We start from the raw sequence: 71,874 nt of genomic DNA, 5'->3' as shown, positions 1-71,874 counted from the left end.
ACGTGGGTGGTTATGACTACAATCCATATCTTTATTCATTATCCAATATTGATCTTCTTTGTTCATGGACTTATTCTTGAGGTTGAAAACGATCTTGAAAGGGCAATTTCTTTTCTTCGTCTTCGTCCTATTCTTTCTCCCGGTCTTCCCAATGTATACAGTTCCTTTTTAACCTTGCTAGTGCCGGTTCCACTACGCTCACAAATCATTTCAAACCGATCCCATCGTCTTTGTTGTCCTTTAACTAGTATACAATTTATCTTCATCGCGTGTTCCTCAAGCCAATCTAGAACTTCTGGTTTAGTTTTCCATATCTACGTTCATTCCAAAACAAGTAATTTGTAACAAAAACTTTGGAATATTCCGACAACATTGAGGTAAACAAAAGGTTCTTACATACCAAATCATTTTGGAAGTGATCCTTGGTATCCTCGTGAATTATGTCTACTGGATCAGGTTGATTTTCCATGGGTCCAAGCACGATCTACAAAGAATATCACAAGGTTAAACACTAGAAAGGGAATATAATAACAAGGTTCGGCGCATTCGATAATCACATTATGTGCCGAACTATAAACATTTACAGGTTTCGGCTTATACGATATCCTCAATATGTGCCGAACCACGAACAATATTTTAACCCAAAAATTAACAAATTCATGTTCGGCTCAGACGATAATCATATTATGTGCCGAACCTTGAACATAAGAGGTTTCGACTGATACGATATTCTCCATATGTGCCGAACCAGTAACAATATTTCAACCCAGAAATTAAAAAATTATGTTCGGCACATAGGATTTTGGATATGTAAGCCGAATTAGTAATGATTCTATTCCGGGCTATTCAGGATGTTGTTCGGCTTACTATGAAACTTTCATATAAGCCGAACTAGTGTCTAGCAAAAGGGTTGGAATTGGAAATTATAGGTTCGGCGCATGCAGTAAACAAATTCAGTAAGCCGAACCGTTCATCAATTGGTAGATTCGGCTCATAGATGTGAGCCGAACCTCAACCTGTTTCGCCGAACCATAATTCAAAAAACCTAACTTTTGATAATTGAGAGCTATAGAAGTGAGATTAAGTATAGGATATAAGTGTACCTGTGTATTAGAAGCATTGGGTTCCTCATCAATGTCTTCATCATCAGGATTTGGCTCATAAAAATCATCATCTTGAGTTTGAGTTTGAGCTTGAGTTTGAGTGGGTGTAAAATCATTCTCATAATCTAAAAAATCAGCCATTTCTGGATCATTGTTGTAGTTGATATGTATTTTCCTAGGTTTTTTAGATGAATGATGACCCTCCTCATCCTCCATTGAATCAAGAATTAGAATTTTCTCACTTTCTCCTTCTCTTTCTCTCCTTCTTAACCAAACCAAAACTTTGATTTTTTTTCCTCAAATTTTTCATCTAACAACTCTTATAATTCTGAAAATTATTTTAATCACTAAACAAAATAATTTAATCACTAATCAAGATTATTAACACTAATACGTAAAGGGCAGATTTGCCATTAAATTTTTTTTGGGTTAAGGGGTTATCTGATTTTGCTATTTCACAACCTTTTTTGTCTTCATTCAGTATGCCTTGGAAGATTTTGGTATGCCCAAAATTATAGTTCTTCGGTAATCGACTGAATTTGAAAAATGGGTTCTGTTTGTCGGACTGGGCCAAGTCTTGCTAGGCCCAAAGTGAACTTCTTCGCAGCACTCGTATTAGGGGTGAGCATGGGCCGGTATGAACCGGTTTTCACCTCATCCGCATCCAATCCAATACACTACGGATTTCAAATTTGGCATCCGCATCCAATCCAACATCCAATGGATGCACGGATGAACGGATTGGGTGCGGATAATCCAATGGATTTGTTTTAGTTAAAATCTAACTCCTTTAAAATCCTAAGCTCATAAGGCTCCACGTTTAACGGTGACCCTCACCCATTCACAGAATTGCTCTGTTTCATTTTTTCTCAAAGGAGAGAAAAACAAGTCTTTTTTGCACAAAATAAAGAAATTTTTGTATTTATCACACAAAACAGAAAAAGAAAAAAAAAACAAAGAAAAACCTAACCCTACGTCCGTCTCTTCTTAAAAACTTTCTCTCCCTATTTTTTCTTTGGATCTCTTACTTTCTCATCGTATGCAGTATGCTGTGATCTTGACTCACCTGTTTACCTTCTCGAGCAGCAACAATAATTCAGCGATTTTGGTGTGTTTCTAATTTATTTTCGTTTTTCTATGATTTAGTTTGATTACCTCTAATATTTGAATTTCGTTTTTTTATGATTTAGTTTGATTACCTCTAATATTTGAATTTGGGTTTTGTAGGTTTGATTTGTAGGATATATATTTGACTGGACTGAAATTAGGTTTTGGCACAATAGGGATGCACATATTGTCTCATACAAAAATTGATAGCTAACCTTCGTATATTAGTTTTGTGTGTTCTTTTTTTTTTTCCAATTCTTACTTTACGTTGAACTTAATTGTATTGTTGCGGGTTGTTGATTTTTCAGGGTTTTTTTCACAGGGATTAAAATCAGAAAGATGTGCGACTTAATCTGATTGATTCTGCAAAACGATTAGGTATTAAAATTATTAGCTCTTTTTTGTTTGTTTGTAATCTGATCGTTTTTCATCTTATAGTGAAAGTCTTCCAGTCTCTCAATTTATTGTGACACTCTTCGGTGAAACCCTTCTCCTTCATCCTCCGTGATTCAGCAAATTCGATCATCTTTCTCAAAAGAAAAATATCACGTCATGGAGTGGTTTGTCTCTCAATTTTTATTTTATTTTTTTCCTAAATTTTGATTAGGGTTTTGGTTTTTCTTCTTGGTTGGATTAGGGTTTTTGAGAGACAACATGGGATAAATAAACGGACCTCCATTCTATCCAAGGACCGCGAACAAGTACCTCCTTTCTATCGTAATGTCATGTCATGTTCTCAGCTAACAGCATTCGAGCTACCAAAACAGTGGGGGGTAAAGATCTTGTCCTTCTATGGAGCCTGAAAACGAGATTGGTAGGTTCACAACCCCTCTTATATCGGTTAATGTTTCTTTTATTTTTGTATCCCTTGATTTAAGTTTAGTCCAATTTTTTGTTTTATCTAATCAGGATTTGTGTGTTTAATAGGATTCTGGAAATACTTGCATTAGAATTGCATTTAATAGGAGCCTAATAGCAGTCTGGAAACCTATTTGGGTAACTCAAATGCTAAGAGATAAGAACAACATTAGAATTGCAAAGCTGGTATACTGTTCTCATTAGAACTGCATTTTTAAATGTGATGGGTTGGCAACAGAGGACCATTGATTCAATCCATAGATAAGACTGTTTCTATATGTTCTCTCAGTCAAAAAGTATTTAGAGGCGATTGAGATATGGGCATCTAGAAGACTGATTTTCTTTATCCCTGTATGTATTGGCAATGGATAATAAGCAAGGCCATTATTCTTGCTAATAAATACAACATTATGGTGTGCTGCATGATGATCAGTTGGCTAGGAAGCGTCCAGTGTTGTTGTCAAATTTTAAACATGCTCATCTTCAAATCATGTTGCTGGAAACCTATGATTTGGGTGTTTCAGTCAAAATTACATACTAATTCCATAGGAGAAACTCTCTTTAAGATCGCTTTAGTCTTGCTATTTAGGCTGCAAATACCTAAAAGTAAGGCCAGGTAAATACGTTTCGATGTTAAATCTTCAAGTATTTTTCTTCATGTAAGTGTGACATAATACTTTTGATTTTCATTCAAAATTTATTACGTTGTCAATAAACTATGGATCAATGTTGTACTTCTTCAAATACTAAATGTAGTTTGTGAACTGTAAATTGACCCTTTTATTTAATTATAGGGGAACAATACAATATATGAAGTATCAACCTTTATTCTTACTATTTAGTATCCACACTCAAGTTTCTTTCCCTTTGTCGACTAACAGATCATAGAAAAACACATCTCTTTTGGATTTCGGCCAGGACTGCATGATGCATGAAAAGGCAATCTAGAACCTCTGGTAAGATGGACCAAACTATCCATATCTTCTAAATATTATGAGGCATCTTGTCCAAATTCACCCAATTATGTTTGCTAAAATTGATGTTGTTGTTGATAAATTGAAGCTCATACTCTGGTGGAGCTACAATTAATAGATCCTTTGAGCTTTATTGAAGGTGGACGATTTTTCTTCTTTGCAAATTATCATAGATCCTTTGAGCTTTAATTAAGGTAAACAATGATTTATTTTATATATAATTAGAGTATGCTTGATTACATGTATGTCATCTAATCCCCTTATTCATATTGATTCAGATAAGCTTGACAAATGTGGAAGTTATAGAGAGGCCTAATTGGAAGGAGTGTCGGAATTGAAAACTGACAATCGTGGGCTTGAGGTCTATGTTTATGGTGATTATAATTTCCGTGCTTTGTTAGTTTAAGGTTTTGGATTTCAAGTTCATGCCTTTTCAGATTGTAAATTTGTGATTCAGAAGTGTTAATTGGCTATCTTCTAATTTGATACTATATTTCTTTAGTAAAGTGTTCAGTATTCATTTGCAATGAACACCATTTTCTCTCATTACAGAGCTTGCATATATGTGCTTATGAATTTGGGACCTTCAAAGCCTCATAACATTGTGCAGATGTTAATGGTTGGGAAATCTGTTGCAACTTAGTACCTAAATTAGTGATTGCCGAGCGTTGTGTGCTACGAGTCCAGGGAAGTGATTGCATTTATGCTCTTGCTGATCGTGCATCTATTAATCTGCAAAGAATCTTGGTATTATGGTACCTTTTAGCTTATTTCCATTTTCATGTGCTATGAATATTGCAAATTAATTATGTATTACAAACTTGCATAGGATTTTATCAGTTTACAGTAACTTCAATATGTTGCAAGGAAAGTATGAACTATTATAAATTGATTGGGATCAAGTGGAACTTATAAGAATAATGTAAATTTTTAAAATTTACCAGGTGTATATTCAACACACTCTTTCTTATATCAACTAATTATGTTCTTCTGTTATTGCTTTCTGATCTTAGGAAGACATAGCGGTAATTCTGTCAACAGTTTTCATATTCTTTTGGTACATACCGACAACTATCAATTTTTGTGTACCGGTTTTTTATGATTTACAAGCTCTCTCAAGTTTTTCACAAGGTTCTTTAGTTCTTTCGCCGTGATTATAAGCTGTTGGGATTGGTTTAAGTTCTCTATTTATGAACGAGATGAATTTGCATACATTGGTGTTGTTGATTGTAGATATTAAGAAGAATATAGGAGATTGTGAAGATTTGGGAAGTGTGGTTATTACTGCATTAGAATTCGAGATAGAGAAAGTAAATATTTGGAGTCCAGTTCATAAAAAAATTAGTGAACATAGTAACATACGAGTCTATTTTTAATGTACCTGTTCTGTTTTATTAATGTTTTACAACTTTGAATTCTCTACCACAGGTTTGAAACCACCGTCAGTGAACTTGCTATGTTTTAGTAGAATTCATCCACCCCTCGCTTTCATAACAAGCATTAACCATACTTCATATGGGGCTTGCAACATTTTGTCTTTTTAAATGTATGAATCTTTCAGTGATTATATATTACATATTCAAGGATACAGCATGCTGCTGACTTGGTTTGTGCCTCTATTTCTGCAGGTATAAGCAGGAGTTGCCACGTTCAAGCTAAAGAAGACACCAAACTATCCACTAGTTGCTTCTACTAAAGCTTTTTTTCCAAAGATTATTTCCATATTCATGGTAGTTTTGATGTTATATCCTACGAACAGTAGCATCATGTTCTTGAAAAGAGGCGGTGCTGGACACGTCGCCTATTTAGAAAACTAAATGTCTTCGTAGACAGGATGGTGGTGCGTCTACTTCAAAAAACGAACGACTTCGACAGGCTGGTGCTGCTGCACAGACTGAAGAAGAACGAGAACGGCTGCAAGTAAAATTTGAAGGGGAAGAAAGCTTCTTCAAAGCAACACTCTCAAGTCGGATTTCGTGTATGGCCATTCTGAAATGGAATCTCCTAAGATAAACGTTTGTATGACAAGTGATGATGGTTATATATGCATCTCAGCATACTGTTCTACTAATTGTAATGCGGCAACATGAAGTGATTTAGAATGTTATTTTTTTGGTACTGTTATAGTCTTCCTAATACTGTGCAACATGGTTCTCCTATATTGTTAGTTGCGTGAGAAATAGTACAATAAGGATCTTAAGCAATTACATGAAGCTATGGAGAAAAGAGATTCTCAAAATCTAGATTTTCATGTTAAAGAAAAAAACTTATGAGAAAGGAAAAAAAGAAAACCATGTTGCATAATCTCTTAGAAGTGACTGAATGGAAAAAAAAACTATGTGCATTAACTTTTCATTCTTAATGCACATGCCTTGACTATGTATATACCTAGGACTTGACCAATGATATTGGCACTGACTGAATGGACAATGTAAGTGTTAACCACAGATACATTAAAGATGTGTTCACTATCCAAAAGGATATGAACGGATACTTGCTTTTCCAATGATATTGCCACTGAATGGTCAAGTTAATTTTTCCTAATGAATACGAAGGTCGTCAAGCGTCCACAAGAACGACGTGGATGCATTCCTGTTTGGGTTATTAAGTTCTGCTAGGGTTCGTTTGCAACAGCTTCCAATCAATTTAAAGGACTTGGGCGAGGCGAAGCCGAGCTTTACCAAATCAAATGGGGACTAGGGCGAGGCGAAGCCGAGCTTTACCAAATCAAATGGGGACTTTGGAGAGGCGAAGCCGAGCTTTACCAAATCAAATGGGGACTTGGGCGAGGCGAGGCGAAGCCGAGCTTTACCAAATCAAAGAAAGAGGCAGTGATGCATTGTATTTGTAGTTTGTAGTTGTAGATTGAATTGGTGAACCAAGTTTGCGAAGCTGCCCGGGCGTAGCACGGACACAAAATCTAGTTTATAATGAAAAAAATAAAGCCTATATAGATGACTTCTTATAGAACCTACACATTTTATATATGTATATATATATATATAGAAGTGTCATGGACAACACTCCAAGCAAACAACTAAAAATTCTAAAACTATCCATATACTCCCTCCGTCCCACATTAGTTGAGTCATTTGTAGTTTGCACAATTATTAAGGCAAGGAGAAAAGGGGAGTAGGTTTAAGTGTTTTTTACAAGTATGTCCTTATGGATAATAACTTGTAAAACTTAGAAATGATTTATCTCTTAAACTATACCACGGTTTTTCGTAAACTTTATATACCGTTGAAAAGCATTTTAAAACACCTACGCAACGACTATAAACATGGCTATCAAATTATACATATTTCTTATAGTAACAATAATCAATTAAAAGGGTAGTTTTAGAAATATCCCTTGATTAATGAAATAGCTCATCTATTTGTGGGACAAAATTCAAAACTAATTAGCTCAACTAATGTGGGACAGAGGGAGTATTTTCTAGAAACTATATAAATGCCCTTAATCTAACGGGTATGGATGTTCGACGGATTTTCAAAGTTGCATCCGGGCCCAATCCGTAATCTGTTGAATTTCAAAAATTTCATCCGCGTCCAACCCATTAGCGAACGGTTCGGGCATCCATCCACACAAATACGGTTGGTCCCGGTTAAATCCACGGATTACGGATAAAATGCTGACCCCTACTCGTATAAAAGCTAAACGAACACAGACAAGAAGGGAGGCCGGTTTTGGGAGACGAACAGAAGGGAGGCGGCTACGGAGCCATGGAGGAGAGACGGAGAAGGGTTTGCGTTCTTTCGTTTTTTCAATTCCATTTGGATTAGCTAGTGAATCTCTAATATATTTGTTTATGGCTTTTGAGAAAGCCATGTCTTGTTAGATTTTTTTGTAACTAGGGTTTATGATTGAAACCACTTGGAGTTTAAGGTTATTTTGAATTGAATAAAATTGAGCAAAAAGACTATTATGATTTGAATATGATTAATTCTTAATATTGTGTATTTATTTATCGAAATATGAGTTGTCGCTTCACCGGTTTTGTAGAACCTTTGTGCATAATTGTTAGGATAACAGATATATTTGTCTCATTGTCTGATATTTCATGCTTGGGTTAATTCCTTTGATGGGATATGCTTAGAATAGCCAGATATTATTTGTGAACCTATATCTAGTCTCGTATAATTTTCTCACTAATACAATTTGATGGTGCATGCTTGGATTTAGTCTTTTGATGTGCCATGCTTACGGTGTCCCAGTGATATTTGCGAGTCTAATACATATAATAGGTGATGTCGATAGTACGGACGATAAATAAATATTCATGAGTTATGTTTCATTTCAGTAATCGAATAGAAATAGTGGTGGATATGATAAATCCTTGTTACTGTCTTTCCCATTGAGTTTATGTTATTAGTTTTGTTTTATTATTTTCGTTTCCATTTCCAAAAATCCAAAAATATTATTCCTCACTAGTGTTATTAGAGATCTTGATTACGGTATTTCCACCGCTCCCTGTGGGTTCGACCCGTACTTTCCTCTTTCTACTAGTTAGACACCGTGCGAATGCGGTTATTTATATAGGGTTTTCCCGAAAGCCTGTCAATGACCTCATATGTTTTATAAAAATTGTTTAAGAAAATCATATTTAGAGTTTCTTCAAATTGTTTAAGAAAAATATAAACAACATTAGCAGAGATGATCTCTTATTGTTCTACATCTTGATGGTCATATGCAAAATAACAATTGACATCGAGATGATCCTCAGTAGTATTGGAGTCTTCAACATCATTTTCTACGAGAGTTCTTTCCTTCTTCCCTTTTGGAAAAATACCGTTGCAATTGTTACCAAGAGCTTCTTCCATGTTTTTGTTACTGGGTATGGGAGACATACTTGATTGCAGAAAGGACTTGAATGAAAAATCTCAATCCAAGTGAATGGTATTTAAATAACAAAGCTTTAAAGGTATTTTCAAAATTATAGAGCTTTAAAGGTATTTTCAAAATTATAGACGGTTCTGTGACCACAACTTTGGAAACTTGGTTAAAGTAGGAAACATTTCGTGAACTGTGTTTTCTTACCAAGGAGTTTCAGTAAAATGTGAACATTACAACATAGACTCACGAACTCTCTTTCGTCTAAGAGGTATTATTGCACTAAAAAAGTATTATTTCCATTGTCATATGTCGAGTTCATCAATATTGCTTAAGTATTAAATATCAACATAGATGATTAAAAAAAACTAAGAGCATACTTTTATCTTAGCTTGTTATGTACACAATCCGACGGATCATGTTCTTCCATCTTGATTAGGAGTCCGATAGGCAGGGAAAATGTAGTACAAAAGAGCATAAGATTTGTTAATGTTCACATCAAGTCATGATGTAGTTGCATCGTGATAATTGTGCATAAATACAAAAATGATAAGACATTTATTAAACCAATTCACTCAAAACGTCACATAGCAATTTGAAGATAGATAACCCTTTCTTGGAGCAGATGCTCAACAAGTAATTATTTTTCTCTTTATCTTAAGATGATGGAACCTGATGTACATAGTAATGCGAAAAAATAACTCTTAGAGAGGAGAAAATGCAAGTGTTAGAGCATTGCTCGGTTGAATCCACTAGCATTGGTATGTCAAGTTAGTTGTCAAATTTAGATGACAAAACACATTCTTGATCTAGTAAGTACAGTCAGTTTCAGACTAGACTAGGTTTAAGAAGTAGAGTATAGAATCAAAGATATCGTTGGACAATGGAGATTGAAGACTACACGAAGACATCTTGGAGAACATCATTAAAGATTATTAACAAACTCTTGATTCTCTTATTTACTTTACCTCTATATCTATCGAAACAAGTGCTCACTCTATAGAACAATTCCTATGACGATAAATATATATATTTATATATATGCTCGAGGATATTTGAGACCACGAATTTTGTGAGAATGACCTTTATCATTAAAAAAGTCCTCATGTTGTAGTGAATGAGTGTACGAATGCAACGAGCCAAGAATCACTCAATTCCGAGTTAAAATGAAGAAGTTATGAGTGATTTATTAAAGCAACACTTATAAGTATGGTTAAGGTTGATTTCGTGAATAAGAAATTGTACACGAATTTTTGGCAACTGTTCGCGAACCAAAACCGTAATTACGTGACTAAAAGCCTATTTTGGTCAAGTATTTGGGTGTTTCCTTTCTTAGACAAGGTAGATTTGTTTCAAAGCAACCTATCCTTGATCATTCACTATAAATAAAGATTTCATGTTACCACACAATATATCCCCTGAAAAATTGTACGTGTGTTGCATAAGTTTTTTTCTTCCATATGTTTATTCTTCACGAACAAGAGTGAGATTTCAAAAGACTTTACTTGGGGGTCGTAAAGTACATGGAAGCTATCTTCTTTGATAGTACGAAACCTGTTCCTAGGTGTTATTCATAAAGCCTAGATTTGAAGATCAAGATATCTCTAATTTTTCTAGGTGATTCTGTGAGGAAGAAATAAATATGTTACGGAATGATAAACCCTAATTATTTTGAGGAGTTTCTTTTAAAGAGAATTAATATTCTGCTAGAAGTTATTCAAGAGCATCTTCTAAAGAAAATTAAGGTTCTGCAAGAAGGTCTACAAGAGGAATTCCTAAAGAGAATTGGTGTTCTACTAGGATTTCTACGGGTGCACGAATACAATTGAAGCAGGTATTACCAGTATCCTTCGTTTTCAAACCCAATGGTTTCAAATTTTGAATGTTAGTTACTTCTTTTAAGATAAGATTCAAGGTATTTTGAAGAGACTCAAATCGATTGTTTTCCAATTTAAACTTACACTTCCTTCGAACATGTCCTTTTGAATTACAGAAGTAGCAAAGATTTTGGGTTTTGATAGGATCAAAAGGAGTGTAAATGGCACGAGAAGTATCAGAAGTAATTTTCTTTCTTGGAAAGACAATTTTTTCTTGGTCAGAGAAACCTGACTGATCATATTTGGTCAAAGTGATTACACTTTGAACGGGGACTTCTGAAGGAGATTTTATTAGGTTATCTTGAGTACCATCGGCAATCACTTTCTCTATCTCTTTTATTTTCACAGAAGCCAAAGATAAAGCTAATTTTTCAGATTCACAAACGCAACATGGAATTGGAGTGTCCAGTAGACGTTGAACATCCAAGGTATTTTTTCTTAGTCGTGCCTCAAGTGAGATAATTTACATATCTACTTAAGTCTTTTATTCGAGAAGAATCATTTTCGTGTGGATCCTTTGTATTAACCTTACCAATAAGATTGTTGACTTTGTTTTTATCATGTTAACCTCGAAGCCTTAAATTTAAGTTGTTTAAGAAGCTCAACACTTTTCTTGGTTGTTTCTATTTCTACTTCTGAGTCATACTCATCAATAATATAGTAGGGATAATAATTATCAGCAATAGAATGTTTCATGGGAACATAAAGTTCATCTAATGCTAAGAGGAATGAGATTCTTTCTCATTGATAAAATCCATAAAAACAGTGCTTTCAATAACTTGTGATATGTTGTCAGGGATTGCACTTATGTCCATACCTTAGAGTTCCACAAACACAGACTTGTTATGTATAGGTTTTTGCCTTCTCTGATACCAATTGAAAAGGAGAGGGTACCAGGTACACCACCAACTTTTTTGTTTGGCAAATTGTATGGACAAAACCTAATACAATTGCAAGTAGACCAATTTAATGATCCTTGACAATATGCATATAGAGTTTATATGTCTATCTCTTCTTAATCAAAAAGTCTAGACAATGGATTCCATGAGTCTGATTGTTAAGAAGAGTATATGGACGATCTCAAAAATTAATATCCAAGATCAATCTAGTCGTACCCCAATATTCAAATCTGAATTCTGCCAAGTTCCAAACTTTTTATCTATCTTTCAAGATACGAATTCTACAAGAAACAAGTCTCACAGTTTATCTTAATTATATGGACATATCAACTACGATTAATATACTACTTATGTAAATACTATTATAATATAAACAATATAATGCGAAAAAGGAAAAACAAAAGACATCATAAGTTTTGCTAACGAGAAAACCACAACTGCACAAAAACCCATGGACCTCGTCCATATTTGAACACCAAACTGTATTAACATGCTACAGACACTAGTCTACTATTAGACTTCGGAATGAAATGTAGTTGAGACCGAATCCACCCTTCAAGCGATTCAGTTCACAATCCACTCATTACGTCTCTTGAACTTCGCAAGGATCTATGCAATTGATTCCCTTAACCGACGTCCTTTACATCCTAAGAGTTGCTTCTACCTAAGTGATGACTTTTGATGCCAACCCGCCTCTAACAGATAAGCCTATTTGATTTCCCTTTAGATCAAAGATCAAGGCTTGGAAATATGTTTATAATAGACAAAGCTAGGAACCTCACAAATTCGGAATACTTACACTCAGTTAGGTGAGAAGCTTGGATTCTTAACCACCTCTTAAGAACAATCGTGAACTGATCAATTAAAATCAGTTTTTAGATATCTATCTTGAGGAATCATAAAATCTGAGACGAATTTTTTTTTGTGATTTCTATTTATCTTTCCTAAAAAAGTTTACGAGAACTTCAATAACAGAAAAACAAGATCAGGATAGATGAACTATCAAGGTAAAGATAGTCGAAGCGTGGCTTCACGAATCCCCAAGTCGTAGACCTAATAATGTTTCTCAGAAGAAACCTAGGTCAATAGAGGACGACTCTAGCAATCGACTAGGACACAAAGTGTCGGGGATTGAGTTTTCCAGTATAATGAGTGTCTCTATTTATAGATGTTCAAGACTGAGGGTTGCTTAGATTCAAGCTAAGATAACTTGAGATTTAAGCAAACATTTTCTCGGATTAGATGAAACTCTAATTAGGGTTTCAAGTAAGCATGTAAGAAGTTTGTCTTGAAATCACATTGAAGAATATACATAGTGGTCCGGGTACGTGAACCGTGTAATATGATAGTTCTTGGAAAATATGCCTTTCGAACTTGTAAGCAATATCGTTTTCATAAAAACACGTAAGACTCTAATCAATATGCACACACAAGGTGTTTTAGTGATCGTAGATGTCTTAGAGGTGTTTATGAGAGTCATAGCGATGCTAAACATATTTAAAAATAAGTCTTTAAGCATCTGTTATATATTCACGTGGACAAAACGGTTCATGAACAATAAGCAGTTTAGGAATTCAGGGCGCTATGGTTCGTGAACTTAGATGTAAATAGTTTGCGATCTGGGTTCGACAACCGTTAGCCTTTTAATAATTTCAGATCACCATGGTTCAACAGCTGGGAGGAAGATTTACCAGCCATTTTGAATATGCTTATTAGATTACATAAGTTAACTAATCAAAAGGGGGGGTATTAGTACTACCAATAGATTGTTGCCTCAAACTCAGAACAGGGCGTGTCCTATTTTGATAGTATGACAACAATCTTTCTTTTGTTTTTCGTCTGGTTTCAGTAATGCAATACCTTATTCTCAGAAAAAGATCACCACGGTTCGTGAACCGGGTTGGTGAACTGTCCCATTCTGAACTTTAAGGTTTGCGAACTTGTGTATTTCAGAACTCATATATTCATGGTTTTCGAGATGGTTCGCCAACCTACCATGTGTCAAAATTACAGTAGTTCTTAATTTCTCTTTTGATATATGAAACCTCCCCATTTGCCATAAATATAAATATCATTGCTTGGACAATTTCCAAATGATCCAAGAGATTAGCTCTTGAACATTTTTTTTTCGAACTAAGTTTCTAAAGAACCAATGAACATCCATTGCGTGAATCATATTTCGAGATGTTTCACAATACAAGCTTGACTCGAAATTTCTTATTTGCAATTAATTTACTAGAAGTCATACGGTATAGTCTCAAATAGATAGAATGGTAAAGCTTGTGAGAGAGTTTCATTCTCTCAAAAGAAATGACTGAGTATCCATAGAACTCTTAGGTACTAAGATCAAATCACATCAAGATCAAAACCATTTTATAAAACTTATTTTTCTCCAACAAGACTCATATTAATACGACAGATATGTGTGATGATCCTTCTTGTGCTTCTAGTTATTCAGTTTGGATTTCTTATTCAGGGGCATGTATTTGTTCTTTGAGGTACCAACACTTTAGGTAACTCATTCAATACCTTTTTTTCCAAATTTTTAAGCATCCATACCACTACAACTTTTTAATACCTAATACCTTAAAATTTCCAATATCTTTCAACATGTTCAATACCTTTACATAACTGGTTTTGAGTTTTTCTTATAAACCAGAACCTGTCCTTGAAACTTTTTCAATAACCAGGTTATCATTTGTTGGTCGAACATATCTGATTCTAAAACCTTAAGAACCAGCATCTAAATACTTTTTCCAACAACCAATAACTTTACAGAACTAGTCCTAGAAACTTTCTTAAACCAAGATTCTCAGTATTTATTTGTTTACTTAGCTGGGATATCTACTACTTGTGATGATGTTGTTAGTTCATCTCTTGCTACTCGTTGAGTTTAGCTTTTTTTTCTATCAACCATCAGTCTCCGGGAATACTTTTACTTTTCACAATTGAATGTTTTTCCAGTATTATAACTACTTCTCAGAGGCTTTACTAGATCAACAAATAGATTAGCAGGGCACAATAACAATTGAATGAATATAAGATTTTGAGTTTCAGCCGTGACTTGTGTGTGTTCTAAGTTAAACTTGTTTCTACTCCACCTTGAGTTTTCAGTTGTTAGGAACTGTTGGTACTGCTGCTGATAGCTCTTGCGGTGCTGCTGTTTTCTTCTTCATCATCTGATGGTATTACTTCTTTACTTGGTGTGCTTTACTGTTTTGTTGTCACAGGTATGTTGTTGATGCTTCTGTTGTATCTGAACATTTGTTACATACTCTGAAAGCTTGAAAAAACTTTTTGTATGGACTAAAAACTCTTCAACTATTTCAAACTTGTTTGACTAAAGTCCAACGAGTATATTTTAGGCAAAACTAGCTGTCCCTCATTCACCATCACTACTCATCACATATTCACATACATGGTCAGTTTCAATAAATGACGGGAAGAATAATATTACATAATCCAAATCCAGAGTTCACAAATACAAAAAGTGAAACTCGTCGCGCTAAAATGATTAATTGTATATCTGCCAAGAACTTATAGTTAGGTCCGCAAAGTAGCCCTCAATCCGCACTAACCGCACCCGCTTCTGTTTTCTCCTTGAAGCCAAAGTTACCAAACAAATCCTGTCAAACCAGTATTAAGAGCAGCAAGTCAATGTCTGTGTGCGTGTGTGTGTGTGAGAGAGAAAGAGAGAGAGAGAGAGAGAGAGAGAGAGAGAGAGAGAGAGAGAGAGAGAGAGAGGGAGGGAGAAGGGGGTCGTACCATGGCATCGTTGACTGCATAGGCCACACAATAGTGTTCCTGAAAGACAGTTTTATCGACATTAATTTTGTTTGTTTATCAGAATATTTCTCTCTGAATTAGGACTAAAAATAAATTGAAAATGCGGACTTGCCTGCATCATGTGCCATTCTTCAAATTCATCAAACAATTCTAACCGCTCAATCCTGATCGACAAGAAATACAGCATATGTAACGTTGCAGTTAAAATGTCTTACTGTTATGCTGTTTATCAAATGAAGGGAGTAGAGGAAAAAACAGGTACAAAAAAGATATGCAAGAAGAGATTTTAAAGTTCACTAAAACAAACTGGAAATAAAAAGGGCTCTGTTCACCTGCGCCTCTCTTTCTGGTCTATGAACTTGCTGTAAACATTCTGCATGTCCCAAGCAACAGCCCTCTGAAAATACAAAGTGAAAAGGCGGAATGCACTTCAGAAACATTAGCACGGACAGTTTCACTAGTTAGCATACATGAACTCAAACCATCAAAAAGTTTCAACAGAGTTGGACCTTTGATTCGGCTAGGGCAAGATACCATTACCATTTGAAGGAGAAACTCACATCAACCAATACGATAATAAAGATGATAGGCGATTGTCGAGGAAAAGTACCAAACAAGATATATACCTGCCAACCCCGGTCAAGAAAGAGTCTTTCTTTTGATTGCAAAGTTGGTGTAGCATCTATTCCCAAGAGGGCACATCCTCTACTCTGCAAATGATATTAAGATTTTGTAAGGAAACTTGGTGCAGTCTCTCACTGGCTTATAAAGAAGAATGCTAAAACCAAAATCCAATGTGAACAGCTTTTTCTTTCTTTTGGAAGGGAAAGGATTATGATTTATTGATAGAAAGAGAAAGGAGCAAGCTCCTTCACATCCAATTATAGATTCCCAGTTCAAGACAGTGACGTTCACCGCAAGATACCTGATGTGTCACTCTGAGAACACCAGAGAACAACTCAACTCTCAGGGTCATCTATTCTAGCCTCTGTGAACTAGAAAAGATCCCACCACTAATGATAAAATTTGCTAAACCTACAATTGCAGCTTACATACTATCTTACAAGGCTCTATGACTGGGAATCATTTTGAACAGACTAACCCAAACAAAAATGAGCCTGGAATCGTCTCTCTGAGGCACCTATAGCTCCCTGTTAGGAAACAAAAAACTTAGAAAAATCTGTACGAACAATTTTCATCCATGTCTAGTTCTGAACAACAATACTTTTCCATAATGCCATAGGATCAAAATCACTTAAGAAGAAGGCCATTATGATGCAAGGGCCGTTAAAATTGATTAAGGGTCGTGACTCTCCGAATTTAGGGATAAGCATTCAAGTATGAAAGTCATCAAAATTTTGTTGCAAGTCACACTCGTCCTGACCAAGCAATCAACATAACAAATATCAATAACACAGACTGGCAACACATAGGGGGCCACTAAGAAAAGGCACATGCCATTTAGCATGATCTTCAGTTACACCTACTTTAGCTTCCAAGTTCCAACCAACCTCACATGAATAAACTTCACTTTTTGTATATGATAAGCAGGAGAAAAGCTTCGATATCAACTCAGACAAATCTAAAAATCTAAATAAGAAATCTTGATACCTCTAAGTTTCTGATCATTTGCTGCCCAAAAGCATCATCCGGAAGAATCTGTTATGCATAAATATACAGATCTTATCAAATGACATTGACACGCAAAACTCAGTAAATTACACAACATTTAAGATGATCATTCCAACACCGGAAAAGGAGACTGAACCTGCTCATATAAGAAGAATATTGAAGTTGAAAATGTTTTTGAAGCCCAGCCGACAATGGAACGGCTTGACTCTGGATCCAAGTATATCAGAACACACTCTGCAATTATAAATGTCGGCAGGCTGATGACAACATCAAAATAGTGTAGTTAAATCATTCCCTCATCAGATCACTCTAATCTAATAAACCATAGTTTAGTTATGTTAAAGGACAACCATAAAGTGATGGTTATATAAATAGCAATAAAATATGTGTAATGATTAAAGAAATATATAATAACAGATGAAAAAAATGAAAAAGATCTGAAGGGTCCCGAAATATATTAAGAAAAGGAAGAAGTTGAAGTGTAAGCATAAAGCAATTTTATACGAACTCAGAAGATTGAAGAATGCAATACAGATTGAGGAATGTAAGTGTTGGTTAGACTCTCAATCGTTGCATACTGAGATGTGGAAATGTGAACGATTCAGTTTCTCTAAAATTTGATCATATAAAAGGAATGATATACAGCATAGTTCAGTTAACGATTGGCGGAAACAGACAATGTATCAGTCCAAAACGGACACACAAATAAGCTACATTACAAAGTCCTGAACGTGAGGGATTTGAACTTCATCAGTAGAAATGAGACCAAATTCATGCAATACCTGGGGTCCATCTTGGCGTAAGCTATCAGATCATCTAGCTTCCCTATATCACGCAAATCAACTGGAAGTAGCTTGTAATGGTCACCTAGTACTTCACCTTTTTCTGCATAGCCAAAACTTGTTAGCGAAGGAATTCGACGATTTAAATAGGCTAAAAAGTTGAAAACTAGTTCATACTTCTTTATCATTGAAAACGATTTTAGTGGTTGAACAGACAGTTTTCAACATATTCGAAAACTACAGTACTCAAAGTAGCACAGAATCAAATCAAATTTTACATTACATTAACTTGCAAAGATCTCAATGCAAATCTCATGTTTCAGATTAATATTTAAGTATAGAACAGAAACTTCCTTGTTAAACAGGACCTACCAGGTGAAATGGATGTTGTTTCTTCTAATTTATCCCTCAACTGGCTGGTGTTAATAAGAGCCGCCTTCTTGCTAGTCACCTAACATAAATAAATTAGATTTTATTCGAGTTTTTTTTTAAAGGATGGCTGGAATAATATTACTCGTTTAAATGAACATGAAAGGAACAGTACAAGTTTCTAGGTACATAGCAGAGAAGTCCCCACAGAAAGAAGAAAGAAGAAAACATTGACCACTTGGATGGAAATGCATATATAGGATTCTATAAGTTTTAGAGCATACTACAAGCTTTCACCAACTCAGAAACTTCAATTTCTGATGCCACAAAATAAGCTAGTGCATTGCCTGTAAAACCCATAGTGTAACTATGAACATTTCAAGTTTTACCTCCTTAAAATCCAGCTCCACGTACAAATGGGGTGCATTCCCTTCGTCCTGTGAAATGGAAATTGAATTATATAAAACGGAACCATAAAATCATAGGACATGTCTAACATTTAAAAGCCAACATAATACTATTTGCACAACAGTTAACATCAAAACTTGTTTCAAGGAACTGCAGAAACCTGCAATTGGAAGTAGGTTGTATCAAATCCAGCTCCAAGAGATAATATCTGTTTCTTTCCACAGCATCTGTCATCATTATTCTTTCCATAACTGAGAAACTCAAGGAGCATCTTTCTGAGAGCAGCCCAACGAGCATAGTATCCTGCAGACAACATTCATATACACACAACGAAGAAATGTCAGCGAGTTAAACTATGTGGTGAGAGCATGAAACACTAACTTTAACTTCCCAACATTTCCCATACCACGGTTTATTATTGGAGATCTCCTCACTGGCCTTCTTACAAACAAGTGTATGTAGTCATCTTTCATATATCCTTTCCGTATACACGATCTTTCCATTAAAAAATAACAAATAATCAGTATTGCCGAAAAAAGATTTGCGCCATTTTAAGGTTGGACAGGATGCTCAAAGTTGCACAAAGTTTTATAGCTTCTGATAAAAAAAAACCCGCATATCACGGGCAAGCACCTGGAATGATAATCGGTCTAACACTAATCAAAATTTAATGCAGGATGGCACAACTAAATATCGAGCTTCTTTTCAGAAAGTGACACCAAGGCAGAAATAGAATGGTTGACACACTTACAGGCATAGAATATTTAACTCAAGTCTCAAATCGATTAAACTGTGGACACTATAACTCGTTATCAGGCGGACGTCAGTTCCATGGGGTCTTAACAGATAATGGGATCTCACCGCTAGCTCCAACATAGACAATTAATAAATTAAAATTACCAGAGCCACCTATATAAACCATATAAAATTAGAATCAGAATTTCTGGATAAAACTATGGGCGCCTTGAATTCATTCAAAAACCAAATCCTCTTCCAACTGAATATGTTTGTATCATATACTTCCTTTTAGATATTCTCTTTATAGATGTTTGCATCACATAGAAATTCATTACCCAAGTGCAATGAGATTGTTGAAACTAGTCCTCATGTAATTCTCAATTTCACCATAATCAAAACTGTTTAGTTTGCTTCAACTCTTGCAGTACTAAAGACATGATTTTAAAACATACATCTTCTTGTAACGCTCTTACTGTAATGTGGCATTTGCGGAAGAAAATGTATTAAATTTTCTGAGCGAAACTACCCAGCCCCAAAAACATTACCACTTACGCAGTTATTTAAAACATTCACCCTTCGATTATTCGAAGTACATTACCCTTGTACTCTACCCAAATTCTTATTTACCCTTCTCTTGTAAACCCACACATTCTTACTTCACACACCAACAGGTCACTAGCACCTAATATCGTCAACTCCATACCCAACTGAATACAAGTATTCCCTTGATGATCCATAAATAAAAACCCCAATTTGATAGATTTCATTTCGAGTTACATAATATGCTGAAAAGACCAAGCAGTCCGGAAAAATAAAACTAATTATATCCGGCACTGAATCATCTCCTAATAAGTATTGCAGGGGTGTAAAACAAAAACGAAACTTAAAGCAAATTCTGAACAAGAAATTAACAAATTTTGGAGTCAAATTTTGGTTTAATATGACAAAAGAAAACAACCCCAAACTCAAAAGTTAGATTTTTCAGAGATTCGAATGAGAGGGAGCTCTTACAGTTTGCTGGCGGAAGCATCATCGTTGGTGGCTTGAACTGCTGCAGTATTGCTTCCGGAATCTGATGCTGTCTTTGACATTTTCTTTCTGAAAATTGCTGCAGAGATAGGGAGGGAAATTTTAGGGGGAGAAGAGTTTTTTCTTAGGGCATGGGATGAGGAAGTCCGGAAAACGAACGAGAAGTTAATTTCAAAATTCTGACCTAGGGACGGATTCTCGTCAATAATTGAGTCAACGGTGGTCAAGCAAATAATACGATACAGTAATTTGGTCAACGCTGAACAATTTCTTGGAGGATCCATGGACACTCTTATATACTCACTATCATACATGATTTGTGCTATTTTCTCCACAAAACTCAACCGATACTGATTTAAATCTAATAGTTTGATGATATGTTCCTCTTATAACACTTTACTTTCCTACTAAAAATGAGCACAATTCGAGACGAATAAACCACCATCTACACCTTTAAAAACCAGTTGTTAACGGTTGAAATTAAAATCGGTAGATGGTGAGGTTTGGTATATTGCATTATGCTCAATTTTAGTAGGAATATAGAGACTTATAAGTGAAACGTACCATCAAAATTTTAGGTTTAAATTCAAAGTCGTTTGAGTCTGTGGAGAAAATGGCACAAATCATGTATAGAGTGTCCACAGATCCTTACTCATTAATAATTTACTACGCCTCATCATCTCAGGATAAAAATTTGTATAGTTTTCGAAAATTTTCGAATCCATAATTTCTTCTGTGTGATTTTGTCAACATTTTGGGAACGCAATATGTAAGGTGAGTGCTTCCGAAACGAATCAACATTTCCGAGAAGGATCACCGTGTGTAAAATCATGTAGACATTGTTGTCCCATTATTACATATCTAAGTATAATTAGTATGTCCTTTCTGAATCCCCAACTTTTTGTTCGGAATGATTTTCTTTGAAAATACAAATTTGCTTAATCAGAAACGTAGGAATTAACAACGCCTCGGAACAATTGTTTTTTTCCAAGGGTAATACACCTCTTGTGAGCTCTTTTTTTAATTGGAAAAAGTTGTTGTATTGAGGGCATGAGAATACAATCTAAAAACAACCAAAGCCCTCAAAAGAAAAAACCAGATGGATAGAAGTTCCCAAATACATCAGAAAATGAGCAACTAGATGTACCTAATAAGCATAATTGTAGCAAGAATGCTAGCTGCATTCAAGTAAGATTCTCATTAACCTCTTATATGGTTAGATCCACATGATTTTTCACGACATCATGATAAGTGCATAATTTACTATACTTTTGTTATCATTTCCATTTTTGTATTGCTATGTTTCTTTCAGATTACCTTGTCTTACTCTTGTTTTCCTTTGTTTGTCTTATTTAGGTAGAATCATCCAAAAGGAGCGAAAAGAGTGCTGAAACGGGTATAAACTGTGAGCGTAGACTAAGGACCAGGAGGAAATCGACCAAATTCAGGAGTATTCAACTCTATGTTGTAGAGAGTGAAGAGACGATAAGAACGCAAAAAGAATGAGGTCATTCTGACTTCGTACGCCAAAGTTATGGGCCAAATAGTTTGGAAATCAAATAGGAACCGAGACCTACCTATTTCGGGATCTAGGGTAAGACCGATCCTCACCTTCAAAAAGTGACAAAAATACTTCTCAATTATGGAAAAATTAGTTCTGAAGTACTTCCAAACCTGATATTCATAGGGATATTTAAGGAGACTTCTCAAGAGTTTCCGAACAAGTTTTGAAGAGGGTTTTATCACCGAAAGATAGAGGAGAGGCAAGTTTTTACATCTTTATTCTAGCGTTTACTCCTTTAGGGGAAACTATGAGATATCTACTTCTCCCTCTTTCTTTTTATCATGAGTAGTTAATTTGTTGTTGATTATGGATGGATTCAATGTTCAAAATAAGAAGTTTTGTTAGTTATACAAGTTTATTTGGAGTTTTAGTCATCTTATATAATATTTATGATTGATTTCTATATTGTTTGGGAGCGCAACCGAATTAATTTATTGATCAATCTAATGCTAGTAGAGAGTTGAGTGATCTGTAATTGTCAAGCATCTCCTAAACAAGTAGAAAATGTGAGAACTTACAGAGGAATTTTGTGGAGCAATCGCGTGTGAAGATAACATTAGCAAGTGAACAGAGCGTACTAAGTTTATCTATTGGGATCCACCTAAATTCACAAACCCTAATGTGTTTGATTGAACTATATAATGTAAGCAGACCTCAAGGTGGTTCGGTTAAATAGAATCCGGTGACTAAGCGTACCTGTTATCCGGTGATACAAGGAGTTTTGGGATAGCTAAGCGTACCCGCTATTCTATGGTTGGTGGTATATGATTTAACGAAAGGTAAACATGTATGTTAATTGAGTTAATGTTTGGTAACGACTATGGATTCTTGATCGCAGTCGTTTGCGTCAAAAATAATTTCACTTTCTTACTTAACTAAAATAAATGAAGTATGTGATAAGAAAGAGTTCGTTTCCACAGAGAGGCAATTGTCGTTATGCAATTTTCAGATTCTTAAGTAACCAAAGGGGGATTTTTGTTTATCAAAGCAATAAAAATAATTGAAAGTAAAGTAAATAATAATTGGAATAATCAAAAGAAGAAGATATTGGTCACGGGATAGTATCATTCACAAACATGTATTTTCATCAATGACTAGAATTGATATTTTAATCTCTCATTTATTAAAAGTCCTAGGATACCTTGATCGCAAGTATATACAGCTAATTCCCTGATTTCATCACAACCGCATTAAAAGATGCATATGTGAATTCTTCCTAGAAAGCAACCTAAAGTGTAAAAGCATAATTAAGTTTAACTCCCTAAAAGCACTAAGTTATATGGAATAAGACTAATCAATGCAAACGAACGTGTAAAAGCACTAATTCGTTTTTTTTTCTTTCCCTTCTTCTAGTTTTCTATGTTCCGGTTAATGATTGTATATACAAAAAATGCTTCCCAAAAAACAAAAAAAATCTTGTAACAATACAGCAAATAAGAGCCAGCCTATCTAATGGTACTGCCAATCTAACAAGGGAAAATGAACAAACAAAAGCATCTTGCTTGGCACAAAGCCATTTGTAGTCTCAAGAAACAAAAGTTCTATTCTTTTCAAAATCAGACGATGAATCCCAGCATAATTCCATGTTCTTCATGTAACCTTGTTCTTCATATAAGAGTATCATCATCAAAAGCTCTTCATATGACCTCCTTCAGTTATCATCTACAATGATGGAGTACGTACTAAGATCACCAAATAAAGCTGCATAACAACAGATAAAGCCAGTCAACATCAAAATCTCTTTATACGCTACATATCAAAGCTGATTTACAAAGATTAATTAAGAGTCGTAGCATACCAACAATGCGAAATCATGAAAAGAGAACGAGGTTCAAAAGACATTAGTACATATTGTATATTACTATTAACCAGAAAACTGAGACACCAAAAAGGTCAAGTGTTTTTTCCCCTAGCTGCTAGATTTCATGATTTGGTCTCTCTGACTCTCACTAGAATCCAATTTTTCAACCTCCAACACTCCACAAGATTATGGCTTTTCTCTGTTTTACAACACACAACCAAAATGGTCATACAGACTTATCTTGCAATTACCTATAAATGTTGTAAGTATATTTGAAAGAAACACTCGAACCAAAAGTTAATACAGAGACTACCAGGTGTTCTGTGCAGGTAAGGTAAGGTTTGCATGCATCTTATCAAAATGGTTTCATCAGGTAAGGTAAGGTCTTCGTTATACAGACATTCAATTCAGGATGAATCATAAGAATCTTGAAATCTCTAAGGTTCATGAAATTATGGTTTGACCATGCATGAAAATGCTGTAAAACAACATTACTGATCAAATCGACGTGCGTAAACATGGATTTTTAATGCTTGAACAAACATAAAATACTTAGTTTATAATGCTGCTAAATTAAAAATGGTGAAACATCACAAAATCACTGCATACTTGAAGTTCGGTTTATTCAAAACCTTAAGTTATATCAGTATTTTAGAGGGACCGGTGCAAGAAGACACGCCATTCACTAAACCATGTTTAGTGACTTTTCCTGATGTGAAGATCAGTCTTCTGACTAACTGGGCAGTTAAAGGGGAATAATTATATAAGATTTGCAAACATTGTATCATTTGTTCTTGCACTTAACTACGAGCTTGGAGAATCAATTCACGTTTTTTCCTTAATTGAATTTCCTAGAAATGTTATCAAGAAAAACTAATATTTTTGAACAACAAGAGAGATTTATCTAATATGTTTTAGTGGCACGAAATTTATCTCTTCAGGTGAGAGAGCCTGGAAATAAAAAAACAGACGCAAGTAAAAGATGCAGCAGCACTGTTAGAGTACACGTAGGGAAACACATTCTTAAAAAACAATATAGAGACCCGGAGTAAGATGTAGCAGGAACTAGTAAGCAAGAATCATATACATCACCCACTGTTAACAGTACCCCATATGGTTTCCCATCGTTAAAACCATGTAAACAACAATTTATTTCTTTTAGGCTCCAAATGTGGCATACATGATTTCAATCCACAGCTAATTTCAGTATGTAGAGTCAAAACTTTCTCGTACAAAACAATTTCATGGGTTTACCTTTGGTGACTGTCATATGCATGAGGAACTCAACATCTTACCTTGCTGATAACGATGCTTAACAGTTCAAAGCCTAAGCATTTTGCAAGTGAAGGAAAATGGTCACCAGCATCGTTTCTCTTAAGAACTCTCTATATGCATAATCAAATAGATGAAGCAAAGATTTAATACACAATAAATCAGGATAGCCACATAGCAATCTAATTCAAAACATAATTACATTATGGAAAACTAAGCATAATCAAATAGATGAAGCAAAGAGTTAATACATAATTACGAAAGTACAAATTCACTCACTTATGGAAAACTAAGCATCCAAATTAAAATCAGAATCAAGCTTCTAAGATATCAAGCACACGTTCTATTTAGAAAAATCCTAATTCCCACGTTCTATTTCAGTAGTATAGGGTTTTTTCATAAAAATTTCAAAATCGGTTACTAATAAAAAAGGAAATCAAGACTCCAACCTTGATTTCGTCCTCCATGTGGAACAGACTAAACTCTTATGAGAAATTTCATCAATCAGTTAACATGCATGTTAATTTCTCATAATGGCAATCATATTACTCAACTGATTTCAAATAATTTCTTCAAATACAAATGAAACCACCAAGCAATACAACGTACTTCAGGTATAAAAAGTAAAATCCATTCAGATTATTGAAAAAAGAAATGATAGTTATGTGATTATTATGGGTTTACCTAAGATTGGACGTCAATTCAAAACTTCTGCATCAGATTTGCCGGAAATAGATTATTAAGGTGTAAGCGAACCAACTGAGTAAAGGGTTTTAACCGATACCTTGAAAGATGGACATGAATTTGAGAAGAGTAAGGTCTAGGGTTAGCACTGGTAAAGGAGATGGGTTTCTGTGACTCTGTGTTCGATTTGTGTAAGAATAAGAAAGAAGCGAATAGAGATAGGTAGACGAAAAGCCCAGTTTCCATTATACCCCTAATATGTTTTAAAATAACAAAAAATAGGCAGGAGGAAAAAACAATACAAGGGTTACTTTGTCTTTTCAGTATTAGACGGGTAGGCGGGTAGGATAAGATAATTTCGATTTTTACCCGTCACCCTACCCATTTAACGGCAGGTAAAAAATCCCTAACCGTCACCCTACCCGCCAAATAGTGGGTAGGATAGGATACGGTTAAAACACTGGCGGGTAGGGTAGGATTGGTGGGTATGGATAGGATATGTGCACCCCTAGTTCAAACTCAATTTGCTTTGCCATTCAGCTCATACACATCCATCCTACCAGAACTGCACCTGCACCTGAGTCTCCACCATTGCCATCAATTTCCTATGGCAGCCAACACCAGATGTCAGGCCATTTAGCCATCTGTTAGAGCATCTTAGTTTCTATCTCAGCTCACAGACTTGAGCTTCAATGCCAGTTAAAGCACCATCATATGATTCTCCTCTTTCAAAACTTTCCCAGAACCACCAACTTCAAACCCCTGCCCTAAACATACATCTAGACAGCATCAGTATCATCTCTATCTGCATCTCATTCTCAGCTAACCCATTTATGTATTCAACTCAAGAACTATCAGGAAAACCAGATTCAGATCCCCTTTTTTCCATCTCAGCAGAATCAATTTAGTTCTTTTATAGCTTCTTCTTCATCTTATCTGCCCTGAAATTCAACTCCAGATTCAAAACCCTTCTCAGTTATCATCACCAGGACCCATCTGAACAACCACAAATTCTCTTTCTCTGTGTTGAATCACATAAATTCTTCAAACCCTAATAATCAAATCCATCTCAAGCATACTGGAACTTCAATTCCAGCTAAACCACATTCTCGATATGATTCTCTCTGAATCTCTCCATTTTTTTGCATATTAGCAGAGCCGCCCTCTTTTCTCTTCTCTGAATTTCTGAATTCGGGTATAGTGAAATAAAGAAGGCTAATGATAAGAGAAATCATTGCTCTTATGATTCTTGGGTCTCGTGTTAGAATGGAAGTTGATATTTCCGCGCAAGGAGAGTAGACCCATAGATAAGATAAGGGTCAACCAAATGGAAACCCTTATATTAACTTTGCTCGACTCCAACGTCACTCGCCTGCTCCCTTTTGCTCCAATTAAACGCTTTCTCATTCTTTTGTTCCGAATGACCTCCATTGCACCTGATAACTCAAAACTAAACATAAGAGATGCAATTCACAAGGATAATAACAAAGAAAGCATAAATACTAGATATAAAATTAGGTGTTTTACAACACCTATCAAATTCCCCCACACTTATACTTTTTTGTCCACGGGAAAATCAAACGAGACTTATTCTAAAGGATACATACAACTCATGTGAGGGTTTACCAGAGATATACCCACAAAACCTACATTTCCAACTTACTAGTTCTACGTAATGATACCATCCAACGCGCTAAGAAGACATAGAGATTCTGCACACTAGTCGTAAGAAGTTAGACACATATATGAACATAATCTCATTCTTAAAAGTTGAGAGAGAAATAACCATCCCTTATCGAAAGAAATTCGGGTTCGGAGTGATCGAAAGTCTCGACTCTGCCTCACAAGAAAGGATTTCATGAAGTTGATCTCAATAATAAATAGCTTTTTATGGATCACACATGTGTCAAGGTAGGAATGAAGATAGAATCTTGCGACACGTTGAATGGTAGGAAGGCAAAAACCCTCCGAATTGTTTTGAAAACCCACATCTTTTATTCATTTTGAAAACCCTTTTTTCCGACGATCTCTAAGAAAGGAAATCAACCACTTAACGAAGGTGGGAACATGCTTACTTACCTCATTATCCGTTCGGCGTGCAGTTAGCACCACTCTCACAACATCCATAGAAATGTCTTCGGTCTTTAATCCTTGTCTTCATCTTCGTCTTCAACTCTTGATGATGAAATCTTGAACTTCGCAGAATCTTGACAATGTAACTCTTTCCTCTACTTCCTTGTTGCTTGAAACCTCATTATGAAAATTTCTTATTCCATTGGCTTTATTGAAAGAATACAAAACTAAAAATGAATTAAACAAACCAAAATATGATGCAATGAATTTTTTTTTTTCACTTTTTTTTTTCCTTTCTTTCTTTTTTTTTCTTTTTTTTTTGAGATGCAAGATAAATAAAGTAAATACAAAAACAAACAAAATTAAAACTAATGGACCTAAAAAACTTTTCTTTGTGTTTTTTTTTTTTTAACAAAGGACCTAGCATAATGATGACCATGTCCCAAGTTTTTTTTTTTTTTTTTGAGACAAGAGAAAATAAAATACAAATTAACAAATAAAAATAAAGATAAAATAAAAATACAAGTACAAAGGCCATTGTGTAAGTACTTTACCGCTCGATTCTTCACAACTTGTATGTCTCGATATCATAAACTTCTTGAATTCTCATCTTGATAATATTCACTCTTGTACAATAGTCTTCAACTGGTAAAAATTATGCTCTTTGTCTTGTTGATATACTTAGATCTGAATCTACTCATTTCTGTACTGTTGCTTGTAAACCTTGAACGTCTTCAACTTTCCTTCGAATTTGTGATGTTCCTCTTGTTGATGATGATGGTGTTTCTATGGATCTGTTGGTGTAGAGAGAGATAAAGTGGATGGTGCTAACTGCGAGCAAGATTACAAGTGGTATGTAAGTTAGCAATTCGATGTCACCATCATGATTGATAAAATAGCATTCAAGAGATCAAAATAGTGCTTCTATTGGTGGGAGGTTGGGTAGCTCACCATTCTACCCGGAGTTTACGTACGGTGACACACACTCTAAAAGCACATATTTAGACAGGTACAAAGAAGTGAAGGTCGGTGCCTCTCATGATGTAACATGGTTAGTCTCCACTATAGGGGACCACTACTCTAATACCGAATTCAGTTTGCACCTCATTTGCCACTGGGATGGTTAAATTCAACTTTAACTCTCATACAAGTAAGAAACCCGATCATGTTCTCTGTCATCTCTAAGTTCAGTCACTCTTATGAGAATCTCGATGTAATCTTAGCGACATGTATACTATGTGACTCTAAACTAACCACAAGTTGGAGTTTTTTATTCACTATTTTACACAAAAGTTGAAAATTTCATGAAAAATTTACAATGCAAATGCTTAACCACTCCCCCACACTTAAACTTTACATTGTCCTCAATGTAAATTGAGTCATTCAAAGTAAGTCAAGGTGGGAAATTCTAACATGACATGTGACAAGAAATCAGAAAAAATAAAAACAAGACAAGACAAGAAAAACTAAAAACATGACAAGAAATAAATACAAGACAAGAAATACTCATCCTTTGGGTTGCCTCCCATTTAGCGCTTGGTTTAAAGTCGTCAGCCCGACTATCTCCTTGCTTTATATGCCTCCTCCAAAGGGAGTACTTCCACAAAGTTAACTCCTTCCACCACTTCGGAAGTGAAATTCTCATAGTATGGTTTCAACCGGTGCCCATTAAATTTAAGTTCCTTTCCTGTAGCTAGGCTACGAATTTCCACTACACCATGAGAAAACACATTAGTAACAATAAAAGTTCCGATCCATCGTGACCTTAATTCACCCGGAAATAAATGCAAGCGAGAATTAAACAAAAGCACTTTTTGTCCAACACAAAATTATTTTATAGAAATCATATTATCATGAAAGGCCTTCGTTTTCTCCTTGTAAATGCGCGAGCTTTCAAATGCATCATTTCGAAGCTCCTCTAGCTCTTGGAGTTGTAACTTCCTTTGCTTTCCAGCCCCATCCATCTCCATATTGCATTGTTTAATATCCCAAAACGCCTTATGCTCAATTTCAACGGGTAAATGACAAGGTTTACCATACACAAGTCTAAAGGGAGACATCCCGATAGGTGTCTTGTATGCGGTTTTATAAGCCCACAACGCATCATTAAGTCGCATGCTCCAATCTTTCCTTGTTGGATTCACCGTCTTCTCTAGAATGGATTTCACCTCCCGGTTAGAAACCTCGGCTTATCCATTTTTTTGGGGACGATAAGGTGTTGCAATCTTGTGCGACACATTATACTTCTTCAACAAGGTTTGTAAGATCCTGTTTTTGAAGTGAGAACCCCCGTCGCTAATTATGGGTCTTGGAATTCCAAACCTTGCAAAGATATTAGCTTGCACAAAATCCGAAACCACTTTAGAATCATTAGTTGGGGTGGCCTTAGCTTCCACCCATTTGGAGACATAATCAACAACAAGTAAGATATAAAAATTCCCATGAGAGTTGACAAAAGGACCCATAAAATCAATACCCCATACATCAAAAACTTCAATAAATTGAATAAAAGTTTGTGGCATTTGATTTCGGGCACCTAGATTGCCTGTTCTTTGGCACCTATCATAAGTTGTACAAAATATATATGCATCCTTTAACAAGGTTGGCCAATAGAAACCGCTTTCAAGTACCTTGTGAGCGGTTCTCTTACTCCCAAAATGTCCTCCACAAGCATATGAGTGACAAAAAGTCAAGATAGAATTAAATTCAGATTCGGGAACGCACCTTCTTATTACTTGGTCACTACAATGTTTCCATAAGTATGGATCATCCCATATGTATTGGTTCCCCAACTTCTTAAGTTTGTCCCTCTCAGCATGAGACAAGTTCTTTGGGATTTGCTTAGACATCAAGTAGTTCACAATGTCAGCATATCATGGTTCTCCAAAGGCAATTGAGAATAGTTGCTCATCCAGGAAAATTTCACGCAATGAGATAGCTTCCTTGTCCACAGCAAGACGGCTCAAATGATCCGCAACGGTGTTCCCAATTCCTTTCCTGTCCTTGATTTCAATATCAAACTCTTGCAAGAGTAAGATCCATGTTGTAATATTTCGATTGCGGTAAATAAGGATTCGTTGCTCGGACTTGAAAAGATTTTTAAAACAAAAATATACACAATTTGTCACAGGATCAAGAGATACTAGGACTCAGGATTCCACCAATTCTTATACTCATGCGAATCAACTATTAATTCTAGACAATTATAGCTTATAATGATAACTAATATCGACTCTTTTCTTTGCGAAAAATAGATTTTGTAAAGTATTAGATGTAAATCATAAGCATGATGCATCAAGAATCTCATGGATTAAGCATACATCATCAGACAAAATCACAAATAATCAATAAAAATCATAATTCCATTCATAATAGTGCAAATAGTCATAAAAGAATTAAATAAAAATTACTCATGCATAAAGAATGGTTTCTTCCATCATCCCAATATTGGGGTTTAGCTATTCATATTAATCATACACTCAAAATATTAACTCAAAGATCAAAGTGTGATCAAAAGAGTCAAAAGTTATAAAACAGTGGTTCTGTGACCCACAAAATACGTCCAGAAAGAAACGATACCAGGGAACTGCAGTAAAACAACGACACTCCGCTGCTGCTGTTGACGCTGCGGAAAATAAGACTGCTCTGTGCAGTCTGTTCTCCGTGTTCTTCAAGGTCCTCTAATGGCAGCAGCAGCAGCAGGTGGGAATTGTTGTTAATCCTTCTTCATCGCTCCTCTGCGTCCCAAACCTTCCCCAAACTCTTGATAACTTATCTTGGACTCGTAACAACCTTTTTATACACAATAGGTCGACTAAATATTCCCCAATATTTTCGTTTATCTCCACAGCAAGTTACGGGTTTTTTTCTCTGCCAAACTCTCTTTACGCTTCTTCCTTTTGAGCCGTATACTTTCCAAAGCCTTTATAAGATATATTAGAATCTGTGGGAAGATATATCTGCATTCTAGTCACGCTATATTTCTGGCAACAAACCAAACAGGACTCGACTTTCTTTCTCTGTTTGAACCGAGTATTTTTCTTCCCTGTTAGTCGATATTCCGGATTATCCAGCCCAAGTTAATCGATCAAAACACATGTACAAACCCTGTTTACTCCATTCGAGTCCGGCCCAACTTAGTTTGGCGGTTGAATCTCTCCAAAGAACGTCCAACAATCGAGTTCCAAATCTGTTCCGTCAGCAAAGTTCTTTCCCGCCAAAATTTCTGTTTTGAATTTTGGGAAGAAGGTGACCTCCCCTTATCCATTTCGGGGGTCCCTTTAGCAATTGGGGTGGAAATAGTAATTTTTGGGCATAAATAGTAATTTTTCGGGGTTCCTCCAGGGTGTTTCCGGGGTGTCTCCAACACACTTCTGTGGTGCTTCTGATACGTTATTTGCGGAGATTTAAATGCCACATATCGAGCCGATTTCGCCGCAAAAGCTTATTTTTCCAAAAACACCTACAAAAACATAAAATAACCAAATAAGTACAAAATCGAGCACTAACAATCTATACAATTGAGATATATTAGACACATAAATGCGTCTATCAAATACCCCCAAACTTATTATTTGCTAGTCCCGAGCAAATCAAAACTACAAAATAAAATCCTAACTCACTTTCATAGGCATCGTCGATTGCATTTAGCGTATGCAATAAGCCTTTAAACCCTTAGGTGGCCCTATTGGCCGAGTTATAGTCTCGGGAGGGCTTACTAGAGATATACCCACAAAATCTTTACTCCAAACCCTAACTATCTATGCAAAACCTTGGAAAGCACTAAAGAACCTCCTTGGTTGGCATACTTATTGATTGCAGGAGGAAGTACCCTAATGAGAATTTCCAATTGTTGTACACGAGTTTGTGATAGCAAAAGGAATAAGTCCTAAAACTATGTTTTAACCTAAACCTGCAAGTATACAGGATCTAAAGTAGTGAGTGAGCAAATAAAGGGAAGTCCACAGGGACAAGGAGGGAGCTGGTGTTGTTTTCTAAATCTTTCTACTGATTTCTAAGTTTCCTAACTATTTCTAGTGACAGTGACTAAAAGCACTAGGGCATTTGAATCCACCTAATAATCCTAAGCTAAGGCAATACCTATTAAACTTATGTTCTTGTTCCTTTCCAGGGAAGGATAAAATGGATAATATGCCAACCATTCTCACTAACTCACCCCTAGCATAAACTGTCTTCTTACAGTACAACCTATCACAGGTTCATTTGATCAATTTAGCAAACTAGCATCCCTAACAGGATAAAATGGATAATAATTCTAGCTATGTTATCTAATTCACTCCTAGCATGAACTGTCTTCTCACAGTACAAATCATCACAAGTGCATTTGAATGCTTTAGCTAGTAATCATCCTACAACAGTGAACATCATAAGAACATTAAATTGAACAGAAATTTTCTCAACATATGACTAAGGGTTTCATCTACACCCTAGCAAGAGTAATTAGAACATACTAGACATGGTGAACAATACAATTGAAATTACTGAACTTGAAATTAAACAAGAAGTAACAGTAGAGAGCACTGGCTAGTCCAGGCCTCTAAGGTGGTGCTCTGGCTAATCCAGGCATATCTTTAACACAACACACAAGCCTTCTATTTATACCCAAAATTAGGGTTTACAATTTTTCCCCAAATTCCCAAATCAACAGTTAGGGTTAGGGTTACAACAAAATTCGAGAAATTGATGGGACAATTGCTTACCTATACTGCTGTTGCTGCTCATCTTCCTCTCCATGCTCTAGCTTCATAGCCATCATCCTATTTCACCACTTTCACACGCCAACAGTGAGAAGAGGGGTGTGAAATCGATGAAATCGATTGATAGTTAGTAGGGAAGGTTGGTGGTGATGATGGGTTTCTGTAGTTGGTGAAGTAGAGTGGGTATGGCAGAGGAGAAGGCGGCTAGGGATGGTGGCGATGGCAGAGTTTTCTCTGCAGACGGTGAGGGAGAAGATGGGATCGATGGAATTTGGGGTAGGGGCTGTTTGGTTCTGTTTTGGGTATAGGGTTAGGTACTATAGTGTTGGGCGGAGCAGCAGGGTTTGATGAACAGCGAGGATGAGCGTTGGATTATCACTTCTGAAATGAATCTAACAGCAAGATGGAAGCAGGCGTGGAGAGACCGTTGGATGTGTGATACATCAAAACTGACAGCTTAGATTGGAGTTAGGTACTATGATGTTTGACAGGAGCTTCAGAGTTTGATGCACGATGATGAGGCGAACATTGGATGATGTGATGGATCCAATCTGACGGCTCTCATGAAAATGGGTATGGATATTGGAAATGGATTTGGGTAAGGGTTTTGGGCCTTGGTTATGCCAAGCCCATATCTTCTTTAAGGACAGTTCTTCCTCTTCAAGCCCACTTCTAGTTGATCCGGCTCTTGCAAACATCATTCTTCGCTGCCTTTCTGCGGGAGTCTTTGCCGTTTCTTTGCTCTTTTCGCTCCGTGAATTAACCAGGCTTTATTTAGTACCTAAAAATGCAAAATTAATTGAGAAAAGTATTTATTCTTGAAAACAACGAAAACACAGAATATGGGATAAAATGTAGAATTAATGCACAAAAGATGAGTTAAATGCCAAGAAAAATATATAGAAATATGCACTTTTTAGCACTCATCAAATACCCGCAAACCTGAATTTTACTTGTCCTCAAGTAAAACAAAACTAAGGAAATCCTACCTATACCACTGTCGCTGGTCTCTCGAATGCATTTAGCGCATGCACTAAGCCTTTTAAACCACTAAGTGTCCCTAGTGGACGAGTTGAAGTCTCGTGAAGGTTTGCTTAGAACGTACCTACAAAGTTCTAGGACAAAATATAAGCTCAGATTCCATGAAATGTGACATGTGCAAGACAGTAGAAGCTCACAGCAAAATGGAGATGTCAATCTAGCTATCAAAGGCACAATCCTAGCACTGATAACAAATAAAGACATGTGATAAGAGTGTAAAGTGTATCTACACATGTGTAAAGAAAGATCGAATGTTATGACTACTAATCACCAAGAGATAGTTTCTCAGGCTAAGAACCGAGGTCGAAATCTAGCTAGCTGTCCGGACTTTACGAGAATTGTGAATGAGTTGGAGGTATTTCACAATTACTCGCGTTGTACATCAATGGCATGCACCCTTCCTTGCTTACTATAATACAACAAAAGATGACTCTTTACATGACTCTTATTTACATTGACTACTCTCTTTTATTTTTGGAACAAGAGAGGATGGAATTGATAAATACTTGATTTTTTTTATTTATTTTTTTTTTGATTTTTTTTTTTTCTGAAAATATACATCGTTTTATTTTTATTTTTTTTAACAAGCAACATTTTTGATACATAAGAAAAAAGAAACAAAAAATTACATGACACTTTGCAAGAGGTACCCTTTTTGATGCACCCAGTTAAATTCGATGGTTGTTTTCTTAATGGAACCTCCACCTTCTATCCCAACCAACCAAAGAACAAGCTAGTCAAGTTTCGTTCAGTATTCTAAAGTGATTGGCAACTAAAACTTCCGATAGAACACCTCAAGGATGAGGCTATACATGTATTGGTAGATCGTGCACGTGCAAATTTCTTATCACTGTGTGAATTGTGCTAGAATCAGGGTGCCTAAATATCTAGACTAAGACTCCTAAAAATTACATATTTGCACAAGAGTCAACATTTCAAGGTAAATGAGCTCCATTTTTATGTTTTTTTATCATTTTTTTATTTTTTTTTGGAATTTTTAAATTTTTTCAAAAAGAAGGAGTTCTTGTTTTCAATTATGGCATATTATCAAAGTATCTACTTTTCACCCCCAAACCTAAACTAAACATTGTCCTCAATGTTTCAAAATATGAACAAAATTATAATACAACATATGAAGAGGATCATGTTGAGTAGAGAAAAAGGAAAGAGAATACCCGATTTCGGCGAAAGCAAGATTAGAACTCCGTTATTCAAGGAAAGAATCCAACATATGTCAGCCGAGATCATATTGGATTAGAAAAATATATACAAAAGGAACAAAAGGATTTTTAAAATTTTTATCTACTGGATTATATACAAAAAATTCACCATACACTAACAATCTAAAGAGTTGAGGATCAACCCAAAAGACAAAGTGTAGAGGTTTCAACAGCTTCACACAAATATAACAAGAAAGAAACGCAAGTGAAACTGTGAAACAAAATGAGCTACCCCAAAACCTGGATTTTTCAACATATATAATTTTGGGTACAAAATCTCGCAGTTTTGGGGGTTCATCATGCACAAGGTCTAACTCAAAGTGAACTTTGGTAGGGACGGGCAAACATGCATATCCTAACTGTGGCTCCTCGAAAGTATTGTATTTAGATGCAAAATAGTCCAAGAGGACTTGAGAGGCACACAGCTCCAGACCTAGATTAGGTATTCTCATGAAAATTGGTTTGACAATATTGTTACAAACCAAATCTAGGTAGGATGCAAGGCTATCAGATTGTGACTTAGGCAAGAAAGTGACATCTAAGTGTCTCACATGCATGAGAACAAGAGTATCAATATTATCAGTCACATCAGCATTATTTAAGTCACACTCAAGATGTGTAGCATGCTCATCATCACAAAAAATTTGCACAAGTCCTAATTCAGAATCATGGTTATCCGATATATTCAAATTATCATCAACAGAAGCAATATATTGTGGCTTAAGTATGGAATTAGACACATCAACTATGTTTTCATGCATAGGATCATTAGTGTCAACAGAAGATTTACCTAAGTCATGCTCTTCACAGGATAATTGCACAATATCTAAATCAGTATCAACATCACATGCATATGGAATACTAGAAGAAATATCATTCATGAAGGTCGGGGCAGAAAAGCCTAATGTATTTGAACCCAAAGGTTCCATAACATTTTCAGTATAGACATGTTCTTCTAACATAACATCATAATCATCATCATCATCATGATAGGGATTTTGCAATCTAGAATAATTTTCAATCCTAAGGTCGGAGCTATCACAAGAATAAGACTCTAACTCATGGGGGTGACTCATACCATGTGGTGTTGTCCCTGTTTCCCTAACAGATTCCCATTGATGGGTTTTCTCTGCAATCTCAGCTAAAAAATTCCATGCATCATCCACATATTTATCAAGAAATTTACCATTACACATAGACTCAACCATGGTTCGAGATTTAAAGTCTAGTCCCTCATAGAGGATGACGACAAGTCTCCACTTCTCAAATCCATGGTGCGGACATTCGCTCAACAAATCATTAAAACGTTCAAAATAGTGAAAAACAGTTTCCCCATCCAATTGGACAAAACAATTGATACTTTGACGAATAACGATGGTCCTATGATGTGGAAAGAATTTTTTGAAAAATAGATTTGTGAGTTGGTTCCAAGTGTTGATTGATTGTGGTCTCAAACCGTAAAACCATGTTTGGCCCTTTCCTTTAGAGAAAATGTAAACAAACACAATTTCAGAGAGTCTTCGGACATATGATCAGGTTGCATAGTCCGACAAATTTGTTCAAACTCTCTTACATGAGTATAGGGGTTCTCAGAATCGAACCCTCGAAATATAGGAAGTATTTGTATCATGCTTGCATTTATTTTAAAAGGGTTATTGGTTTGAGGTAAGACAATACATGATAATGGAATTTTTATTGTGGGATACATGTATTCATGGAGAGCACGAGGTTGGCCCATATTGAGAAGACACAAAGCCCACTATTTGGTTTTAATGGGTTTTAGAAAATTTGGACTTAATGGGAAAAGAAAACACTTTGGTTTATTGGGTTTTGAAAACTTTGGTTTTATGGGATAAAAGGCCAAGCCCACTGTTGGGTTTTGGAAAAATTGTTGTGAAACAGAGCCCAACTTTCGGCCTAGAGTTTGGGTACACGGCCCACTAACGACTTCAGCAAGCCCAGAAACTAACGAAGCCCAGCTGAGTTGGTAGGTTCAGTTAAACTTGTTTAGGTTGTTTGTTGGGTTTTTGAAACCCAAAATTTTGATAGGGACAATCCCACAGTTAAGCTCAAATACAAACTCAAAAGTTAACTTAAATTACAAGCCCAACAAAAAAATGGAAAAAATTATTACAAGCCCACAAATTAAAAATGGAAGCCCACAGGTTGGGTTCTCTTAATGGGTTTAGGCTTACTTGCTTAAGCACAACCCAGCTGCTCTGTTTTTAGTTGCACATCCCAGTTGGGCCTTGTTCTTTTCCTTAGCTTGTGTAGCCCAGTTGTGTTTTGGTCTAGCTACAGCAGCAACAGACAACAACACCAGATCAACTCAGCAACAGCAACAGGCTTGGCCTGGCAGGAAACAGCAGCAGCACCAGGTCAGTTTGTGGCCCTCACAGCAAGGTCACAACAACAACAGCAGGGGCAACAGCTTCAGGACCAGGAGCAGCAGCAGGAGAAGCAGCTCAGCAGCAACAGCAGCACCACAAGTTCAGCAGCACCACAAGCAGTAGCTGAACAGGGGAAATGTTGCAGGCTTGGCAGTAGCAACTCTATTTGGGCTTCACAGCAGCACAGCAGCACAACAGCACCAGAGGTTTGTTCTCAGCCTCACAGCAAGGTCACAGTACCTGGTCACTCAACAAAAATGTCAAGGACAGCAAAGAAAGGCAGTGAACAAGAACTGTAACGCAAGATTGACTGCAAGACTGTAAAGATGACTAATATGCAAATATGATATGCAATCAGGACAGCAAGATGCAATGAGTATGCAATGCAAAGATGAATATGCAATAATGAATGCAAGTTATGATGAGATAAATTCTTACACTAAATGATTATACTAAATGCAAGATATGCAAGTGAATAGCAGCAAAAGAAAGCAAGGAAAAACAGCAACCACACAATGCCAAGTCCCCGGCAGCGGCGCCAAAAACTTGGTGCCTCTCTAAAAGAGTCACAAACTGATACCTGCAAGTGCACAGGGTCTGTTGTAGTGAGTGTGCAAGGCAGGGTCGAACCACAGAGACTTGGGTGTGAATTGAAGTGATGAAGCAAGTGACAGTTAACAAGAAAAATCAGTGGTAGTGAGCCAAAGGCAGTGACAAAGAAACAAAGTGGAAAAAGTAGTGAAGAAAATGAAAACAGTGGCTAGTCCAGGACTCAAGTAGAGAGCACTGGCTAGTCCAGGCCTCTAAGGTGGTGCTCTGGCTAATCCAGGCATATCTTTAACACAACACACAAGCCTTCTATTTATACCCAAAATTAGGGTTTACAATTTTCCCCCAAATTCCCAAATCAACAGTTAGGGTAAGGGTTACAACAAAATTCGAGAAATTGATGGGACAATTGCTTACCCATACTGCTGTTGCTGCTCCTCTTCCTCTCCATGCTCTAGCTTCATATCCATCATCCTATTTCACCACTTTCACACGCCAACAGTGAGAAGAGGGGTGTGAAATCTATGAAATCGATTGATAGTTAGTAGGGAAGGTTGGTGGTGATGATGGGTTTCTGTAGTTGGTGAAGTAGAGTGGGTATGGCAGAGGAGAAGGCGGCTAGGGATGGTGGCGATGGTAGAGTTTTCTCTGCAGACGGTGAGGGAGAAGATGGGATTGATGGAATTTGGGGTAGGGGCTGTTTGGTTCTGTTTTGGGTATAGGGTTAGGTACTATAGTGTTGGGCGGAGCAGCAGGGTTTGATGAACAGCGAGGATGAGCGTTGGATTGTCACTTCTGAAATGAATCTAACAGCAAGATGGAAGCAGGCGTGGAGCGACCGTTGGATGTGTGATACATCAAAACTGACGGCTTAGATTGGAGTTAGGTACTATGATGTTTGACAGGAGCTTCAGAGTTTGATGCACGATGATGAGGCGAACGTTGGATGATGTGATGGATCCAATCTGACGGCTCTCATAAAAATGGGTATGGATATTGGAAATGGATTTGGGTAAGGGTTTTGGGCCTTGGGTATGCCAAGCCCATATCTTCTTTAAGGACAATTCTTCCTCTTCAAGCCCACTTCTAGTTGATCCGGCTCTTGCAAACATCATTCTTCGCTGCCTTTCTGCGGGAGTCTTTGCCGTTTCTTTGCTCTTTTCGCTCCGTGAATTAACCAGGCTTTATTTAGTACCTAAAAATGCAAAATTAATTGAGAAAAGTATTTATTCTTGAAAACAAGGAAAACACAGAATATGGGATAAAATGTAGAATTAATGCACAAAAGATGAGTTAAATGCCAAGAAAAATATATAGAAATATGCACTTTTTAGCACTCATCAGTTTGCACTCAAGCATACTAAAAATCATATATAAGTGACAGAGCTCTACTAAGATAGTTTCACTATGGACATCATATTCGGAGTCAACAAATCACATGGATTGATTAAGAGATGGATATAGAAAAACATAGATGGTTTTGATGTTGACTAAGTGAACGGTGTTTCTCATATCTGTCTGAAGGCCTCTGCCAAGATGAACCTAACCTAAATGACTGAGATACTAGTCTGACTAATATCAACTCACTAGCATATACAAGGGAACCAGTGGTCGATAATCCTAACTCTAGGTCAACACAGCTGGCATATACAAGGGTTCCAGTGGTCGACTTTATTTAGTTTTATTCCGTTTGGTCTAATGGTCTGGTCTAAATTTCTCTTCTTTTTTTTTTCATAACTTTTTTTTTCATAACATTTTTTTTTCATGGGTATCTCAATCACTCTATTTCACCCTAGCAATGGTAACAACTTGAATCGTGAGCCCCACCTAATCACTTAGAGAAACATAGTTTAAAATGAATAAAAAAACAGAAGTGAAAAGGACTCAATGACATATGGCGAAACTATCATGTTATTTCTAACACCTGAGCTCTGTGCTTTTATGAATAGACTCTTATAGATGTTTCCATCTAGTCAGATTGGTTCCTCAACTCCTAAAACCAAAATGCTTCCATCCACTTAGATTGGTTAGTGTTATCCTTAATATGCATAAATTTCTAGGCTCTGGAGTTTATTTATAATGCAACTAAAAAGTTTCTCCCGTACCCCCAAACTTAAATCTAACATTGTCCTCAATGTTCTAAAGATAAAATTAAAAGCATGAACAAGGAGAAACTGTTACCATTTGAAGCAAAAGAGTTAAGGAAAGATATTACCGTGTTGCATGGGATTGGGTTACCTCCCAAGAAGTGCTAAGTTTAAAGTCTTCAGCCAGACTTAGGAAAGGATTAGTCAACTCGAACAGTATAAAAGTAGTCGGAATAACTGTGGGTCTTTAAAACCAAAAAGAGCTGACAAAAGGAAACTGCAGTGAACCAATGAAATGAACAATACTAGCATGCCCTTACCTAGTTTCCTGATAACATCGCTATTTGCGGTTCAGGTTCAGGTTCTATGAAAGGGTCTAAATAGGATATTTTCCTCGGATGCATTTCCTCATAGTTTGGATCCAAATTATTAGGTCCTAGAGTCTGGAAAAACTCAAATAAGAACTTAGAATCACAAAATAATAACCTAAATAACTGAGGATCTTCTAAGTCAATCAGGTTTGACTTACATAATTGACCACAGTGAGAGTAGTGGTCATTCTTAGGAAAATATGTCGATTCTATTAACCTAAAGTACTTAGGCTTAGTCTCAGAACTTAATATTCGACTCATTTTAAATACAAACGTTCCCACATTTGGAAGAAAACTATTTGGTGGGAAAATAAATTCAAACTTGGTGTTATTTCCTGGGCTAACCACATCTACCAGAGGATGGGTTTCTAACGACTGAACTTCTTCTTGGACATTATGAGGTTCGGGAGAGCGAGTATGAAGATAATCTTGTAAGATGGTTGAGGCATTGATGTCAAGTCCCAAGTGAGGGACCTTTCTAAGAGTTAAAGCATATGGATAATGATAATCACCCCCAAACTTAGAGCTTTCAGTGTCTCTAGTTAGACTAATCACAATCTCCCTAATTCCTAGGTCATCAGATTCCTGAAAATGGGCAATTGATTCTTCTAAGTCAGGTTCATCCTCATTAATCTCTACGAGTTCATCTAAGACTATTGTTTCTAAATCGTACGACTCTGAAACAGTATTCTCAGGGTAAAACCGTTCCTCGAAACCATCATCGATTACAGTTTCTAAATCGTTCGACTCGAAAACAGTAGTCTCAAGATAAACCGGTTCCTCTAAACCTTTATCGGATTCGTAAACAGGACATACTACATCGTCTAAAACGGGGATATTTCTAGTCAAATCCTTGTCCTTATGAATAGGTGAATAATTGTTAAAATTATTAGGATCTGAACCAGAAATAATATAATCATTATAAGGCTCAATTGGGGTAAGACATTCCTGATCACTATTCCCACATGTTTCTGATTCTTCATCAGCACTATCCTCATCACAATCGTTATTATAATAGCATGAAAATGGTTGAACCTCATCTAAAGTAGTGTTATCAATTCTAACCTCGTCATCCTGATTATAGAAATAACTATTCTCAAGGGTATTATCGGAAACACTATATCGAGCATTATGCGCCTCTAACAAACGCTTCTCAATCCACTCACAAGATTTCCTGATGGTATCATGTATCGAAGGTTCACTATTAGTTGCGATTCTTTCGTCCATAACTAAGTCATTTATCTCAGTTGACTCATATGTTGACTCAAGTAACCTACGACGTGAGGACTCAATTAGCCTACGCGCCTCATCTAGAGGAGAGGAATTATAAGATTTTTGCTCGTAAGACAAATTCGCGTGTGGATAGTAATTGGGCTCACCATGGTATGAAGCATAACCTTGAAAAGGTTGGCGTTCCCAACTATTATTCTCACCATGGTCATAAAATTGATGATGTTCATATTCAACTTCAGGTCGATACTCATTGTATTGGCTTCGATACTCATTGTATTGGCTTCTATTATACCAGTTTGACATTCTTAATTGCAAGGAAATTCTACAAAATCACAAACAAGGCCGACTCGACCAAATCAAACTTATAAAATCTAGCAAACAAAAAGCATGATAGCTCCACTTAGATTGTTTCTAGACTTGCTTCTATCTCTCGAAGGGGAATTCGTTACAATTTAAGCAAACCCCTTTGGAATCAATCCGAGTCAAAGTAAGTTGAATTGAGGCGAGGGAAGCTCAGTGGAGCTTTGATACCCAAGGCCTCACCGCTATCACAAGGCAGCGCATTCACGCATTCAACTCACAGAAACCATCATGAACTTCGAGGTGTGCTTAAGAAAGTAACCAATATCCTTCGAAATTTTTTCCTGATAAGCGCGATACCCTATCGGTCTCGTTCTAGTCAAGTTTTAAGCTTGGGTTCGCGTTAGGTTTCGTTTTCCTAAGGCGGGCAAGAAGGGAGCGGTGATGAAATCCGAACCCTTATCTTGTATTGGCCAGTCCTTGCCCTTTACTAGGAATTTAAAAATAGTCCAAATTCGTCCTCAATCAATGAATCACCTTAAGGAATACATTAAACCCGCTAACAGGGGATTCGCGGGTGTTTCGAAAGCTTACCTCCAGTACCAGACGGGGGATGAACCGTTGAAGTCGACTCGGGCCACGACTCCTATGTCATGTACGAACCCGAGGGGCCGAGACGATATTGTAATCGTCGTCCTTCCCTGCAAACAATTTATATTTATTTTTTATTTTTATTAATAATAAGACCCTTCCGTAGGGTTAAAAAAATAAAAAATGTCCAAAAGTCCAGAATAAAGTCCAAATAAAAAGTCCAAAAATTACAAAAATTATGAAAAATAAAACCTATTTACAAATTCTAAAAAATAAATAAATAAAATCTATATACAAAAAAATAATAATAATAAAAATTAAATCCTAAAAAAAAATTATGTCTTTTTTTCTTTTCTTTTAGCTTTTAGCTTTTAGATTTTTGTTCCCAAGTCCTTAGTATTCCACTTCGAATCTGTAAATCAAAGACACAAAAAGAAACGTAAAAAGGAACAAATAATAGTAAAAAAAAAAAAAAACTAAAAACAAGTCCCCGGCAGCGGCGCCATTTTGTTGTAATATTTCGATTGCGGTAAATAAGGATTCGTTGTTCGGACTTGAAAATATTTTTAAAACAATAATATATACAAAATTTGTCACAGGATCAAGAAATACTAGGACTCAGGATTCCACCAATTCTTATACTCATGCGAATCAACTATTAATTCTAAACAATTATAGCTTATAATGATAACAAATATCGACTCTTTTCTTTGCGAAAAATAGATTTTGTAAAGTATTAGATGTAAATCATAAGCATGATGTATCAAGAATCTCATGGATTAAGCATACATCATCAGACAAAATCACAAATAATCAATAAAAATCATAATTCCATTCATAATAGTGCAAATAGTCATAAAAGAATTAAATAAAAATTACTCATGCATAAAGAATGGTTTCTTCCATCATCCCAGTATTGGGGTTTAGCTATTCATATTAATCATACACTCAAAATATTAATTCAAAGATCAAAGTGTGATCAAAAGAGTCAAAAGTTATAAAACAGTGGTTCTGTGACCCACAAAATACGTCCAGAAAGAAACGATACCATGGAACTGCAGTAAAACAACGACACTCCGCTGCTGTTGTTGACGCTGCGGAAAATAAGACTGCTCTGTGCAGTCTGTTCTTCGTGTTCTTCAAGGTCCTCTAATGGCAGCAGCAGCAGCAGGTGGGAATTGCTATTAATCCTTCTTCTTCGCTCCTTTGCGTCCCAAACCTTCCCCAAACTCTTGATAACTTATCTTGGACTCGTAACAACCTTTTTATACACAATAGGTCGACTAAATCTTCCCCAATATTTTCGTTTATCTCCACAGCAAGTTACGGGTTTTTTCTCTGCCAAACTCTCTTTACGCGTCTTCCTTTTGAGCCGTATACTTTCCAAAGCCTTTATAAGATATATTAGAATCTGTGGGAAGATATATCTGCATTCTAGTCACGTTATATTTCTGGCAACAAACCAAACAGGACCCGACTTTCTTTCTCTGTTTGAACCGAGTATTTTTCTTCCCTGTTAGTCGATATTCCGGATTATCCAGCCCAAGTTAATCAATCAAAACACATGTACAAACCCTGTTTACTCCATTCGAGTCCAGCCCAACTTAGTTTGGCGGTCGAATCTCTCCAAAGAACGTCCAACAATCGAGTTCCAAATCTGTTCCGTCAGCAAAGTTCTTTCCCGCCAAAATTTCTGTTTTGAATTTTGGGAAGAAGGCGACATCCCCCTTACCCATTTCGGGGGTCCCTTTAGCAATTGGGGTGGAAATAGTAATTTTTGGGCATAAACAGTAATTTTTCGGGGTTCCTCCGGGGTGTTTTTGGGGTGTCTCCAACACACTTCTGTGGTGCTTCTGATACGTTATTTGCGGAGGTTCAAATGCCACATATCGAGCCGATTTCGCCGCAAAAGCTTATTTTTCCAAAAACACCTACAAAAACATAAAATAACCAAATAAGTACAAAATCGAGCACTAACAATCTATACAATTGAGATATATTAGACACATAAATGCGTCTATCAATCCATCGTATAAGCCTCGGTTTCGCTTCTTTCTTCATTAGCAAGTACCTAAGTGCTGCATGATCAGAAAAGACAACAACTTTTGTACCAATTAGATAAGAGCGAAACTTTTCCAAAGCAAAAACAATAGCTAACAACTCTTTTTCAGTGGTTGTGTAGTGTTGTTGGGCCTCATTTAACGTTCTAGAAGCATAATAAATAGCATGAGATGTCTTCCCCATACGTTATCCAAGCACCGCACTAACCGTATAGTCACTTGCATCACACATGAGCTCAAAAGGCTTGCTCCAATCCGGTGGTTTAATGATAAGGGCCGAAATCAAAAGTTCTTTCAAACTATTAAATGCCTCCATACACTTTTCATCAAAGTTAAAAACCACATCTTTTTGCAACAAGTTGCAAAGTGGTGATGCTATCTTGGAAAAATCCTTGATAAATCTACGATAAAAACCTGCATGACCAAGAAAAGAGCGTATCTCCCTCACCGTAGTTGGAGGGGTTAAAGCACGAATAAGGTCTATTTTAGATTTATCGACTTCCAAGCCTTTAAAAGATATTATATGGCCTAAAACTATGCCATGAGTTACCATGACATGACACTTCTCCCAATTTAGCACCAGATTTGTTTCAACACATCGTTCAAGGATTAGTGACAAGTTGTGCAAGCAACGGTCAAATGAATCACCAAATACACTAAAATCGTCCATGAACACTTCAATTATGTTTTCAACATATTCTGAAAAGATACTTACCATACACCTTTAAAAGGTAGCTGGATAATTGCACAAGCCAAAAGGCATCCTTCTATAAGCAAAAGTACCGAATGGACAAATGAAAGTGGTTTTCTCTTGATCCTCCAGTGCTATCACAATCTGATTATAACCTAAATAGCCATCAAGGAAGCAATAATAAGAGTGTCCAGCTAAACGTTCAAGCATTTGATCAATAAAAGGCAATGGAAAATGATCCTTCCTAGTGGTGGCATTCAATTTCCTGTAATTAATACAAACCCTCCAACCAGTTTGCACACGAGTTGGGACAAGTTCGTTCTAATCGTTCTCCACCACCGTCACACCTGATTTCTTTGGTACTACTTGTACCAGGATCACCCACTTGCTATCGGATATGGGATAGATAACACCCACGTCCAAAAGCTTGAGTATCTCCTTTTTCACAACTTCCATCATGGGGGGTTCAAACGACGTTGCGCTTCCCTTGTAGGCTTTGCATCGTCCTCCAAACGGATCTTGTGCATACAAACGGCAGGTCTTATACCCTTGATATCAGCAATTGTCCATCCTATGGTCGTCTTGTACTTCCTTAGCACCCTTAGAAGTTTTTGCTCCTGTAATTCACTAAGCTTGTTAGAAACAATCACAGGTAAATCTTCCTTGTCACCCAAGTACAAGTACTTTAAGTGATCGGGAAGAGGTTTCAATTCTAACTTTGGAGATTTAACAATCGAAGGTACAATCTTTTCATCACTGCATGGTAAAGAAATAAAAGAGATATTATGAGTTTCCGGTCATCCTTGTAGTGAATTAAGATCACCAAGGGGTTCCTTGACTTCAATACCACACTCTATACCATTATCCATGGATGTAGTTAAAATGGTTTCCAAAGCATCTTCACCATTCAATTCAAACACTTGTTGTGCCAATGTATCCATAACATCAATGGAGAAACAAGAATGGACATCATTAGGATATCTCATCGTCTTGAAAATGTTGAAACATATTGTTTCTCCATCAAAATCCATAGTTAGCGTTCCCTTGTCCACATCAATAATGGTTTCACAATTTTCATGAAGGGACGCCCAAGTAACAATGGAAGAGACGAGTCTGGTGACCCTTCATTCATCTCTAACACGCAAAAGTCAGCTGGAAATACTAATTGATTAACCTGCACAAGAACATCCTCAATAATACCCATTGGGTAAACATTAGAGCGATCGACTAATTACAATACAATTCTAGTCTTTTTAAGAGGACCTAACTCAAGTGAATTGTACATAGATGCAAGCATAACATTAACGGATGCACCTAAATCCAACATAGCTTTGTTAAATGTGGTGTTACCAATTGTAACTGTAATGTCAAAGCTACCGGGATCCTTACATTTCAGTGGGAGTTTGTGTTGTAAGATTGTCGAAGAATTTTCCCCCACACTTAGCACTTCATTACCTTTGAGCCTTCGCTTATTGGTATACAAGTTCTTCAACACTTTTGCATACTTGGGAACTTGCTTGATCACATCTATGAGTGGTATGTTCACATGGATCTTTTTAAGAACGTCTAAAATATCCTTTTCTAGTTCCGCCTTCTTGGAGTTCGCAAATCTGCGAGGAAAAGGTAAAGGAGGAACATAAGTAGAAACCGGAGTTTTAGAGTTAGGAATAGGTACCTCAAAAGTTTGGGGAGAATCATCACTCTTCTCCTCCAAAACAGGTTCCTTTGGTGTTTCCACCTTGCCTGAATCAGTAACCTCGGGTTGCACAAGTTGTATACCACTTCTCAACGTAATAGCATTGACACCCTCTTTTGGGTTAATAGGTTGAGAATGGAATTTCTCACTATTTTGTGCCTTCAATTTGTTTATGTCCATCGTCATGGAGCCATTTGTGTCTGAAAATCCTTGATAGCACTCTTAGTTTCCTGCTGACTTTCTTTAAACATAGTAGAAATGACTTGCATCATAGTTTGAAGCTTTGCATCGATATCAGAACCTCGATTTTGCATTGATTGTTGTGGTTGCGGTTGCTGAAATTGTTGTTGTTGCGGTTGAAATCCACTCGGACGGTTGAAAGTAAGTTGTTGGACTGCACCTTTCTTGTTGGCATAGATGAAATTTGGATGATCTCTCCATCCCGGATTATAAGTGTTGGAATAGGGATCATACCGTCTTTGCTGATTTGGAAAGACCGCACTAGCTTGCTCCAAATCTTCACCATATGAAGGTAAAATAACTGCAACCATCTTTTCCATCATTTGCTCCATATTATCCATCATTTGATCACGGTGTGATGATGAATCCGTAACTTCATGCACTCGCCTAACCATTGGTTCACCTCTTGTGTAGAATTGTTGCGAGTTTGCATCCATGCTTTCAATCAACTCGGAAGCTTCGGCCACCGTCTTGTTCACTAGTGCTCCACCACCCACTGCATCAATTAGATATTTATCACTTGATTGGAGACCTTCGTATAAGTATTGGATTATCACAGCGTTATTGAATTGGTGGTGTGAAAAGATTGCCACTAATCTCTTGTATCGTTCCCAACATTCATACAAAGATTCTCCCACATTTTGCTTTATCCCACATATCTCTTTGCGAATTCGAGTAGCCTTTGACGCAGGAAAATAACTCTCTAGAAAGAGTTTCTTCAACCCGTTCCATGTAGTGACACTTCCAGATGGCAAACAGTACAACCAATCCTTAGTGTTGTCCACCATAGAAAATGGAAAAACTTTCAACATTGCACCATCGACATCAGTCTCCGCTGGAAGCATGGCCTTGACAATGGTATGGAATTCCATAAGATGCTTGTTTGGGTCTTCATTCACCATGCCATGGAACTTTGATAACTCTCCAAGAAACCCCGGCTTGATCTCGAAGGTTGAGTTAGTTTGGATACACCATTGTTGTGCATCAAGCCTATGAGAAGCCAAGTCCTTGAGTGTACGATTTGCATCACCCATCGCTTCTTCTTCTTCAACTAGTGATTCTTCTACGAATGGAACCTCTTGTTCTTCTTATAGTTGTAACTCTTCTTCCACTTCTAGCTCTTGTTCTTCCGTCGTGTCTTGACTTGGTTGGAGTATTGTGCCTCTTCGAGTAGCGATCCCGCACCTTGGATAGTTCCAATCTTTAGAAGCCATGGATTAGGTACCTGAAAACAATTCTTGCAAACAAGTGAGAAACGAGACAAGAAAACAAAAAGCAAATATGAAAGCATAAATGACGATAAGAAACTAAAAACTTAATAACAAGTCGTATGCCTCCCAAGCAGCGGCGCCAAAATTTGATCGCAGTCGTATGCGTCAAAAATAATTTCACTTTCTTACTTAACTAAAATAAATGAAGTATGTGATAAGAAAGAGTTCGTTTCCACAGAGAGACAATTGTCGTTATGCAATTTTCAGATTCTTAAGTAACCAAAGGGGGATTTTTGTTTATCAAAGGAATAAAAATAATTGAAAGCAAAGTAAATAATAATTGGAATAAGAAGAAGATATTGGTCACGGGATAATATCATTAACAAACATGTATTTTCATCAATGACTAGAATTGATATTTTAATTTCTCATTTATTAAAAGTCCTAGGATACCTTGATCGCAAGTATATCCAGCTAATTTCCTGATTTCATCACAACCACATTAAAAGATGCATATGTGAATTCTTCCTAGAAAGCAACCTAAAGTGTAAAAGCATAATTAAATTTAACTCCCTAAAAGCACTAAGTTCTATGGAATAAGACTAATCAATGCAAACGAACATGTAAAAGCACTAATCCGGTTTAACAAAGGTCGTGATTTACTTGTGACTAGTAGGATATATCACTACAAGCACTACCTACAATTATGCTATTTAGAATCAGGGATAAACAACTTTTTCGTATTGAAAACCCTAATATAGCTTTAGAAATGAATGCAAATCGGATTGATTCCGGACTCAACCAAACAAACAATCAAATCATATAACAATATAAACCATGAATCATAAACAATAAAGTTGAGACAAAACTAATTCATTGAAACAATATCATGTTGTGAAATCAACTTTATCTCATAACCAATAATTGTATTTAGCTACTCATAGCTTTTGAGTTCATCATAATCAAAAATGAAATGAAGAAGATGAAAAATAAGCGAAAGCAAACCCTAATCGCCATTTTCCAAAACCCCAACTCCAAGTAGAAAATACGTCCTCCCAAGTTATAGAAATTTTTCCTTTTTGTAGCCTTTCCTCTTTCCAAAACTAGGTCAATCCTCCAAAAGCCCATATCCAATGTGGTCCACCAATTCCATATGTGAAAATACCCATGTAGAAAATATACCCCAAAAGTGGTCGCCGGAAAATTGGTAACAAGGTCGGAACTTGGCCGGAGAAAGTATCTCAGATGACCGACAAAATCCACCCAGTTACCGGTCAAACGAGTCAGTCAATACGGTCAAGCTCAGTGAGTCATGCTGAGTCAATGAGTCAGATCAGCTAACTCATCTGATTGGGATGAGTTGGTATTGGCCAAGGCCATTGCACTGGCCTAAGCTCTGTTACACAATCATTGTGCAGCAGCATTACACATCCATCCATAATGGCTGCTTCCTGCACATCAAGCCATCTTGCCCATGCCATAACCAAGTTAGCTCCATGATTGCGCTTCACCCTTCATTCCATACTCAACTATACTGCAGTTAAATACTTTCCACTCCATGGCAACAACACAATCACCTTCAGCTCAGATTAGTTCCACATACATATAGCTGCAACCATTCCTGCGATTCCACCAGTGCACAACTCATTCCCTCGATGCATCCCAGCTTATCCTCTTCTCTGTCCCTTGTAGACAACAGCAACATGACGACTATCCCAGCTTCCATTCATATCACACGCTCACTTCCATTGCATCCATTCTGCAGCTAGTACTTCTTTGATTCAGTTCAACTGCTCATCTGCTGCAGCACTACTACTTCTCACTCTGCTCCATAACAGCATCGTGGCTTCCATTACCCACTGCAGCTGCAACAGCTAACACCATGGCTTGACTGAATCAGTTCAACCACCATCTCATAATTCCATCTCCGACTTCAACTTCTCAGCCTCAGGCCATGCTTCACTACACACAACACCATCACCTGCGTCTTCCATTCATATCATAACTTGTACCTAGGCATACATCTAAGCAGCAACATCAACTCAGACACATCTCAGATTCATCGTCTTCTTCAAATCCAAACCATACCACAAATATTTCACCTGCAACAACATTTGCATCACCAGAACCTCCACTGCACCTGAGCTGCTATAACCAGCAACCATTGTCTCTTGAAGTTACAACTCCATTGCCAATCCCTGTAACTTCATCATTGCCTCGAGCCATTCTCACACAGAACTAAACCATCAGTGACCAGTCTCATCTCAACTTTCCATGACCTGCAATCTCAAATTCACCACACAGACTACGATGGCAGCAGTTGATTCTTGGCTACCAACACCACCAGAGGAGCGCAACTCGAGTCATTCCTCGGTCCATTGCAGGTGCAAGACTGACCGTTACCTCGAATACCTCCAGCTCACTGTCACTAACAACACCTTACTGCTCAGCTTTCACAACCCTTGAATCTCCATCTCAGCCTTAACACCATTGTCAGACTCAGCTGCTCCATGCACCTTCAGTTCAATTCAACTCAGACCCATTCTAACACAACACCACCACTGGTTCAAACTCAACTTGCTCTGCCATTCAGCTCATACACATCCATCCTACCAGAACTGCACCTGAGTCTCCACCATTGCCATCAATTTCCTATGGCAGCCAACACCAGATGCCAGGCCATTTAGCCATCTGTTAGAGCATCTCAGTTTCTATCTCAGCTCACAGACTTGAGCTTCAATGCCAGTTACAGCACCATCATATGATTCTCCTCTTTCAAAACTTTCCCAGAACCACCAACTTCAAACCCTTGTCCTAAACATACATCTAGACAACATCAATATCATCTCTATCTGCATCTCATTCTCAGCTAACCCATTTATGTATTCAACTCAAGAACTATCAGGAAAACCAGATTCAGATCCCCTTTCTTCCATCTCAGCAGAAACAATTTAGTTCTTTTATAGCTTCTTCTTCATCTTATCTGCCCTAAAATTCAACTCCAGATTCAAAACCCTTATCAAATATCATCACCAGGACCCATCTGAACAGCCAAAGATTCTCTTTCTCTGTGTTGAATCACATAAATTCTTCAAACCCTAATAATCAAATCCATCTCAAGCATACTGGAACTTCAATTCCAGCTAAACCACCTTCTCGATCTGATTCTCTCTGAATCTCTCCATTTCTTTGCATATTAACAGAGCCGCCCTCTTTTCTCTTCTCTGAATTTCTGAATTCGGGTATAGTGAAAGAAAGGAAGGCTAATGATAAGAGATAGGGGTGCACATACCCAACCGATACCCGCCAATCCTATCTTATCCGCCAGATTTTTAACCGTATCCTACCCTACCTGCCATGTGACGGGTAGGTTGACGGTTAGAGATTTCTTACCCGCCGTTAAATGGGTAGGATGAGGGGTAAAGCTCCAAATTATCCTATCCTACCCGCCTTATATTGAAAAGACAAAATAACCCTTCCATTATTTTTTTCTCCTGCCTATTTTTTTTGTTATTTTAAAAGATATTAGGGGTATTATGTAAAGTGGCATTTTCGTCTACCTATCTCTATTCTCTTCTTTCTTCTTCCTCCTCAAATCAAACACAAAGTCATAGAAACCCTTTCCCAGTGCTAACCCTAGACCTTACTCTTCTCGAATTTGTGTTCATCTTTCAAGGTCTCGGTTAAAACCCTTTACTCAGTTGGTTCGTTTACACCCTAATAATCTAATTCCGGCAAATCTGATGAAGAAGTTATGAACTGACGTCCAATCTTAGGTAAGTCCATAATAATCACATAATTATCTTTTTTTTTGATAATCTGAATGGATTTTTCTTTTTATACCTGAAGTATGTTGTATTGCTTGGTGGTTTCATTTGTATTTGAAGAAATTATTTGAAATTATTTGAGTAATATGATTGCCATTATGAGAAATTAACATGCATGTTAAGTGACTGATGAAATTTCTCACAGGAGTTTAGTTTGTTCCACATGGAGGACGACATCAAAGTTAGAGTCTTGATTTCCTTTTTATTAGTAACTGATTTTGAAATTTTTATGAAAAACCCTATACTACTGAAATCAAACGTGAGAATTAACATTTCTCTAATTTCTTGTTTACTTTGTGATTGATTTGTATTTCTTTTGCTTGGGTTTGTTTGCTTTGTTATATAGGATCCTAATCCTAACTAGAGTATGAGTGATTCACTTGAGTTGAGCTTGATATTTCAGAAGCTTGATTCTGATTTGAATTTGGATGCTTAGTTTTCCATAAGTGAGTGAATTTGTACTTTCGTAGATTGCAATTGCTAGGGGTGTTCCATATTCTAATTTTAATTTCTAGGTTTTTCTAAATTGATTTTGGGGTTTACAAAAAGTTAATTTTAATTTAGTTAGTGATCTTCTAATTTAGTTGTGGTTTGACAACGAGGTTTATTAAAGTTTCTGGCTAGGTAGCATTTTAGCTAACTGTACTTCTTGACTATACTTCGGTCTTTGAGGTTGGTTTTAGGCTAGAGTGAGAGGTTGGCAGTGATGAAATGTTAAAACAGTTGAGTCACTGGTGGAAGGATTTTAAACTTTTGTTGCTTCCCTAGTTAGGACTTAGACGGATAAATAGTGCATGTTGTGTCCTGGTGGCTCACCTTCATGACCAAACAAAAATTGCTACCTCTTACTCCGGGCTAAAGAGATAAATTTCGTGCCACCAAAACATATTAGATAAATCTCGCTTATTCTTCGAAAATATTAGTTTTTCTTGATGACATTTCTAGAAAATTCATTTGTAGGTAATATTGATGTCATTTTATTTCTTTTGAGACTGATCTTCACATCAGGAAAAGTCACTAAACATGGTTTAGTTTGTGCAGGCATAGTGTGAGCAAACATGGTTGAGATTACAAAAGAGATGTTTGTGCATGGTTGAAATATATTTCTTGGTAAGGTTATATCGGTTGTGTAACTCGAAGCATGTACCTTTATTTGGATTTAGGTTGATTTTCGCTTTGTAGGGTGTTTGTGCATTTGAGTTGGTACCAGGTGATTATGAAGTAGTTAATTTGACTCTTTAAGTTCTTAGGATTGAAGTATGAATTGTAAAATGATTTAGGATCTAGACTCATAAGATAGCCTCGTTTGGGAGATTATGTAAGACGCAAGAAATGACATGGAACTAGGATTTAAAATCTGCTTGTAGTCAGCTTCATCTGCACTCTTGCCACACTTCCATTAGGTGATAAGTAACTCACATGGACTTCTAGGATAGTACTAAAAAAGGCAATGAATTCCATAAAAAGCACACCTTGTTGTCTACTGCTCTTGCAACATGGCAATGCATTAGCCATTAGTAAATGCTAGATTAAAAGGTTTTCTTTTTTCCCTGTATTTGACATCTACTATCAACCTAAAGTATGGATATCCATATTGGTTCGGCAACTGGGAGTTTTTTGTTGAGAAATGAAGTAACAAGAAGGAAGAGTATTCTTGTAATTGTGAATTGCTTTTTTATACAGGCATGTTTGTTTTATCCGGCTTGCTCATTTACATCCTCTGCATCTGATCAGAATATTCGTATTGGTGTGGCGGCCTGACATCTCTCATTGTCTCGTCTTTTGTAATAGTACTACTTATATGCTTGCTCTCTCCCTTGTATCAGTAAGAGGATCTAACAAGAGATAACTTGTGCAGATTTATTCCGTGATCTTAGTACGTATTCCATCATCGTAGATGATGATTGAAGAAGGTCATATGAAGAGTTTTTGGTGATGATACTCTTATCTGAAGAACAAGGTTACGTAAAAAAATGAAATTATGCTGGGATTCATCGTCGATTTTGAAAAGAATAGAACTTTTGTTTCTTGAGCCTTTGTGTTGTTGCAAAATCTTTTTTTGTTCTTTTGTTTGTTCACTTTTACCTAGTTAGATTGGCAGTACCATTGGGTACATATTTAGCTAGATTGGCCTTTGTGCTGTTGCAAGATCTTTTTTTTTTCTGAAGCATTTTTGTATACAGTCAAGGCAGACCCCAACAAAAAAAAAACGGTTATACCCGGCACCCTATCCTACCGACCCGCCAATTAATGGGTCGGGTAGGATCTTACCTGTTTAATGGCGGGTAGGGTGGCGGGTAAAAAATTTCTTACCCGCCAGTAAGCGGGTAGGGTGGCGAAATAGGCCATATCCTACCCACCCTACCCGTTGTGCATCCCTAATAAGAGAAATCATTGCTCCTCTGATTCTTGGGTCTCGTGTTAGAATGGAAGTTGATATTTCCGCCCAAGAAGAGTAGATAAGGGGTATCTAGGATGACTTAAGGCACCCATGGATAAGATAAGGGTCAACCAAATGGCAACCCTTATATTAACTTTGCTCGACTCCCGCGTCACTCGCCTGCTCCCTTTTGCTCCAATTAAACGCTTTCTCATTCTTTTGTTCCGAATGACTCCATTGCACCTAATAACTCAAAACTAAACATAAGAGATGCAATTCACAAGGATAATAGCAAAGAAAGCATAAATATTAGATATAAAATTAGGTGTTTTACAACACCTATCAATTATGTAATAATCTTTTTCTTCTTGTTGCTTTAATCAATCAATCCAATCCCTCTTTTAATTTTATTTTAGTTTGCTAATCAAAACAACCTATCAATTATACATCTCTTTAATTAGTGGGAAATATCTCAATTAATTTGTTCTGTCTACGACAGACCATCACGTCGCTAAATATCACTTGTCGATCTATCTTAAAATAACGAGAGATTAGACTAAATGTAGACCCTGCCTCCATGGGATTGGGATTTGAAATCTTATTAGAATCAGGAAGAGAATTTGAAGAACAATTTCTCTTGTGAGCTTGTCTGGAACTGTTTCGTGATTCTTATGAAATCTAAACAAAAATATTGATGGGAGCAATTGAGTAAATATGAAAACGTACTCATACATCCCGAAAACCTGACGTTTAACTCATTTGTGAGCAGACTCTGCAAGACTCGTTACCTGATTGTCATAATTTTTTTAATTCAGTTGGCTCGTCACCTGGTTGTACACATTCTTCTGAATTATATGTACTTACGGGATTAATTTGGAAAACTTGTGGGGATATAACCGTATTTATTAGAAATATTCCTCTAATGAGCTCCCTGGGAACCTTTATACAGTAAATGGAATGCAAAGACAACTGTCTAAGGCTAACTCTTATGGGCTAAATTGGAGTGCTAGATTGGCCAAAAAGTGTTGCAAATCAAAAAATAAGTGTTGGAAAAAAGTTAACAGTGATAGTTGATAGTTCTCTCTCCTACCAGATGCTCGCAGTCCAAATATCAGCGAGATTGAAACGCTGAACCGTTCGGCGCTCAAAAAATGGTCTAAACGTTGAACCGTTCAGATCTGGGAGAAAATTTTCTGATCTAATGGCTGAGATTTAAAGCGCCGAACGGTTCGGGGTTATATGGTAGTCCCGCTGCTAGATTAGCCATCCCATAGAATTTAGGAGATTGCCCATGCTGACGTGGATGGCCAATCTAGCAGCTAGATATCTAGCCCATACGACTAAGCCTAAGACCAACTTGGTGCTCGCTCTAGTAATTCGCATTAGTTCGAGGGACAACCCAAACCGGCAAACCCCAAAGGATAATGGGCTTATTTCAGATCCGTTAGAGACACTCGAAGCAAATAAACCTTTTCAACCTATGGCTTATCTAAGCCGTTAAGGTTACCCGAGTAAGTAATAACCGTAGGATGGCTAGGGTTTTTAATACTAGCTAATCCTTTAGCTTCCTCTTCACAAGTTTATTTCCTCCTTTTATTTTTTGTTGTGGAGTTGCCTAATAAACAGAAGGAGAAGAGTTTTCCAGTCTGCGAAAGAAACAGCGGTGGGAGAAAATGGTGCAAAGATTAATTTACCGCTCCAGGCATAGTTATGCCACCAAGTCCAACCAGAACAGGGTTGTCAAACTCCCTGGTATATTAATCTTCTTCTTCTTTTGGTTAAATCTTCGTTATCCTTTAATCTTATGCAAACCCTAGTGTTTCTTTTCTGGGTTTCAGTTTTTGGTATCTATATTCATATCGTTTGTATACTTATAATTATATGTTTTTTTTTGGTAATATAAAGGTGGAAAGAACATTCTCCAGAGGACCAAGAAGAAGGCTAAAGGACCTGTGTGCCCTGTTACTGGAAAGAGGATTCAAGGGGTGAGCCTCTCTCACTACTATGACATAGTGTATCTCTGCTTGTTTTATCTTGATTTCAGTTGGTTTATTTCTGTATCTTGTGTTACCCTTATATTCTGCATTAGGATATGTATATTTCTAGGGTTTTATCTTTATGTATGGATGGGTTAGGATTTAGGCAAGTAGCTTGTCTACAGTATCTAATTGAAAAGCCTGTTGTCTGTGAGTTTTCATTCTAGTTGTTACTGGTTTAATTAATTTTGAAAAAGTAGTAGTCAAACACTTAATTGTGAGATTAGGAAGCAGAATACATTTAACTGCTATAGTTTTCAAACAGAAATAGCAGAATACATTTAACTACATTTAACTGCTATATATACATCTACTGCTATATGATTTGAATTGTATCTCATTGTTTACAATCTACTTTTTCCTCTTCTCTTCTGCATTGTCCTTATTTCTTAGTCTGCAGTATATTATTCTTGTGTTCGGGACTTGCGTACATTGCCTCTGAAATGGATTTTCCAGATAAATGTAATTTTATCGTACGATTATGAGTCACATATATATGATATTTGATGCAGAATGCATTTATTTGGTCTCCGAAACTGCTTTAGCTTTCTAACAGAAATAGCTTAATGCTCTATTATTTAAATGCAACTCATTGTCTACAATCTACTTTCTAACAAAAATAACTTGTGTCTTGTTCTTCTTCTTAGTCCACAGTATATTCTTCTTTTATTTTGCAACATCTGAAATGTGTTCATATTATTATGACATCCTTCACGTAGTTAAAATGTATTAGATAAGTTCATTAAAATCTGTGTTTTGCCTAGTTGGTAATCTCTTAGAAATGCAGCAGTGATCATCTTCCAGTACCCACTAGCCTGGTATTGCAGCTTTAGATTATTGGCGTTAATTTCCTTCTCTTTGTGTATGCTTAAATAATCTTGTATACAGCCTTATTGAATTGAGACAGCTTTTATCTAGTGCAGTTCATGGTCTGGTAGTTAATGTGTGATATCTGCCTGTTCCTTTCAATTTTGAGCTCTTAGGATCCAGTTAATCCTCTTACCAGTCTTCTGATCAGCGTTGAATTCCTATAGTACAATATTTTTGTAGTGGTTCATTCCTTACTTTATCGTTGTAGCTATTATGGTGTATGCTGACCAAGTTTTCCTTTGGCTCAGATTCCTCATCTAAGACCTGCTGAATACAAGAGGTCTAGATTATCTAGAAACAGGAGAACTGTGAACCGTGCCTATGGTGGAGTATTATCTGGAAGTGCTGTCAGAGAGAGGTACGTCCATGATTTCATATGTGATTGAGATGGCAGCCATTTTGAGTTTCTCTGTGATTTTTCTCCGGATGTTAGTTATTCCGTTATGTGTGTTGTATTCACTGAGTGTTGGCTTCTTTTTGTTTGTAGGATCATCCGTGCTTTCTTGGTTGAAGAGCAGAAAATTGTGAAGAAGGTACTGAAAATCCAGAAGGCCAAGGAGAAGACCTCCACAAAAGCCTAGATTGAGAGAACCGAAAGCTTTTGGGTTTGGATGAGTAGGCTCAGAAGAAATTTTGATTTTGTGAAAACTTCTTATGCTAAACAAGTATTTTTAGTCTGTCTTCGTATTTGGAAAGTCTCGTCTTTGTTTCAGACTGTGGTTGGTGGTAGCTTTTTATTGGCTTTTAATGACAAATGCTTAATTAGGTCGTTTTTCCTAATTATTTGTTCAATATTGACACCTTTGGTTACGTTAATCTAGTCCTTGAGTATTGAACTAGCAATCCTGATTTATCTTTGGGTTTTTTGGTTAAGTGATGGTTTAGCACAAGTCCTCTTGTCAATTGAGCTAAATATTTCACCCTGAGATCACATATTCTTTCTTGCGGGTGACAGATCTATCCCTTCACGATTGGCAAGTTTGTATGGGGCTCACAAGTAGTGGGTTTTTGTGTTATATTTCTTGGTCAGGGGAATGAACTATAGTTGAATGAACTATAGTTGAGCTATAGTCGGAAATGATGCGTATACCTGAGGCTGAGCAGTCTGCATGTTTTTGTTTTTTTTAGTTATAGTTGGAAATGATGTAAAAAGGTTCACCTGAATATCTGATCATTTCTTCATCCCCAGGTATGCAACTGAGACCTTAATCGTCAGACAGACCTTTCTGGTAAGCTCACTTGTTACAGTGTATTCAAAATGTGGATACATAGAATAGTGAGAGTTCTACCAGCGTAACACTTTTGTCGAGCCTTATCTGCTAGTAGCCATAATGGTTTGGCACATGAAGGTTGTTTTATCTGGTTTGGCACGTCATGAAGGTTATTTCTATCCGATGTCGATACGAAAGACTAAAATAGAACCAGGGCTTGTATGGTTGATGTACTTGGCAGGTCTGGGAGATTAAAACAGGCTGAAAACTTTACCAGACCTTCTATGATTGATGTACTTGGTAGGTCTGGGAGATTAAAACAGACTGAAAACTTTAGTAGACCTTCTATGGTTGATGTACTTGGCAGGTCTGGGAGATTAAAACAGGCTGAAAACTTTACTAGACCATCTGATGCAGATTGTAGACTACATGAGCTTGGCAGCAAAAAGGGTTATTGAGTTGAAACCATCAAATGGAGGAGCTTATGTTTCACTGTCAAACATCTACTGGTGTAGGCCAGTGGTGAAGTCAGCTGAAGGTTGCTAGGGCGAATGGTGGAGTGGTTTGTGAATTTATCACCAAATGAGAAGATAAGTTATTTCCGTTGACAGAAATGAATCAAATGATAATGATGCAGAATTTAGAACTAATCAACCGCAATTTGAGCTGGTTACTAACTTGAGGAAATAGTGAAGTTTGGTTGTTTTCTCTGGTAATGGTACTGCAATACTCCTGTTCTGTATACTTTCTTGAAAACTCGAGCAGTTTCTTGAAAACTCGCCTCGGATATGAAACTTTGAGTATTCAGAGACGCCCTCGTTATTCCCAATAAGACGGCTCTATAACAGATCGCTTCTTCCAAAGCGCGTCCCGTTCGTTCCGCTCGCAATAATCCAATAAGTTCTCCGGGTGAAAAAACATTAGACATTCCATCTTCCGAAACCAAAACTTTTGATGTTATTTGACCAGTTGTTGCTGTTTCAACTGGATGGTTACTCTCTGTATTGTACCTGTAAATTATTACAAGGATCCTTCGTTGTCCTGCCTTTCTCCTTGTTATTGGTATTAAAAAAAAAAACGCGCATTATGTTTTAATCCGCTTGATTTGACCTTGCACATGGTTTTATGTTTGTGTGTTTACGTTTGATTGTCTCTCTAATATCACATAGAAGAATCCTGATTCTGAGCTCCAAAATTTAATCTATATTAATGTTCTAATGAGAAACAAGGTTAGAACTTAGAACCTAGAAAACAGACTTAATCCACCCTAAACGTGTGTAGTTGGAATAAAGAAAAACTATACAGAAAACCTGCAGACAGAACGTTTCTCACATGAACTCCAACTTCCTCACTCTAGCTACTACAAAAGTACTTCACGTGTACCGGTTCGATTAAATGTAGCACTTGTTTGTCGAGTAGCTCGTCGACATTTCACTTGGGCAAGGGGGAGATTCCCATGGAAAATTGGTCTTCCATGCATCCGGCAGATCAAAGGGATACCCTACAGATCGAGCAGTTCCCCACTGGTTGCCGGTTGCTACATTTTGGTTACTCTTCCTCAAGCATGAATCTTCATCTTCTTCTACTGTACCCATATTTCCCTGCATCTCCTGTACTAAATTAGTGGAAAAACCATTGCTAGTCCTCTGTTCAGTCCCACCAAAATCTATACTCTCTGAACTTTTACTAACATCTCCAAGTAAAGCAGGGGACAAGTTTAAAAGCAAAGAAGCAACATCAACTGAATACTTGGCGGAACCTGCCATATCAAGAGGAGGAAACGAAGCGAAGCCAGGTAGAACTTCTCCGTTTGAAATGGGATGTTGGGTTGGTTTATAAACGGCTGGATTCATTGGTTCGTAGGAATGAAACTCACTAGGAGAAAAACTAGTGGAAGAAGTTGGTGTAAAATCCTTGTTTGAACAGTACTGTATGGCCGAAGATCTGCCTTGGTCAGTTGTGCACGAGAGGTTCTCAGGACTGAACTGGGTGCAATTTGTTCCATAAGTAAGCACATCTGACTGAGTTGTTTCAGGCACTGGTGAAACCCAAGAATGAGAAAGTGCTTTTTGTGCCATTGAGTTAGTTTTCTTGAAGATTCTGCATATAGCCCATGCATCCTGCAAAACCAAGAAAAAACAACTTGTGATAAGTTGTTTCTTTTTTCATTCAAAGTAAAATCAAATAGAAACCTGAAGGGTCTTCTTACATTTGGTGGTAAGTTTTTATCAATGGGCCTCTTAAGTGCAGTCGAATCAGTCAGTGAAGGTAGCCGAAATTCATGCATCATCCAGTCAGTTTTAATCCCTTTAGCAGCTCTACCTTTGTAAAACACAAGGGACTTCTTTAAGCCAATGCACTTGGAACCTTCAGAAGCGTATATAGGTCTGTCAGTTCCAGTCGCTTTCCAAAACCCACCTCCGGTTACTCGATTCGGCCTTGTACTGTTTCTGTACTTCCTGTCCCTTGGGCAGTAAAAATACCATTCTTTTTCTCCTGTAGTCGCCATTTCTTCTTGCAAAATGAGAAACAAAGTAATCCATTGAGTTGACACACAAAGGACTGTAAGAAAGAAACAAAAATATTAGTGAAGACAGTTAAGAGGTTTACTTGGAAGATCCCATGGATCATATTTGTAGATATCCAACTGTTTGATAAGCTCAATGGAAAGAGTACGTTGTTGAATCTTTCTCTTGAGATAAAATCCTACAAGCTCTTCATCAGTTGGATGAAACCGGAACCCAGGTAACATAACTTCATCTACCTTATCATAATCATGTTTCTCATCCATCTCTAAGATAAAATATAACACAATATACTCAAAAGACTTCACTTGAACCAGTACGAGAACAAGTTAGTCTGCAAGAAGTAAGAACTCTACAACTACAGCTGAAAATAAGAATACTAGAACAACCTACAGCTGAAATATGTAAAACTGAAAACACATAGTAGTAAATGAAGCTAGCTGAATTCACACTCAATATATGGGTTTTCCAGAGGGTGTTTTAATACCGAATGTTAAGCCGTCTATCGCGGGTTAGTGTTAAGTAAGAGTTTAAGAGAGTAAATACAACACCCAAGAAATCCAAGTCAAAGTAGTTTGAATGTCAATGGCAACTCTATCTTTCATAGAGGGATTGTTTAAGACATAGATGGATGATCTCAAGAGACTATAAATTCAGCAAATTCTTGGGATTTTGAACCCTGAACTGCATTCAGTATTACTACACTCAATTCTATATACATACTCATTACATGAAGCTTCTATTCCTATCTTCCTATCTTTCTGTCTCATCTCTCTCACCAAATCACGACAAACCAAGCTTCCCAGTGAAACACAAATTTTGCATTTGTTTATATGTAAACGTGGGGTTCATGAATTCCAATTTCCAAGTAGCACAAAATTTTGAAAGATTCTCTGCAATAAGAGTATTAGACCCTTCTATTCGATTTAATTTGTTTGACAGGTTGATAATGTTATTTTTATATGAGTAGTATTATATTTATATATGTCTCAAGATCCAAAAAATTCAGTTTCTATTCTTTCTGATCAGACCTTCTATTCCATCGTTCTTGCCATTAGTTGGTAAATAATATAGAATAGACCCCTGACTTGTCAGACTTCAGTATATTAAGAAACAAAGTGGAAAATCTGAAATTTGTTTGTTTATTTTGACTGTTAATGCTCATTAACTTAGGCATCCCAACGCCTACTGCAGCTTGTTAATTGAAATTTGACTTTTTGGCTCAAATTGATTAGGGTGGTAATAACTAGATTCGTCACTTATTTGAGTTTGCCAAGAGAAATACAAGAAAGAGCTTATTCATAATTTCATCGTTATAGTATGAAGTTCCACCTTTGATATGTTTAGTCTATGGTGTAGCATATGGGATCATCTGTTAACTACTTGACCAATCAACAAAATATGTCAGATTAACATTTTTTAAAAACTGTGCAAGGAAATGGATTTAATCTCACTAACCGAAGAGCACAGCCGAGTTTAATCTCAGTATTTTCGCTTTTTTCGAATCACTTTGTGTGCTCCTTCGACAAAAATGGTAATATTTCATGTTTCCTCTGAAACATTCAAAAGGAAATCCAAGCTACCAACTATTTTACTCCTCCATTTCTTGCATATTTTTGATGAATGATGAATTTAACTCACATTCCCCGGTAGTCATAAGTGACCACCCACTGTGATCATTTAGATTATAAATATTGAATATATTAATCCATACTAAACGTGTCTGCTAATTTGAGAACAGAAAATGTACCTTCTTACGTTAGTGAAAGAACTAAATAGAGATTTGATCATTTGAGTGCGTCAAATATTTATCATTGGGACTCCAAATTCAGTGAAGAAAAAACCCATGAATTTTAGCCCTCGTTTAAAAACTCTTGCCTTTGTTTTGTTCCTAGTTACACATAGGTTTGTTGTCTCTTTTATCTCTCTTCTTGTAGAGTCTTTGCTTTACCATAAGTAGAAACAGTGAGATAAATTTCTAGTAAAAGAAGTCATAATTTTTATGAACTCGATCATGTGCACCGGAGATGCTCTAAGATCAGGTCATGAAATAATCCAATTAGACCAAACAAGTTATGAACAAAGAGATAACAAACATTTTCCGGTAAGGAGGGAGAAGGATCAACAGAATAATGGCAACAGTGACCACTAAAAAAAATGTAAAAAACTAAGCAAAAAACTAAGAAATCTAACATTTCGTGGAATTTGGATCAGCACCTAAACAGTTGACTTAGAAGCGCTGATGCATTCTTGGCATAGAGTTCCCAGCAATCGGTCATTTGCTAAGGAAGAACAGGAAAGACATGAAAAAGAAAAGAGATACAGAAAAACCAATCTGGTTGATTCATATACCAAGGGGATTCAGTTCATTACAAATGAATTTCATATATTCTAATGGTTAGGTAACTTGTACCACACACTGATTCGTGCACTTTACATACAGAATGTAGTATCAGGTAAATGGACCACCATCCTCTACGTGCTCAATTTACACCATTTCAGCTGTATTTGACTCACATTTATCTATTATCCTCAGTTATACATTTTTTAGTTCAATGTAAACTCAGGTCAGTACCGTACCTCGTTTAAGAGTGAGTTAACAGAACTCCGCACCCTTGTTTCAGGATGTCTGCAATAATTCCTTGATATCATATCCTTGAAGCTGGAATCACATAAACGAAAGTTAGAGACCCTTTAGGCTCCATTGGTTTTAACCATCAAAATAAGATAATACACCGTGCTCTAAACCATAATACAGTCCCTAATACAAATTGAGGTAGCACATGGATCAGAAATGACATTGTACCGGTTACAAAGTGCTTTTCTAGTTTTGAAGGTGCAAGTTCAAAATCTTAAAAAGTATGATTCGTAGAAGAGTAGTTGCTATTCTATACAGTCATGTGATTAAAAATTAGCCTTGAAGAATAGAATTTGTATAAGGACTCAAAATGAGAGAGCTCAAGACAGCTTACTAGACATCAAACAAATTAAAGAAAATCAAGAATACAAACTGACTGCTTTACCACAAGAAATGTGAGAACCAAGATAACACCGGAATTCCAGATTGCATGTATTGTGATGGGTGTTAAAAGATTGCGTGTTTGAGCATATGAGAAACCCAACGCAGTCCCTGTTACAAAGAAGAAGTTAAACACAGAGGTTAACCCCCAAATACTAAAAAATACCTTATCAATAACATTTGCACTACCTAAAACAAAGAGCTGGGGAAACTCTGCGGGAGCAAGATGAGCAAGAGCAAACGCTGCAGCTGTTAAAATGATTGAAACTGGTGTAGGAAACCTGCAGGAAAGACAGCAACAATTGAGTCAGAAAAGGAAAGAAATGAACTAGGTTTAGATGAAACTGCATGTTCGTTTTATAGGCAAGTCCAAAATATCAGAGGGCGGACCCTGAGACTCAACTACCACGTTACCACATCAGAGAAATAGAAAAAAGAAGAAGAAAAGTGACATTGTTCCGTAGCTGAAAGATCAAAACTATAAGCATCTCAAGTTTATAGCTTTCACAAATCATATCAACCAGTAAACCAATCATGCCAAAATGGTGAAGTACAGTTGCAACAAGCCCTCCTTCAACATTTGGTATGAAAATGCACACCCATGAAAGAGTATGCACTATGCACTACATTCTTCCCCACAAACGCTCTTTTCACAAAGTTCATAGGCTAGTTTTCTTGGATAACAGTTTTCCAATTCTCCAATCTTAACTTTATTCCATCATGTTTCAATTAAAAATTCTCTTTCTTAACATTTCTAGTTTCAATGTAAGTTATAAATGACATGATAACCCAAGTGATCAAGCATGACATCAATTTCATATTTGGAATTTTTAATTTTGACCTCCATTCTGTAGGTGATATAGTTTCTCAGAAAGGAAAATGTGCAAGCTAAATTGAAGCTGTAGGTCAGCAGTGAAAGAATTTTAATTGTCGAGAATGAAACTTTACCACTTAGTAAGGGACACCATCAGAAACCCTCGGAACACGGTCTCTTCAAGCACTGGCGCCAAAACCCCCGTGATGCCTACTAGACAAGCAGTACTGTCCACAAAAAATGTACATGACATGATTACCAACTCAACTAGTAACCATTATTACACAATTATATATACTCTTCACGCTAATATCTGCAATTCACACCAGGTCAATGTGCTTATAATGAAGGCAGTACCTAATACCTGAAGAACCAATCAACGGTTGTAAGCGAACAAGAGCATCTGTCTGAAGAAAGTTATTAACAGATCATTAATTTCAAGCTAGAAATAGGTTACATGTAAATTGAAGTAACCTCAACAACATAAAAATTATGATAAGGTCCATATCCCACATCTCTTTCTGGGTTGCCACTGCTAAATAAGGCCATGGCAACACCTGTTAGTGCAATGGCGCCGATGGCACCACCAATACCAATTCCTGCCCACAAGAGCCAGCCCTTCTGCAGATTGAAGGGTTCCTTGAAATCTGAAACAATTTCATCCATCTCAAAGTATCAACACATTATTATTCTATTCCAAAAGAGGTGAGAAGAAAGGTAAGTTCCTCAAATGGCCGCCAAAATAGAGATAAGCCATGGGAAAAATCTTATACAGTTGTTTCCATGAGAAAAATAATTACATTTCTATTACTAAGGTCCAAAGATTATACAGTTGATTCCATGTAGTGTCATGTTGGCTCTTGCTCTTCGAAGCTGTCTCAGTTAATCTAACCAGAACGTAGACCAGAAATTTCAAGAGTTACCGCCCTTGCGAATCAGTGAAGGTTATTTTAGCCAGTGATGGTATTGTAATTTAACTTGATATCTAAACTAATTAGATAGTAGATCGCAAGTTCTTAGACCAATCAGGCTCAACCTTGTGGATATTTTTAGTAGAACTTGAAAGGCATACAGGTACCGTAACTGAAAATGTCATCCGGAAGTGGTCGAAAAGTGTTTGTTAGAGCATACAAAACTCCAAGTACAACTGCAGTAGCGATGCTGTAGAGACATGAGAGATAAAGATTTTATAAACACACTCGCTTGTTATTAGGACTCAACACCATGGAGAGAAAAATACAGTTAACTGATAACAATTAGGATTCGACATTACAGGAATGATGCTTACAATTGGTCCAGAAACAAGATTTCAGCCTTCTCATCCAAACTGAGCTCTCCAATGTTCAAACCTAGATAGGGTACAAGTGCTGCCTCTACCAGTCCTGTCAACACAAAACTGCCTGAATAAACATTAGTTTCACAGAAGCTACATGTTTTGCCTTAATAATGAAATACAAGGACAATCAGATATAGATTGCTTTACAGAAAGGCACCTTAATCCGCATGCAACCATTGTAAGAAAAACTGTTTGCCATTTCCAAGGCACATCCCATCGTTTGAGAATTTTCCATTTCTCCTCAGTTTCCTGAATAAAACACATTTTAACTAAGAATTCTTCAAGTTATCAAAAAACTAATAACCCATTTTGGAATGCCACATTATTTTTAACAGCACGGCATCAACTTGACATTTCACCCATTTTGAAATCCTCCTAAAGTACCAAATGAGAAATTTAAATTTAGAGATTTAATAATCTCACCTTTCCTGGAGAATTCCTGTTAGATTCTTCTTTTCCACTATAGTAGCAGATAGAACTAAGCCTTCTATCAGAAACTGTAGATGTCTTCCTAGTTGAAAACCCCAATGTTTTCCACTTCTCAACTGAAAAAGAAGGGGGTAGATTTGGGTGTCTTTTAAATTGATTGTTTAGTATTGAAACTGGGAATTTGGGGTAACAAGAGAAATGGAGGAGTGATGATTGAGCAGGAGGTGATGTTATCACTGCAGAAAACATTTTTGAAAAAAAGAAAAGAAAACTCCAATTCCGCAGTCTGTTTGAGAGATGAAAGCGGATTAGAAAGAAAATAGGATAATACTGTATAGTTTTGGGGGTACTTGTAGACTTAGAACCTTGAAGTTATATCGTTATTTGTTATGAACCCTTTATTCCTACGAGTGCTAAAAAAAACCTCGCTAAATTAGGACTTAGAGTGATTAATTTGGGCCTACGACTACAAGACAAAAAAAAGTATTTTGAAATCAAAAAGATAGTCCATTATCCAACTATTTTACTAAATGGCAAAACTGGGATGATTAATTAGTGCTAATTTGGGTGACTAAATGATGTTTAATCAAGTTACCTTTGAATCAACTACCATTAATTCATCATCAAAACCTGATTTTTTTTTTAATTTTTCTTAAGAAATTAGAAACATAATCGGTTTATGTTAGTGCAGTTGTAAACCGATTCTAGGTTGAGTTTTCCAATTAACGTAGTAAACCCAGAATCGGGTTTTTTAAAATACCCACATAAATCGAATGTCACAATCGGTGTTTACTGATGTCCACATAACCCAATTGTACCTTACTTTCAGAAACAAAATATTCATTACATAGTTTAGGAAATTAGCGCATTACATATATAAGATTCAGTATGGGAATTCTAGAATTGGACACATCAAATGTTCGTCAATGAATCTCTGAGCACGTCGGTACAACGTCGTATATTCGTTGTGGTGAATGAATTTGGTTTCCCCATTACGAATTCTCCATGGCCCATTGAAACGTTCCAGCTGAAATCAGTGAATTCTTAAATGTTAGTACGTGAACTTTTAACGATGAAATAAGTATAAATATTATAGGATTACTCACGTTTTCCTTAAGAGGAGCCCGTGGATGATGTTGGTACACCATATTTCTAACTTTAACATACTCTCGCATAGCGCTTTTTATGTATTGGAATCGAAATGCCAAGTCTCTCCATTTGCGGTTATTGGGATTCCCGGTACGCCCGTAAAAGAACTCTTTAACTCTCTTCCAAAACATTGAATAAATTTCATTTGGACATTCACGAAACTTATTGTCAAACGATTTAAAGAAACACAAATCCTCATACGGTTCCCATTCCATTTTCTAGGCATAGAGTGTGGTGTGGGAGCGGCTCAAAGAGGTTGTCCTTATATAGATGAAGTCTCAACGGCTACTTTTTTCGAATTCAACCCACACAATCGAATTTTAGAGATGTCCACATAGACCGATCATGTCCTTGCAAAATCATATAGAATATGCCTCTCAATAACGGGATTTTAATATTGCACATCTAATCCGATTCTAGGCAAAAAAAAAGATACAAAAAAGGTGTCACTTTTCCTCAGAAGAATCGGATTACATGGAGTACCCACATAGACCGATTAGGAAGGTTGTCAAAATAAGCCTCTCAACAATCAGACTTTAATAATACACATGTAATCCGATTCCTGGCAAAAAAAGTTACAGAAAAATCGTCACTTTTCCTCCCATAATCGGATTACATGGTATGACCACATAGACCGATTCTGAAAGTGAACCCCTGGAGAACTGTCAGGATCAGATTACATATTGGTAAATGTAAACCGATTCTGACTTAAAAACTGCCAGAATCTTGCATTTTTTGCACACACATTTTAGTTGGTTCTTTTGTCGCGTCTTGGACAAACACAAACAATTTTCAAAAGAAACCAGATTCAGTCATTCATAAACTAGGAATATAACCAAACATAGTTCGACAATAAGTTTAAGACATAAGTTTTGACTCCATAATTATCCACAGTTAAAGACATAAGTTTGAAATCGTTCATTCACGACCACGTCCACCTTGTTCTCTTTTAAGAGGTTGGGCGTTGCCCGATGCACCTTCAGAGTTCCTTTTTGTGCTGACGGTGACTCTCTTCCTCTTTTTCTTTGGCTCCTCCTCCTCCACCAACGCTTCCCCAAACTTTGCACCCGCTTCTACATCTTCGAGACTGTTCAATTCATCAATCAGCTTTTCATTGGCCTTAACATTTTTCCCTTACCTGATTTCTGGCTTTGCTTGGGTTATCAAGAACCCGACTCGGCTTTTCTATTTCCATTTTAAACAAGAAATATTCAACAAAAAATGCTAAAACCATTAACAAAACTGTATCTTTGTTCTCCATCTGGGGCCTCTCATCTACTCATATCACTCGAGTAAGCGAAATATTGAGGTACCACGACATGTAGCCCGGAATTACCTCATCATCTGTTTGAAATCGATCATCCATAGTATATCCATTGTACCTTCTGTCTTCCCAATATTCACATGATGGTAAAGGGTGGTGATCAATCTCAATATCATTATCTAATGATTTGGTTTTTTTTCTCAATGATTTTAAACGTCTTGTGCTCCTTTGGGATTTTTTGTACGTATCTGCATTGTCTTGTGACTGTCGTTGAGTTGTACACCTACATATCCTCTTGGGTGAAACAAAGGCCCAAAATAATTTTGTTGTTCGGCGCACCCAGCCATCTTTCCTTTTCCGTCCAAATCCTTCTTGTAGGGGTCAAAGACAAGATCTTTCACCGTCAAATTTTCCAACTTGCGTCTCAACTTCAGATAATCCAAATTTTGGGACTTCGACTTACTTTGTAGATGTACATGTCTCCATAATGCCTGCGGTCTCATTCCTTGTAAAGAAAAGCCCTTTGAGCAAATATTGGGAAGTGCAAATATATCCATGCCTGCATCAAAGCCATATTCCCTCCGATTTGGTTCCTTTGAGCCCTAGAAGCCTTTCTCAACTCGTTCAACGAGTGTGCAAGGATGGAAGTGCCCAAAGAGTATTCGTGAATCTTGTCAAATGGTTGCAACAACTTAATAAAGTTGGCGTTCAGACGGGCACTGGAAACGTTGGGGAATATAACATCTCATAGGACGTAAATGACGTACGCATTGTCCGTGGCGATAATACGTTCACGGGTCACCTCTTTTCCCTTGGCATGATACTTCTTTGTTCCCATGAAGTTGTCCCTCAGCTTCGAGAGATGGATTATTCTCTGCTTTGCCTTGCCTACTAGCATTTATGACTTGGTCTTGTCCTCATCCCATTGGAACACATTCTTGTTGAACGCGTAAATCTTGTCCCAGTCAAGATCTTGCGCGTATTCTTCTTGCTTCACGGATTTACCTTTTATGCTTAGCCCGGGAGTGAACTTCGCGTCATTTGGAGTTATCATCATTTCGCCAAACGGAAGATGCAAAGTATCTGTTTCCCCATAGTATCTCTCGGAAAAGGCGGAACAAAGAGGTTTTTCGTAACCAAGAACCAAATTTTCGACCGCAGGCATCAACCCCGTAGAATAGACTAGGTCGACTACTTCCTGAACTTCTCCAACGGTTGATTCTATTGCTTCCAGTGGCCAACCCTTCATCATACTCACTGACATTCCTGGCTTCATAAGACGAACGACATCCTTGTGATCCTATAAAACAAAACAAACCCGATGTACAATAAACAAAACACTACGCAAATAATAAGTTTTATGTTACGTAGCATAAGGTTTGGGTAGTTACTATGGTATGGCAGACGACCGCGGCCCAACTGTCTTTGTACCCCCATAACATCTGTCCTCCATCACCGGGTAACCCGTAAAAGGGATCCTTAGGGCCGCGAGGAAACATCTTCAGCGGGTGGGGCATGTGGTCACCTTTCTTCTTCTTTGGAACATCTTTCTTCTTACCATCTGTCTTACCTTGTTCTTGAGCGTCTCCTCCTTGGACTTGTTGTTGAACCTCTCCTCCTTGGACTTGTTCTTGCACTTCTCCCATCTCTTCATCAACTTCATTGTCAATTTCTTCTTCATTACCTTCATTCTCACTTTCTTCACCTTCATTTTCACTTTCTTCTTCATCACCTTCATCCTCACTTTCTTCTCCATCACCTTCTGTGCCACTACTCTTCTCCATCACCTTCCTTGTCACCACTTTCTTCTTCATTGATCTCCTTGCCA

At 36.9% G+C, this 71,874-nt stretch overlaps 4 protein-coding genes and 1 long non-coding RNA gene across 13 annotated transcripts; 2 read left to right on the top strand and 3 right to left on the bottom strand.

Annotated features, from left to right (window-relative positions):
* Positions 1–2,028: 2,028 nt before the first annotated feature.
* On the top strand, positions 2,029–6,209 carry LOC113298018. 7 transcript variants are annotated; one of them, XR_003333958.1, is made up of 9 exons: positions 2,029–2,211; positions 2,519–2,588; positions 2,848–3,024; positions 3,950–4,024; positions 4,131–4,236; positions 4,321–4,416; positions 4,595–4,789; positions 5,471–5,588; positions 5,671–6,209. It is a non-coding gene; the product is annotated as an uncharacterized LOC113298018 (long non-coding RNA). The 7 variants fall into 7 exon arrangements; XR_003333954.1 differs by lacking the exon at positions 5,471–5,588 and having other exon boundaries at positions 2,030–2,211; positions 2,331–2,588; XR_003333960.1 differs by lacking the exon at positions 5,471–5,588 and having other exon boundaries at positions 2,031–2,211; positions 4,321–4,403.
* An 8,774-nt stretch (positions 6,210–14,983) lies between these two features.
* Positions 14,984–20,560, bottom strand: LOC113298017 (leucine carboxyl methyltransferase 1 homolog). Its single transcript, XM_026546656.1, has 13 exons — positions 20,378–20,560; positions 19,035–19,123; positions 18,789–18,931; positions 18,610–18,657; positions 18,224–18,302; positions 17,852–17,954; positions 17,206–17,326; positions 17,049–17,096; positions 16,064–16,147; positions 15,770–15,834; positions 15,550–15,601; positions 15,417–15,455; positions 14,984–15,277 (listed from the first exon to the last, which is right to left on the bottom strand). Exons 1-13 carry the CDS (start codon positions 20,455–20,457, stop codon positions 15,215–15,217), a joined length of 1,014 nt encoding a protein of 337 aa, XP_026402441.1. The 5' UTR covers positions 20,458–20,560; the 3' UTR covers positions 14,984–15,214.
* Positions 20,561–56,975: 36,415 nt separating this feature from the next.
* Positions 56,976–59,142, top strand: LOC113298016 (60S ribosomal protein L34-1-like). Its single transcript, XM_026546655.1, has 4 exons — positions 56,976–57,145; positions 57,299–57,378; positions 58,548–58,657; positions 58,787–59,142. The coding sequence occupies exons 1-4, from the start codon at positions 57,067–57,069 to the stop codon at positions 58,878–58,880; spliced, it is 363 nt and encodes a 120-aa protein (XP_026402440.1). The 5' UTR covers positions 56,976–57,066; the 3' UTR covers positions 58,881–59,142.
* A 1,759-nt stretch (positions 59,143–60,901) lies between these two features.
* Positions 60,902–62,313, bottom strand: LOC113295023 (putative NAC domain-containing protein 94). Its single transcript, XM_026543385.1, has 3 exons — positions 62,121–62,313; positions 61,720–62,021; positions 60,902–61,630 (listed from the first exon to the last, which is right to left on the bottom strand). The coding sequence occupies exons 1-3, from the start codon at positions 62,299–62,301 to the stop codon at positions 60,902–60,904; spliced, it is 1,212 nt and encodes a 403-aa protein (XP_026399170.1). The 5' UTR covers positions 62,302–62,313.
* Positions 62,314–64,355: 2,042 nt separating this feature from the next.
* Positions 64,356–67,944, bottom strand: LOC113298015. 3 transcript variants are annotated; one of them, XM_026546652.1, is made up of 10 exons: positions 67,628–67,944; positions 67,362–67,453; positions 67,157–67,264; positions 66,947–67,029; positions 66,382–66,515; positions 66,226–66,275; positions 66,003–66,095; positions 65,244–65,335; positions 65,059–65,165; positions 64,356–64,697 (listed from the first exon to the last, which is right to left on the bottom strand). In XM_026546652.1, exons 1-10 carry the CDS (start codon positions 67,880–67,882, stop codon positions 64,656–64,658), a joined length of 1,056 nt encoding a protein of 351 aa, XP_026402437.1. In that variant the 5' UTR covers positions 67,883–67,944; the 3' UTR covers positions 64,356–64,655. The 3 variants fall into 3 exon arrangements, with proteins under 3 accessions (XP_026402437.1, XP_026402438.1, XP_026402439.1); XM_026546653.1 differs by having other exon boundaries at positions 66,953–67,029; XM_026546654.1 differs by lacking the exon at positions 66,382–66,515 and having other exon boundaries at positions 66,233–66,275; positions 66,953–67,029.
* Between the last annotated feature and the right edge of the window lie 3,930 nt (positions 67,945–71,874).

This window comes from Papaver somniferum, chromosome 7, assembly GCF_003573695.1.
Source record: "Papaver somniferum cultivar HN1 chromosome 7, ASM357369v1, whole genome shotgun sequence".
In the NCBI taxonomy this organism is placed as follows: domain Eukaryota; kingdom Viridiplantae; phylum Streptophyta; class Magnoliopsida; order Ranunculales; family Papaveraceae; genus Papaver; species Papaver somniferum.
Note: the sequence above shows the minus strand (reverse complement) of the source record. Positions and strands in the feature narration are given on the sequence as shown.

Bases quoted from the DNA above. Each gene is read 5' to 3' on its own strand.
- LOC113298017 (XM_026546656.1), bottom strand. From the start codon at position 20,457: ATGTCAAAGACAGCATCAGATTCCGGAAGCAATACTGCAGCAGTTCAA. The intron at 17,097-17,205 runs GTTCAGTCTCCT...TATGCATAACAG, and splicing joins TATTCTTCTTATATGAGCAG to ATTCTTCCGGATGATGCTTT. The intron at 15,456-15,549 runs GCAAGTCCGCAT...ACTGTCTTTCAG, and splicing joins AAGAATGGCACATGATGCAG to GAACACTATTGTGTGGCCTA.
- LOC113298016 (XM_026546655.1), top strand. From the start codon at position 57,067: ATGGTGCAAAGATTAATTTACCGCTCCAGGCATAGTTATGCCACCAAG. The intron at 57,146-57,298 runs GTATATTAATCT...GGTAATATAAAG, and splicing joins CAGGGTTGTCAAACTCCCTG to GTGGAAAGAACATTCTCCAG. The intron at 58,658-58,786 runs GTACGTCCATGA...TTTTGTTTGTAG, and splicing joins GGAAGTGCTGTCAGAGAGAG to GATCATCCGTGCTTTCTTGG.
- LOC113295023 (XM_026543385.1), bottom strand. From the start codon at position 62,301: ATGGATGAGAAACATGATTATGATAAGGTAGATGAAGTTATGTTACCT. The intron at 62,022-62,120 runs GTAAACCTCTTA...TTTTGCAAGAAG, and splicing joins TGATCCATGGGATCTTCCAA to AAATGGCGACTACAGGAGAA. The intron at 61,631-61,719 runs GTAAGAAGACCC...TTGGTTTTGCAG, and splicing joins ATAAAAACTTACCACCAAAT to GATGCATGGGCTATATGCAG.
- LOC113298015 (XM_026546652.1), bottom strand. From the start codon at position 67,882: ATGTTTTCTGCAGTGATAACATCACCTCCTGCTCAATCATCACTCCTC. The intron at 67,454-67,627 runs GTGAGATTATTA...TGTTTTATTCAG, and splicing joins ACAGGAATTCTCCAGGAAAG to GAAACTGAGGAGAAATGGAA. The intron at 67,265-67,361 runs GTGCCTTTCTGT...TTATTCAGGCAG, and splicing joins ATGGTTGCATGCGGATTAAG to TTTTGTGTTGACAGGACTGG.